Source organism: Aegilops tauschii, chromosome 1, assembly GCF_002575655.3.
Source record: "Aegilops tauschii subsp. strangulata cultivar AL8/78 chromosome 1, Aet v6.0, whole genome shotgun sequence".
Taxonomy (NCBI): Eukaryota; Viridiplantae; Streptophyta; class Magnoliopsida; order Poales; family Poaceae; genus Aegilops; species Aegilops tauschii.
The window spans coordinates 311,648,197-311,720,285 of NC_053035.3; the positions used below are offsets into that span (position 1 = coordinate 311,648,197).

At 45.9% G+C, this 72,089-nt stretch overlaps 2 protein-coding genes, 1 long non-coding RNA gene and 1 pseudogene across 3 annotated transcripts; 1 reads left to right on the plus strand and 3 right to left on the minus strand.

Annotated features, from left to right (window-relative positions):
• Positions 1-7,062: 7,062 nt before the first annotated feature.
• LOC109759532 (flavin-containing monooxygenase FMO GS-OX-like 2) lies at positions 7,063-12,019 on the minus strand (annotated as a pseudogene).
• A 27,199-nt stretch (positions 12,020-39,218) lies between these two features.
• Positions 39,219-40,277, plus strand: LOC109759539 (uncharacterized). Its single transcript, XM_020318358.4, has one exon. It carries the CDS (start codon positions 39,281-39,283, stop codon positions 39,950-39,952), a length of 672 nt encoding a protein of 223 aa, XP_020173947.1. The 5' UTR covers positions 39,219-39,280; the 3' UTR covers positions 39,953-40,277.
• A 476-nt stretch (positions 40,278-40,753) lies between these two features.
• Positions 40,754-41,828, minus strand: LOC123496845 (uncharacterized). The gene is made up of 4 exons (XM_045232197.1): positions 41,632-41,828; positions 41,303-41,481; positions 40,918-41,051; positions 40,754-40,771 (listed from the first exon to the last, which is right to left on the minus strand). The coding sequence occupies exons 1-4, from the start codon at positions 41,826-41,828 to the stop codon at positions 40,754-40,756; spliced, it is 528 nt and encodes a 175-aa protein (XP_045088132.1).
• A 16,386-nt stretch (positions 41,829-58,214) lies between these two features.
• On the minus strand, positions 58,215-62,080 carry LOC141021345 (uncharacterized). The gene is made up of 2 exons (XR_012182305.1): positions 60,671-62,080; positions 58,215-58,493 (listed from the first exon to the last, which is right to left on the minus strand). It is a non-coding gene; the product is annotated as an uncharacterized lncRNA (long non-coding RNA).
• Between the last annotated feature and the right edge of the window lie 10,009 nt (positions 62,081-72,089).

The window sequence follows — 72,089 nt, forward strand, 5'->3', positions numbered from 1 at the left end:
AAACTCTGCACCACCTGCATTGACAGGCCAACAGACCCTGGATCAGTTAAACGCTCTCGAGCCAGATCCAGAGCGTCCAGGGTACTTCAAGGGGTATAATTCTAAGCACGCCTGGACTCACAAAACATGCTTATGGGATCTGCCTTACTTCAAAGACCTCCTTTGCCCACACAACATCGACGTGATGCACACTGAGAAGAATATCGCCGAGGCACTTTTTGGTACATTGTTCGGCATAGATGGGAAGTCAAAGGATAATACTAAGGCTAGAGTCGATCTGGAGGCGCTATGTGATAGGCCGTTACAAAACATGAAAGAACCGAAAGGAAAGCAGAACTGGACGAAGCCAAAGGCATGGTTCAATCTTGGAAGGCCAGCTATGAGGGAAATTATCTTGTGGGTGAAAATGCAGTTGATGTTCCCCGATGGGTATGCAGCGAATCTACAGAGGGGAGCCAGTCTTGATAAATTGAAGATATTTGGTCTCAAGAGTCATGATTGGCACATATGGATTGAGCGGGTAATGCCGGTGATGTTGCGTGGCTTCATCCCTGAGGATGAATGGCTAGTACTGGCAGAACTCAGCTATTTCTTCCGTGTTCTTTGTGCGAAAGAACTATCGCCTGGCGTGCTAGAAGAAATGGAAGAGTTGGCGCCGGAGTTGATCTGCAAGTTAGAGAAGATCTTTCCACCGGGCTTCTTTAATCCAATGCAACATTTGATTTTGCATCTCCCGACCGAGGCAAGATTGGGGGGGGGGGCCGTGCAAAATCGTTGGTGCTACCCAACTGAGAGGATGCACAAGACGCTTCGACAAAAATGTAAAAATAAACGTAGAATTGAAGCATCGATGGCTGAGGCATTCATCACTGAGGAGGCGGCAAACTTCGTGACAGCACACTACGAAGCCAAAAATCGTCATTTGCATAATCCGAAGCCTCGGTACAATGCTGACGACCCTAAAAAGGGTGGATCCAACCTCAGCCTATTCAAAGGGAATCTCGCACCAGCCAGTGTTTCAAATCCAGTATCTTTGGATAACGAACAATGGCGGACCATTTCGTTGTATATCTTCAACAACCTGATAGAAGTGCGGCCGTACATCGAGTAAGTTCTCGGTACATAATTTCGCAACTTCTATTTCCTTTGAACTGCTCTTATTCCTGGATATTTCATACAATCGATACGTCGCCTTATTCTCGTATGGAGCGGTGATCCAAAAGGATTCTGTCGAAGAGTATGAGCTTCTCGCAAAGCAAGGAGGCGGCTATCCCGGTTTCATCTCTTGGTTCAAACAAACGGTAATTTCTATTAGACTTGTAGGCTAATTTGTAGGCGGCTATCCCGGTTTCATTCGCTAATTTGTGCGTAATGCAACAATCCTTTCATATTAAACTTGTAGGCTAATTCAGAGTCTATGGACAGCGAATTGAGACAAGTCGCTAATGGTTTTGACTATAAGGTCCGTTCATTTGACAAATACGACATCAACGGGTATCGCTTTCGTACCTATGGCAAAGAGCTATCTATGGCCGACCGAAAGTCTACAAATTGTTGTGTATCTGCTATCGGCGAAGGAGGTACCGAGTATTATGGGAGAGTTGAAGCAATTTATGAACTTCTATTCTATGGTGAAAACCCACCGAATGTCGTAGTCTTCAAATGTTATTGGTTTCAGCCGAAGGAGACTAGAAGGACTCATGAACATATAGGGCTAGTTGAAATCAACCAAAGCACCCATTTAGATGTTCCTGATGTCTATATTACGGCTCAACAGGCGACCCAAGTATTCTATCTACCGTGGGCCTGCCAAACTAATCCAAATATGAAAGGTTGGGATGTCGTTTATGAAGTGCCGCCACGTGCTAGACTATCTCCCCCAAAGGAAGAGGATTATGAACCTCACATTAACCCAGACACATATGAAGGAGAATTCTTCCAAGAGACACGTCTTTCCAAAAAGCGTTTCAAGAACCGCTATACTTCACCCCAAAACATTGAAGTAGACAGTGACAGTGAATCCGACATCACCCCAGAGGAGGAACAAGAAGAGCCGGAACAAGAAGAGGTTACTGCTGCGGATGACCTGTCATTGCTTGACCGATTACGTCAAGGTGGCCTTCCACATGTTGATGCCACTGAACCCTATGAGCCCGTCATTGATTATAGTGATGATGATGATTATGCATTTATTGATGATACTGATCGAGATTATTAGTAGTGTCAGGTATTAAATTTTTTAATGTTGTACTTGATGATGATACACTTAAGTGATACACATATTATTATTCATGTCGGTCTTTTTTTTATGTTGTACTAATTTCGTTTACTGTTTGTCATGGCAGGTGTTGAAAGATGGTGGGCGCTGGTCGGGAGCGCGCCAAGGCCCCTTCTTCGTCGGCGCGTGGTCTGAGGTCTTCGATTCCAGACGCACCTCTCCGCCGAGCGTTGCTGGACAGTATGTCCACACCGCCGGGCCCTTCTTCGTCGACCGCGGTGCCTAGCAGGGGACGAGGTAGGAAGAGAGGAGGTGGGGCACGTGGTCGCGGGAGAGGAGGTAGGGTGACTGCTACGGCGCCTTCCTCACCGCCACCCCCAGCTGTTTCACCCGAGCACGTGACTGCTAGGGTGGACTCGTCCGAGGAGGAGGCTACACGGACTCCGGTCCACGGGTCTTGGGCCCACGAGCCTCGGGTCGACTGGCCTTCGGCCCACGAGAGTTCGGCCCACGAGACCCCGGAGGAGCACACGTCCGGATGGGGTACCTGGCCGGATTAGCCCGAGGAGCCGAGTGGCCATGCTGATGATGGCGGGGAGCCGACTGATCTTGAGGAGGAGGGTGGCACCGTCTACCAGCGTGGTGCTACACGGCTCCCGTCCGTGCCGGCGACCCGCGAGCAGAGGTGGTTGATCTTCCCTGATGGGGAGAGGTACGTAAGTGCATTTAATATTTTTGTACCTTCTGCATTCACGTTTCTTCAAATAACTAATGCGTTGGCCTTGTCATGTTGCAGGGGTTGGGACCACCATCATAGTGTCCGCCGGCCAAACTCCGTCCTTGGAGTTCTTTGCCGGCAAAACTTCCCGGGGTTTGTCACGTTGCCTGGTGAGGGTCGGCTTCCAGAGCTTGGGTTGAGCTGGGAGCACTACGTGGCTGCCCCGGCCCCGCCGGATGTCATTATCGACGGTGTCGTGTGCGACACGAGGGCAGACATGGTGATCAGGACGTTCTGGGTAATTTCTCCTTTACACATTTCAAAATCTTCAACTAGCTAGTTATTAATTGTACTAATCAATATTGTCTCATTTGATTGCAGACATTCTACAGGTGTGAGGAGGGATACGAGGAGGACGCGGCAAATGTTATCCAGAACGTCTGCAAGCGCCTACTCCAGAACTTACGGCACGAGGCTCGGGTGCAGGCTGTTTGAGACTACTACGCCTTGCGTGGTATCAAGAAGACCAAGCCGGCGTGCCGCGATAAGTTCCTGAGTAAGGAGCAGTACATGAAGGTAATTCTTAAGGCCTTCTACTTAAGTTCCTTCATTTAGTAATTCTTAGCCGTAGCGCTCAAGTTTCTATTTGCTAACTTAGGCGCCTCCGAGATGGTGTGCGGATCGGATGGATTGTTGGGAGGTGTTGGTCGATGAGTGGTGCTCAAAAGAATGGCTAGCCCTCCACAACGAGGCCAAGGACAAACGTGCCCAAATGGAAGGTGTGCCACACCATCAAGGCAGCTCCAACTTATATCAGTTCGGGCGCAACTGGGTATGTGGTTTGCTTCATGATTCATGCAATTCATTCATCATGCTAGCTTGAGCCCTTTAATTACTAATTTTCATTGTTTCTCTCTTCCAGGCACGCTACAATAAGGCGGATAAGGTGCCAGAGGTGTACGACCTGTATGCCATGGCCCACACTGGCTCTTTCAAGAAAGTCAAGGCTTTCTCTCAGTCTGACCTCGATGATGCAAACAACTTCACCAACATCTCCTCCCACAACAAGCTCGTGAGATATAGAGATGAGGGGAAGGCGAGGAAAGGGGAGGACTTTAACCCGAGCCAGGGTCCCATTGATCCAGAGTTGGTGATGATATCTGGTGGCGGGAGGTCCCATGGCTCCATAGCCATTGGAGATGGACTTATCCGTTGTCCTAGCACTCTCCCGGAGATCAAGGCGCGCCAGTCGAGCTCCGCTCCTGAGATAAGGCCTCGTGAACGGCCAGTGCAACTCGCCATCAAGGTTAGTGATACGTACTCAGTTATCTTTCTCCATTACATTGTGTGCGCTTCCAGCAATGATTACAAATGGTCATGTGAGTGGTGTTGCAGGCTGCTATACAGACTGAGAGAGATAGAACGGAGAAACTTCTGGCGCAGGCGGCGGAGAGGCAGCGGGAGATGGAGGAGAGGACGAGAAAGATGATGGAGGAGGAGAGGGCACGGAATGACATGCAGGCAAGGGCCATGTACGAGCTCCTTGTGGTAAGTTTCTTCTGCAGATTACTTGCTAGTCTTAACATTTGAGTCTCATTACTAACTAGTATGACTCTGTTCTGAAAACCAAATGTGCAGTCTGTGTGCGAGAAGTCCGGTCAGCCCGCTCCGCCGATGCCAGTGATTGCTCCTGGGAGCACGGTGAGTTTAATTTGAATGGACATTACTTGCTAGTCTTAACATTTGAGTGTCGTAATGCTAACGAGACATTGGAAATGATCTTTGGTGCAGCTTAACTCCAGAAACGCATCGCACGATCCTTCTCCAGGTAGCGGCACTAGCCACCCCGCTCCTACACCTCCCTGATCACGGTAAGTTTCTCTAGTGTTTTGCTTAACAAATGCATAAAGACCTAGACTTAGCTTTATTTCCTCCAATATGCTTACCATAATGACCTAGAGTTACCTTCTTTTCCTCCAAAATGACTTAATAAGCTTACTCACCTCATAAACCATCCATTTTACCTAAGTTAGCTCTAAAACGATATGTACTTAGCTAACTTATGTAAAAAAATTGCATAATTAGCTCATAAACGACCCATTTCACCTAGGTTAACTCATAAACGACCCATTTCACCTAGGTTAGCTCATAAACGACCCATTTCACCTAGGTTAGCTCATAAACGATCCATTTCACCTAGGTTAGCTCATAAACGACCCATTTCACCTAACTTAGCTCATAAACGACCCATTTCACCTAGGTTAACTCATAAACGACCCATTTCACCTAGGTTAGCTCATAAACGACCCATTTCACCTAGGTTAGCTCATAAATGATCCATTTCACCTAGGTTAGCTCATAAACGATCCATTTCACCTAACTTAGCTCATAAACGATCCATTTCACCTAAGATAGCTCATAAACGATCCATTTCACCTAGGTTAGCTAATAAACGATCCATTTCACCCAAGTTAGCTCATAAACGATCCATTTCAACTAATTTAGCTCATAAATGATCCAGTTCACCTAAGTTAGCTAATAAATGGCATATACTTCTTCTTCTAGTCTTCTTCTTCTTCTATTCTTTTTCTTCTAGTCTAATTCTTCTTCTAGTCTTCTTTTTCTAACTTTCTTATTTGTCATTTTGCAGGTTTCGTTCACTTCACGGAAGCCAGCTTTCTATGATGGATTGCTTGTTTTTTCCTTTGATGCACTTCTTGTATTCTACTCGCTTGCTATGATGAAACTAGATTGCTATGATGAAACTTTGCATATTGTAATATGTATGGATCGATGGAACTATGTGCAACCTACTATGTATGTATGGATATATATGTGCTAGATATTTATTATGTTGGATATATATGTGCTGGCTCCTGTGATATATTTGCTGTGATAATTGTTGGATATAAGAAAAACAGAATAAAAAGAGGCAGTGCAGGCTCTTTGCCGTCCGCCGCGGACGGCAAAGACACCTTTGCCATCGGTGGCAAACGGCAAAGGGGGCATGTGGCGCCCACCTGTGCTTCCTGAGAGATGGGCCATTTGGCAAATTTGCCTACCGTGGCGGACGGCAAAGCTAAGCTGATGGCAAAGACTTTGCCTTTGCCGTCCGCCGTGGCAGACGGTAAAAAACAGCGGGCGCTGACGCATTGCTGACGTCAACTGGCGGACGGCAAAGAGGCGCTCAAATTTGCCGTCCGCTGGCGGACGGCAAAGGCCGCCGTTAGCCGCCTAACGGACTAACGCTGGCGGACGTCCAGTATTTTTGCCGTCCCTCCTCTTTGCCGTCCGCCGCTGTAGGCAAAGGACTCTTTGCCGTCCGCCATAAAAAGCAGACGGCAAAGGCACTGTTTACCGTAGCCTACTTTGCCGGAGCCTTTTGCCGTCCGCGGCTGACGGCAAAGGCCTTTGCCGTCCGCCGTTCGAGCCTTTGCCGTCCGCCGTGGCGGACGGCAAAATAGCTGTTTCCTGTAGTGATAGGTGAGTCGAGAAGTTGGCTGAGTGACGCGATGCTCTGCTGGCTCCCCCACGCGCCTTGTGGGCACTGGCCGGCCTGTCTCAGCGGAAGGTCCTCCTGCTCCGCCTCCGCGTCCCTGGCCTTCTTCATGTTGAGCCTGTTCTGCCGATCGGTGGTGACCGCCGCACGACGATCAACGTCGCCTTCCACTGGGCGTTCGTCAAGCCCGGGGGCCTTGGCATCGGCGCCCTCGGCTTCCTCCGCTTTGGCTGGACGGAACCGGTGGCTAGGCGAGGGAGCGCATACTTCTTCGGCGGCATGGCGGGCGGATCTTGGGAGAATGGCGGGAGCGGCGGGGGCGAAGGGGGTCGGCAATGGGAAAATGGAGGGAAAACCAGCCGGTGTCGCCGACATCGTGGGCCCATGCGCCTTTTCGCTTCAGTCGGTGCCCCCAGACGACCCCCGATGCGCTGGGTTCCGCATGGGTTCGCCGGTTGTTATTTCGGCCCAAACAGGCGAAAAACGAGGACCTGGGGGCGCGGCTGGGCCATTTTTCGACGCCAATGGTAAAAAAAGCGCCCTGAGGGGTTTAGGGTTTAGGGGTCTGTTGACGAGTGGCTGGAGATGCTCTTAGGGTCCTAGAATTAAGGATAGTCCCAACTTCACTTTGCTTATAATACTGTAGACAGTTGTTAAGATAACCATGCAGATACACATTCTAAACTTTACTGTCGCCACTGCCCTTTTCTTCATCTTCGCAGCTGTCACGGTATCCCCCGTCGAGAGACCAGACGCGCTGGAGGGCTCTCTCGTACATGTCCCGCCTCCGCGCCTCCAGCCGCCGCTCGCCGACCTGCTCCGCCAGCCAGTCCATATACTCCACCTGCCGCCGGCAAGACCAAGCACGACCCCATCAGACATCATCAGTCACTAAAAAGACTTCCTTAGGAGTCCTGCCCATTCTGTTTGCAGAATATGTTTTCACGACTGTCAGAGGCAAACACCACAAGAATTCAGAAGCCGCTACTGACCCATTCAGGCATGAGGGCGTGCGTGTGGCGCCGGGGCCTCCCGCTCTCCTCCATCCGCCGGTAGTGCTCCCGCACGGCGGCCAGCATGCCCTCCTCGCTCGGCAGAGCCGCTCTCCCGGACAGCACGCGCGCCACCCACTTGGCCTCCAGTTCGAACGACTGGAAGAGGATGGTCTGCTCTCAAAACAAGCACCATGCGCCATCAGCTCAATCAGCGCCCTCCGTGCTCTCTGAAGGTCTGAACACGGTGATGGTGTGAGATTTCCGTCGTACCTTGACCGGCAGTCCGACGAAGGAGAGATTCGGCGCGTACTTCGGGGGGAAGACGTGCTTGTACAGAGGCCCGACGCGGTTCTCGTCGTCCACGGTGAGCTCGTCCAGGTCCAAGAACGGGAAGTGGTAACGGTACCCTGTGCAGTAGAGAATCACGTCTGCCGCGACCGCTGCACCTTCAGCGAAGCGCACTTGGCCATCGTCTTGGATGCAATCCACCTGATGGACATTTAACCAGCGCGTGTTGATCCTGATCCACTGGAAAGGTAAGAGGTTTGATGGGAATAGGAAAATTCAGAATTCTTCTGAACCTCTGCGTGCATCCAAACATTCAGGTAGGGGTCGATTGAGATCTTCCCCAGCCTGTGTTCGTTCTGCCTTGACGCGATGTGCACCTCCTTGGTCACCTGTGAGATCTCTCTCGCGATGTCGATTCCGCTGGCTCCTAATCCTACCACAACAACGATCTGACGAGACATTAATCGGAGCCATTTCTTCAGAGAACCTGCATTTTCTTCTACTGCGAAGTGTGAAGTAGTACCTGATCTCGAAATGGCTCGGAAATGCGGTAATTGTGGCGTGCATTTGCTTTCCTCGCCACTTGTCGATTCCTGCATCGCAGAAATGAACATTGCTCTTATCTACCACCAGCTGAGTTTTGGTTTTGCTGATCTGAATTCTGAAGTCAGAAGACCTTTGAAGGCGTGAAACGAATGACACCGAACTCACCTGGGAGCTTGGGCACGAGGGGCACGGTGCAGTGCCCGTTGCAGACGACGACGGCGTCGAAGGCCTCCACGGCCACCTCGCCGTCCTCGCCCCGCCACGCCACGCTCCACCTCTCACCGCCTTCCCCGCGACGACCGAGGGGTGGCGACGCGCGCAGCACCTCGGCACGTAGCCTGACTGTTGGAACTAATTTTGTTATTAGTATTAAGCATTTAAGATTAGGTCACGTTTAATTTGTTGCATTGTATAATAGCCACGTAGAGATGCATTAGTCAGTCAAGTACAAAGAAACTTGCATGCTCGGCAACATGGCGTAGCGGCCGGATCAGTAGCACAAAGATAGAGCGAGTGCACGTGAGCAGATAGGCAAGCCAGGAGATGAGTGGCCATAGTCATGTACGTGTGTACTAGGTGACCAAGTGATCAGTGCATGTGAAGAGATGTGGCCTGCGTGCACATGTATCAGTGCGGTCAGATGTGTCGTATGAGGCTACATGCATGGTAAAATGACCCAGTCGTGTGGCCGTTGCGTGAACCTTGCGTGTAGCCAGAGTAGTTAGTTAAGATAAGCATGGATGCATCATGCATTAGCCGAGTTGTGTGGGCAGCTAGCTACGCGTGTGGATCAAGCTGTTAGTGGCTTGACCACGATAGCTATCTGTACGTGGGTGTGTAGTAGCTAGCTGTGTTGGGTGGCTATTTAAGCCCTTGTAATTGGGTTCATTTGTGAGAAGAGAAAGAGAGTCAAAAAAGGCACAAGTTGTGCGGTGCCAAAACTCCTGTGTGCTCTTCTTCTATCTTGTGTGCGTGAGTTCATCTCCTACCCTGGGCAGAGATAACACTTGGTATCAGAGCCATGGCCGGAGAAGGATCGCGCACTCCGTCACGCTCCCGGGGTCGACGGAGGGGCTCAATCTTGCCCATACGGAGTGGGCGAGGTTCGACGCGGCGGGGCTGCCGCAAGGCCCTTGTGTGTGGAGGTCCGGTTCTCTGTCGAGGTCAAGCTGCGTCACGATCGAAGGAGGACATGCTGCCCGATAAGTTGTGCCACCGGCGGCAAGGAGTTCGCCATCCATGCCGGAGTCGTCGACAAGGTGTGTCGCCGGCAACCATGATGTGGTGAAGGCGTTGGAGGTGCGCCTCTCATTGAAGCCAACGGCGAAGGCGGCAATCAGCGTGACAAGACGGCATCGGCGGCCGTCTACGTGTTGCGCCGACGACATCAACGACCATGGGCTTCAAGAGAGGAATAAACTATAACAAGATTAGGGAGGTGATTGTTGGAACTAATCTTGTTATTAGTATTAAGCATTTAAGATTAGGTCATGTTTAATTTGTTGCATTGTGTAATAGCCACGTAGAGATGCATTAGTCAGCCAAGTACAAAGAAAATTGCATGCTCGGCAACATGGCGTAGCGGCCGGATCAGCAGCACAAAGATAGAGCGAGTGCACACGAGCAGATAGGCAAGCCAGGAGATGAGTGGCCATAATCATGTACGTGTGTACTAGGTGACCAAGTGATCAATGCATGTGAAGAGATGTGGCCTGCGTGCACATGTATCAGTGCGGTCAGATGTGTCGTATGAGGCTACATGCATGGTAAAATGGCCAAGTCGTGTGGCCGTTGCGTGAACCTTGCGTGTAGCCAGAGTAGTTAGTTAAGATAAGCATGGATGCATCATGCATTAGCCGAGTTGTGTGGGCAGCTAGCTACGCGTGTGGAGCAAGCTGTTAGTGGCTTGACCACGATAGCTATCTGTACGTGGGTGTGTAGTAGCTAGCTGTGTTGGGTGGCTATTTAAGCCCTTGTAATTGGGTTCATTTGTGAGAAGAGAAAGAGTCGGAAAAGGCACAAGTTGTGCGGTGCCAAAACTCCTGTGTGTTCTTCTTCTATCTTGTGTGCGTGAGTTCATCTCCTACCCTGGGCAGAGATAACACTTGGTATCAGAGCCATGGCCGGGGAAGGATCGCGCACTCCGTCACGCTCCCCGGGTCGCCGGAGGGGCTCAATCTTGCCCATACGGAGTGGGCGAGGTTCGACGCGGCGCGGTTGCCGCGAGGCCCTTGTGTGTGGAGGTCCGGTTCTCTGTCGAGGTCAAGCTGCGTCACGATCGAAGGAGGACATGCTGCCCGGTAAGTTGCGCCACCGGCGGCAAGGAGTTCGCCATCCATGCCGGAGTCGTCGACAAGGTGTGTCGCCGGCGACCATGATGTGGTGAAGGCGTTGGAGGTGCGCCTCTCATTGAAGCCAACGGCGAAGGCGGTAATCGGCGTGACAAGACGGCATCGGCGGCCGTCTACGTGTTGCGCCGACGACATCAACGACCATGGGCTTCAAGAGAGGAATAAACTATAACAAGATTAAGGAGGTGATTGTTGGAACTAATCTTGTTATTAGTATTAAGCATTTAAGATTAGGTCACGTTTAATTTGTTGCATTGTGTAATAGCCACGTAGAGATGCATTAGTCAGCCAAGTACAAAGAAAATTGCATGCTCGGCAACATGGCGTAGCGACCGGATCAGCAGCACAAAGATAGAGCGAGTGCACGCGAGCAAATAGGCAAGCCAGAAGATGAGTGGCCATAATCATGTACGTGTGTACTAGGTGGCCAAGTGATCAATGCATGTGAAGAGATGTGGCATGCGTGCACATGTATCAGTGCGATCAGATGTGTCGTATGAGGCTACATGCATGGTAAAATGGCCAAGTCGTGTGGCCGTTGCGTGAACCTTGCGTGTAGCCAGAGTAGTTAGTTAAGATAAGCATAGATGCATCATGCATTAGCTGAGTTGTGTGGGCAGCTAGCTACGCGTGTGGATCAAGCTGTTAGTGGCTTGACCACGATAGCTATCTGTACGTGGGTGTGTAGTAGCTAGCTGTGTTGGGTGGCTATTTAAGCCTTTGTAATTGGGTTCATTTGTGAGAAGAGAAAGAGAGTTAGAAAAGGCACAAATTGTATGGTGCCAAAACTCATGTGTGCTCTTCTTCTATATTATGTGCGTGAGTTCATGTCCTACCCTGGGCAGAGATAACACTGACGCGCCGGGCGACGCCGGACTCCTCGGCGAACGCGCGCAGGAAGGCGAGCACCTCCTGGTGGCCCGGGAACGTGCGCGGGTCCCCGGCGAAGACCCTGCCCACGAGGCTCTCGTGGCCCGAGAAGCCCATGAGCTCGCGCGGGAGGTTCGTGCGCAGCGACGCGTACAGGCTGCCATGGACGGCGGCGCCCAGCGGATCCGTTTCGTCGGCTCGCGGGTCGTAGGCCCAGGTACCGCCCACGCGGTCCGAACGCTCGAAGACCGTGACGGCGTGGCCTTCGCGGAGCAGCTCGCGTGCGGCCTCCAGCCCCGCCGCGCCTGCGCCCACCACGGCCACCACGCGCGCGCGGGGCATTCGGTCCACCTCCTGGGCGGGTGAGCTCTGCAGTGATCTGTCCATGGTGAGGTCGTGGAGGACGGTAGGTGTGGAGGTTCAGCACAGGGCCTGATCAGATCAGATGTGTTCTGCCATGGAGCTTGTTACGCCATGAGGCCATGACTGTTGTTGGTTTTGTCACGGTTTAGTCAAAGTTTGTCAACTTAGGGCATCTCGAACGCTGACCGCAAATTTACGCCTTGCGTCCGTCTCACTGGTGGCGGAGCGATCGAGGGCCCACGCGGTGGCGAGGTCCGGGTTGGACCCATTCCGGCGCCGTGCCGGTCTTGCAAACGAGGAGCGGCGAGCGGTGTTGCGCTGGTCGTATCGTGCCCGCTACCGCGATGTGCGCTCCTCCTCGGAGACGATAGCCCTGGAGCCCGAGGGACCACCGACACCACCGCCTCCGAGGCAATGAAGGATGCGATTCGCGTCTTCCTTATCGCCGGCGGCAGCTCCTCCTTGATGGCTTGGCGATAATTGCGGCGGGGCGGTGAGGAGGGCCCGCCAATGCGTGCGTACCGATTGTTTGCCGGTGACGACGCGGTCTCGTCCTTGACGCGGCGTCCAATAATTTGGATGTTGAGGCCGCGACTGCGGGGGGAGGCGGGCTCCTCCTTGGCCCGTCGTGGTAGCGCGGCGGGGACGGTGGTTCCTTCTTGACCCGCGCCGGCGACGGTGGCACTGGGCCCATCTGACGGAGTGAGACCTCCGTGATGATTTCCAACTAACCGGCGAATTCTTCTTCTGTCAAAGCCGCCTCCGCAAGGAGGCGCGGCTGCCGCGGCGGCTTCTGGTCCTCGGTCGCCGGAGGAGAGGACGATCTCCTCCTTATCGGAGGAGCCGGCGCCGTGGACGCCAAGGTGCCTGGAGAGTGTGGGCGGCGGCGCCAAGGTCCACTAGAGGATGAACTCCCTCCGCCACCACCTACTGGGGCGGATCACCACGACTTTAGCATCACCTCTATAGGAGGACGGGCTTGGAAAGGTACATGACGGGCTCAGAGAGGAGGAGGTGTGGATGTGCATTGCCGGAGCACGGCTTATATAGCCGCGGGTAGGCCACGCGAATAGGTGGTCTGTCCGCTTCAATGCGGCGCAGCGGCCGGAGTTGGTTTCTCGAGACACGGCGTCCGCACTGAAGCGACGACGCGTGAGAGGTCGCGTCCGTCAGCTCTGCCTTCACGCCCGGCCGCGTCGCTCGGCATCAATGTCGACCGTTGCATGCTCTGGGCCGACATGAATGGGGCATAGCAAGCGGCGTGGACGTTGGATGGAAAGCGCAGGAGAGGCGGGTGGCTGTTTTGGGTGGATCAGGGCGGTCAGACGCGCGCGTGGCAGCGGTACGGACACCTGCACCCCCTCCCCCCTCCCGCCCCCACTTTGTCTCCGGTTTGTGGGAAAAAGAAGTGCGTCCAGACCGCTAAGCCAACCGATACAGGATCGTTGGATGTCACAACACGTCCGGACAACTCCCTTAATGCAACTAAAACCACACATTAGTAAAACTATTCCCTATGTTTCTTAATATAAGTCTTTTTAGATATTTATAACTACATAAGGGGCAAAATGAGTGAATCTAGCCTCTAAAATACGTCTATATACATTTGTATGTACGAAATCTCTAAAAAGACTTATATTTAGAAAAATTTATACTTCCTTAAATTAATTGAAGTTCTAATATTATCCTAAAATAAACAATAAACTTCTTTTAGTTTTCTCAGAAGCGGACAAAGGACATAAAACAAGTAACACATACCCTTACAAGATCACCTTTGTGGAAAAAATCAAATAGCTAAATCTTCGGGTGCGGGCAAAAAAAATCAAATATTTAAATCTTCGGGTGCCGGAGTCTTCTTCCTCCTGTATCAACCAATGGCGCGCCATGAGCGCCTCTGAGCCTTTGTCGCAAGGGAGCAAGCTTGTCTAAATTGAGGAGCTTGAAGAAGTAGCCACTGGGAAAATCATCGATGTAATACGAGAACATGCGGCGACCGTGATCTGCGTAGCAAATTGGTGCACCGGAGAAAACAAATGGCAGAGAGGGCTTGTAGATTGCCCTCAATTCTTTTTTTTTGAACACCACCTTATATTAATTAATCAAACGATAAACTTACAATCATTCGACACAAAATTCACCACACAGGGCGGAACACCATTAACAAGAATACCATTGGATCTATTGTCAAAACTAAACTTTGCTATTAAATGAGCCACCACATTCGCCGACCGACTAATCTTATCTATTTGATAGTTATTTTCAGCATAGATAAGCTAAGAGCTTCCTTCTTCAGATCAGCCAATGCTGACCTATCAAGGCTCTCTGTTGCAAGAGTCGCCAGTACAAACGCAAATTCAGTCTCTAAAATTATAGGATTGTGAAGAGGTATACCTATGTAAAGACTGGCAATGCACGCCCTTAGCTCCTCTTCCTCCACGCTTTCACACGACCCAATAAAGTCCCAAGAAGACACAATGACATTCCCCGCCGTGTCCCTAACCACCACCCCCACACTTGCTGCTCTAATACTCTCCACAAAGCTGGCGTCTACATTAATCTTTAAATAACCAGCAGGAGGAGGAGTCCAAGCCGTCTTAGTTTCCACTGAAGGAAATATGCCCTAAAGGCAATAATAAAGTTATTATTTATTTCCTTATATCATGATAAATGTTTATTATTCATGCTAGAATTGTATTAACCGGAAACATAATACATGTGTGAATACATAGACAAACAGAGTGTCACTAGTATGCCTCTACTTGACTAGCTCGTTAATCAAAGATGGTTATGTTTCCTAGCCATAGACATAAGTTGTCATTTGATTAACGAGATCACCTCATTAGGAGAATGACGTGATTGACTTGACCCATTCCGTTAGCTTAGCACTCGATCGTTTAGTATGTTGCTATTGCTTTCTTCATGACTTATACATGTTCCTATGACTATGAGATTATGCAACTCCCGTTTACCGGAGGAACACTTTGTGTGCTACCAAACGTCACAACGTAAATGGGTGATTATAAAGGTACTCTACAGGTGTCTCCAAAGGTACTTGTTGGGTTGGCGTATTTTGAGATTAGGATTTGTCACTCCGATTGTCGGAGAGGTATCTCTGGGCCCACTCGGTAATGCACATCACTATAAGCCTTGCAAGCATTGTGACTAATGAGTTAGTTGCGGGATGATGTGTTACGGAACGAGTAAAGAGACTTGCCGATAACGAGATTGAACTAGGTATCGAGATACCGACGATCAAATCTCGGGCAAGTAACATACCGGTGACAAAGGGAACAACGTATGTTGTTATGCGGTCTGACCGATAAAGATCTTCGTAGAATATGTGGGAGCCAATATGGGCATCCAGGTCCCGCTATTGGTTATTGAACGGAGACGTGTCTCGGTCATGTCTACATAGTTCTCGAACCCGTAGGGTCCGCACGCTTAACGTTACGATGACAGTTTTATTGAGTTTTGATGTATCGAAGGAGTTCGGAGTCCCGGATGAGATCGGGGACATGATGAGGAGTCTCGAAATGGCCGAGACGTAAAGATCGATATATTGGACGACTATATTCGGACTTCGGAAAGGTTCCGAGTGATTCGGGTATTTTTCGGAGTACCGGAGAGTTACGGGAATACGTATTGGGCCTTATTGGGCCATACGGGAAAGAAGGAAAAGGGCCTCAAGGGTGGCCGCACCCCTCCCTTGGTCTGGTCCGAATTGGACTAGGGAAGGGGGGCGCCCCCTTCCTTCCTTCTCTCCTTTTTTCCTATTCCATATGGGAGGTGGAATCCTACTAGGACTAGGGAGTCCTAGTAGGACTCCACACTTGGTGCGCCCCCTCCTAGGGCCGGCCTCCTCCTCCCTTGCTCCTTTATATACGGGGCAGGGGGGCACCCCAGAGACACAACAATTGATCCTTGAGATCTCTTAGCCGTGTGCGGTGCCCCCCTCCACCATATTACACCTCGATAATACCGTTGCGGAGCTTAGGCGAAGCCCTGCGTCGGTGGAACATCATCGTCGTCACCACGCCGTCGTGCTGACAAAACTCTCCCTCAACACTCGGCTGGATCGGAGTTCGAGGGACGTCGTCAAGCTGAACGTGTGTAGAACTCGGAGGTGCCGTGCGTTCGGTACTTGATCGGTCGGATCGTGAAGACGTACGACTACATCTACCGCATTGTGATAACGCTTCCACCATCGGTCTACGAGGGTACGTGGACAACACTCTCCCCTCTCGTTGCTATGCATCACCATGATCTTGCATGTGCGTAGGAATTTTTTTGAAATTACTACGTTCCCCATCAGCCACATCATTAGAATCCCCTCTTACTCCATCCAATGGAACATTTAGATCGCCCCCAATTCTGGTCACATGGAGTTAGAGAACACAAATCTATACCCTCCTAGACAAGGCCTAGGTTTCCCAACCTTTGTTGGTGAGAACAAGAGTTGGAGAATCAAAACATATAATTGTTGGGAAATGTAGCATGCAATTTCAAAAAAATTCCTACGCTCACGCAAGATCTATCTAGGAGATGCATAGCAACGACAGGGGGAGGGTGTGTCTATGTACCCTCGTAGACCGAAAGCGAAAGCGTTTGACAACGCGGTTGATGTAGTCGAACTTCTTCTCGTTCCGACCGATCAAGCACCGAACGTACGCCACCTCCGAGTTCTGCACGCGTTCAGCTCGATGACCTCCCTCGAACTCTTGATCCAGAAAAGTGTCGAGGAAGAAGATGAGTTCCATCAGCACGACGGCGTGGTGACGGTGATGGTGAAGTAATCCGCGTAGGGCTTCACCTAAGCACTACGAAGATATGACCGGAGGCGTAAACTGTGGAGGGGGGCGCCGCACACGGCTAACAATTGTTGGTGTGTGTTCTAGGCGCCCCCTCCCCACGTATATATAGGTGGGAGGGGAAGGGGACAACCTTGGGGCGCCCCAAGTAGGAGGAATCCTACTTGGGACCCTAGTCCAATTCACCCCCCTACCATGTTTTCCGGAGGGGAAAGGAAGGAGGAGGGAGGAGGGAAGGAAGGGGGAGGCCGAATCCCTCCCCTTCCTTCTCTCTTCCCCTCTTTCCTCCCCCTCAGGTGCGGCCCATATGGGGGGCCGCGGCAGCCCCTGCTGGCTGTTGTGTTTCCCCTCTTGGCCCATTAGGCCCATATCTTTGCCGAGGGGTGCCTGGAACCCCTTCCGGTGACCCGATATGTACCCGGCACCCTCTAGAACACTTCCAGTGTCCGAATACTATCGTCCTATATATAAATATTTACCTCTAAACCATTTCGAGACTCCTCGTCATGTTCGTGATCTCATCCAGGACTCCAACAAACTTCGGTACATCAAATCACATAACTCATAGTACAAATCGCCATCGAACGTTAAGCGTGCGGACCCTACGGGTTCGAGAACTATGTAGACATGACCGAGACACCTCTCCGGTCAATAACCAATAGAGGAACCTGGATGCTCATATTGGCTCCTACATATTCTACAAAGATCTTTTTCGGTCGAACCGTTATGACAACATATGTTATTCCCTTTGTCCATCGGTATGTTACTTGCCCGAGATTCGATCATCGGTATCTTCATACCTAGTTCAATATCATTACCGGCAAGTATCTTTACTCGTTCCGTAATACATCATCCCGCAACTAACGCATTAGTCACATTGCTTGCAAGGCTTCTTATGATGTGCATTACCGAGAGGGCCCAAAGATACCTCTCCGATACTCGGAGTGACAAATCCTAATCTCGATCTATGCCAACCCAACAAACACCTTCGGAGATACCTGTAGAGCATCTTTATAATCACCCAGTTACGTTGTGACGTTTGATAGCACACAAGGTATTCCTCTGGTATCCGGGAGTTGCATAATCTCATAGTCGAAGGAATATGTATTTGACATGAAGAAAGCAATAGCAATAAAACTGAACGATCAATATGCTAAGCTAACGGATGGGTCTTGTCCATCACATCATTCTCCTAATGATGTGATCCCGTTCATCAAATGACAACACATGTCTATGGTGTAGGAAACTTAACCATCTTTGATTGACGAGCTAGTCTAGTGGAGGCTTACTAGGGACACAGTGTTTTGTCTATGTATCCACACATGTATCAAGTTTCCGGTTAATACAATTCTAGCATGAATAATAAACATTTATCATGAATAAGTAAATATAAAATAAAAACTTTATTATTGCCTCTAGGGCATATTTCCTTCAACAACCATGTTGGTTACTCCGTAGGACAACAATTAAGACAAACAAACAAACAACAAGAAAAAATGAACCCAGAGAACAAGATCTGGAATTATGGATCCCCCACAAGCCTCCTGAAGTATCAGAGCACTATGTTGGACCTAGTTGATGGTTGGAGAGGCATGTAGATATCAGTCGTTTAGTGCCCCACATGAGTTTAAATAGCTTGTCTGATTAGATACGATGCTTGTAACTGCCACGAGTAATGAAAAATTTATGTCCTCTTGTTAATTTATTATTGCATCACCAAATCATCATGGAGGCCGGTTGAGCTCTCAAAACATTACCAAACCCTAACTAAATTACATATTTAAGAAATTGAATAGATTTTCATCTATTTCAAATTTGAGAGGTTCCACATGGAGGAATTTCTTGAAACCCTAGATATAACCTTCCTATTTTATTTGAAAGCTACCAGATTCGTTCCATAATTTCTGGATCATTTTATCACACTCTTGTATTTCAAACCCAAATATGAAATTAAATGGATTATTTTCATGAAAACATAAATATGGTTCCAGGCCTAGTAAAATTGCAGAGAACCTTCACAAAACATTTCAACAAATTTGGACTTGGTTTGGTACTTTAACTCAGGAGTAAATCTTTTATTTAAAATAGAAATAGGAAAAAGGTTGTAGCTGCACTATTTACACCCATTCCACCCAATGCGACACCCCATGTCATCTACCTCTGTACAACCGCTCATTCGGCACGCGAAGTCATAGAGGGCACCAATTTGATGATTAGAGAAATGTCCCCTGGACCTATAAAGATGCACATAGCCACTTCAAAAAACAAAAAGCAACTCCTCATACACACGGCAAAGTATCATGGCTGGTGTCGAAACCCTGAAGCTTGGGCAGATTTGGAGAGTAGGGGATGGAGAGAAAATCCAGATTTGGGAGGATGAATGGATCCCACTATCCCCATCGAGGAAGGTAATTACTCCTAAAGGAAATAATCTTCTGACCCGGGTGTGTGTGATCTTATAGACCCTGCAACAGGAAGCTGGGATGAACCACTGCTTAGGCAAACCTTTTTGGAAATGGATATCCAAAGGATCCTTGCAATACCCCTTCCCTTGCATGTGAATTTTTTTTAGCATGGAATGGAGCAAGATCAGGGATCTTTTTAAGTACGTTCTTCCTACCATACTGTTTGGGACTCCCAATTTGGCCATAATATTCAAAACTCGGAATGACCTTCTACCCAAAGTGACACATGCAACTTAGTTTAGAGCCTTTTGTGCTAGTCAAAGATCAAATTTCTTTATTTGGAGAGTGTTGCACAGTGCGATCCCATGCGGGTCTCTTCTAGCGAATAAGCATCTCAAAATTAAACCGAGTTGTCCTGCATGCAACATAGGACCCGACACAATTAAACACCTACTGTTTGGATGCAAAATTGCGTTGGAGGTTTGGAAATCTCTCGGTCTGGAGGATGTCATCAGGAGAGCAGCCAATGTAGACAGGGCCGGTGAAGCTATTTTGGAACACTTGTTATGCTTGAAGGACAATGAGATTCATATACTGGGATTTCCAAAGCTGAGAGAAATTGTGGCAACAGCAGCGTGGTACCTTTGGTAGGAAAGGAGGAAATTGACCCATGGTGAATATACCCAAACTACAGCTCAAATAAGTTTGCTATGATAGGTCTCGCGGCTAATTTCTTTATATCATGTAGTCAGAAGCTTGTGCAGAAAGTGGCCAGTCGGGTGAAACCAAGGTATGGATATGTCAAACTAACCGTTGATGCTGTCTTCGACATTGAACGCTTGAGGGAACAGTTGGCGTAGTTCTCAGAGACCACAAATGACAGTTCATTGCCACTGTTAATGAGAAACTTGATACTTGTTTTGATTCCTTTGTAGAGGAGGCGATAGCGGTTCGTTTTCATATGAATCTTGCGTGAACTGTGGGATGCAGCAAACTGAACTCTGCTCGGGTAATGTGGAGGTCGTTGAAGCTTTGAAAGAGGGTAGGTCTACTTCTATTGCTAGTGCATTTTTATATGATTGCTACTTTATGTCCATAGATTTTACCCATGTAATCTATGATCATTGCTTTAGAGAGAGTAATTTAGTAGCTCGTGTATTAGCTAGGTTAGCTAAATTCTCTCCTTTTGAATTATGGATGGATTCTGCTCCTAGTGCAATCATTCCAATCCTTGTATATGATGCTACTATCTTGACACATGAATAAAGGAGGAGGTTATTGTAAAAAAATGCCAGGACAGTAGCCCGCCTTCCTCTATTCGCTCGTTCCTTCGTGCAGGGTTTTCCCCTCTAAATCGCGTCGCCACAGCCATGGCTGAGAGCAGTGTCACCATGGTCACCTTTTCCCCTATAGTTGACGCAACCACCATCGTCCTCTCGTCCTAGAAGCTCACCAGCTATACTGCCGACTCAACTAAGTCGTTTATATGCGAGGAATAGGACCAAGAAGCACATGATGTCTACTACGCAACTTTATTCTTGTAGACACGTGTTGGGCCTCCAAGCGCAGAGTTTTGTAGGACAGTAGCAATTTTCCCTCAAGTGGATTACCTAAGTTTTATCAATCCGTGAGAAGTGTAGGATGAAGATGGTCTCTCTCAAACGACCCTGCAACCAAATACAAGAAATCTCTTGTGTCCCCAACACACCCAATACAATGGCAAATTATATAGGTGCACTCGTTCGGCGAAGAGATGGCGATAAAAGTGTGATATGGATGGTAGAAATATATTTTTATAATCTGAATAAATAAAAACATCAAGGTAGCAAATAGTAAACGGGCACAAAATTGGTATTTCAATGCTTAAAAAGGAGGCCTAGGGTCCGTACTTTCACTAGTGCAACCTGTCAAGAATGCTAACATAGTTGGATCATATGATTATCCCTTAAAGTGTAACGAAGAATCACTCCCGAGTTCCTATTAGCGGAGAACAAAAGATAGGAATTGTTTGTAGGGTACTAAACCACCTCAAAGCTATTCTTTCCGTTCGATCTATTCAAGAGTCCGTACTAAAATAACACAAAGCTATTTTTTCCATTCGATCTATCCTAGAGTCCGTACTAAGATAACACCAAAGAAAGTTCATATTCATAATACTCAATCCACACAAAGAACTATAAAGAGACCCCAAAGTTTCCGTCGGAGAAAAGGTAATAAAAACGTGCATCAACCCATATGCATAGATTATCCCAATATCACCGCGGGAATCCGCGAGTTGAATGCCATAACATATATCAATTGAATCAATAAGATACCCCAATTGTCACCTCAAGTATTCATACCGCAAGAGATATATCATGTGATCTCAAATCTGAATATTCAATCCGACATGACAAAACTTCAAAGGGTAAAAATTCAATTCATCACAACAAGAGTATAGAGGGGAGAAACATCATATGATCTGACTATATTAACAAAGCCCATGATATAGATCAAGAGAGAGAGAGAGAGATTAAACACATAGCTACTGGTACATACCCTCAGCCCCGAGGGTGGACTACTCCCTCCTCATCGTGGTGGCCGCCAGGATGATGAAGATGGCCACCGGAGATGATTCCCCCCTCCGGCAGGGTGCCGGAACGGGTCTAGATTGGTTTTCAGTGGTTACGGAGCCCTGCGGTGGCGGAACTTCTGATCTAGGTTAACCCCGAAGGGTTTCGAAATATTTGGGAATTTATAGTGCAAAGAGGGGGTGCGGGAGGCCACCGAGGTGGGAACAACCCACCAGGGCGCCCAAGGGGGCCTGGCGTGCCCTGGTGGGTTGTGCCCCCCTCGGGGCACCCCCAGGTGCTGCTCTGGCCTTAAAAAATCCACAAAAAGTTTCGTGGTGTTTGGACTCCGTTTGATATTGATTTTCTGTGATGTAAAAAAATGCAAAAAACAGCAACTGGCACTTGGCACTATGTCAATAGGTTAGTCCCAAAAAATGGTATAAAATGACTATAAAATGATTATAAAACATCTAAGAATTATAAAATAACAGCATGAATACTTCATAAATTATAGATACGTTGGAGACGTGTCAGCATCCCCAAGCTTAATTCCTACTCGTCCTCGAGTAGGTAAATGATAAAAGAAATAATTTATGAAGTGTGAATGTAGCAAAGTGCATAAGTTTGACCAATGATAGTTTCAATTACTTTTCCAAGTATCATAACAACAATTCTTTCTCATAAAACTTCTCATGTTATAGTAGCAACCAATTCACACGTTAAGGTTCAAACACTGAATTCTCTTGAAACCCAACAACCTATGATCTCAGTCACCAAGCAATTGCAATCCAACTTATTCAACAGAGTTTAAGTAAGAGCTCCACATACTCAACCATCATATAGTCTTCTATGATTGCTAACACTCACCTTGTACACATGAGCAAAATGTTTCAACCGGACACATAGAAAGATAGGGGCTTATTGTTTTGCCTCCCAACGTATTCACCACAAGGGTGATGCCAACAATAATAACTCATGCTACCCATATTCAACTGGACATATGTGCCTAGATATTTCCTCACCACATGATGCTTGCCAAAAGAGTAAAATAAAAAGGAATAGAGAGAAAAACTTTGACTATTTGCATAAAAGTAAATACTGAAAAGTAAAAGATAGGCCCTTCGCAGAGGGAAGCAGAGGTTGCCATGCGCTTATTTGTTTGTATGCTCAACCCCTTAGTGCAAGAGAATGTCACTTTATATTGCCCCTTATGATAGCAACCTTTATTATACAGTCCGTCGCTTTTATTACTTTGCCATCACAAGTTCGTACAACGCTCAATTTTCTCTTACACTAAATGATCTTACACTTTTAGAAGCCATTTTTATTGCCTTATTGCACCGATGACAACTTACTTGAAGGATCTAGCTCAATCCTTAGGTAGGTATGGTGGACTCTTGAAAATAAGATTTGAGTTTAAGGGTTTTTGGATGCACAAGTAGTATCTCTACTTGGTGCGGAATTTTTGTCTAGCCAAGATGGGGGGCAAGCACCACATGTTGAAGGGTCTATGACAATACGACTTCTATGTGAATATGAGCAAACATAAATCATTACGTTGTCTTCCTTGTCCAACGTCAACAATTTTGGCATATAATATTTTGATGGGGGCTCACAATCACAAAAGATTTCTAGGATAGTATATTTGCATGTGAAAGTTCTCTTTCTTATACTAATTATTCATGAATTGCTTGTATGACCAATATTGCGATTGTCAAGCCTCAAAAGATTTCATTTTCTAAACCCAATGTGAAGCTACCACTAGGCATGATGTGATTTCAACTTTATGATATTCAATTTGTTCAACAATTTACTCATAGGATATAAGTGAAGCACAATAGTAAATGGCAAGTTACTCCAAAAAGATATAAGTGAAGATCAAGCGAGTAGTTAAGTAAATAGGTGGCTAAGTGAAGACTCTCTTTTATTTAAAAACTTTCAGATCTAAGTATTTTATTCAAACAACAAGGAAAACAAAATGAAATGACATTCCAAGGATAGCACAACTCATGTGAAGAAGCAAAAACTTAGGCTTAACTGATACTAACCGATAATTGTTGAAGAAGAAAGGTGAGATGCCTACGGGGCATCCCCAAGCTTAGATGCTTGAGACTCCTTGAAATATTTGTTGGAAATATGCCCTAGAGGCAATAATAAATGGTTATTATTATATTTCCTTGTTCATGATAATTGTCTATTGTTCATGCTATAATTGTGTTATCCGAAAATCGTAATACATGTGTGAATACATAGACCACAACGTGTCCCTAGTAAGCCTCTAGTTGACTAGCTCGTTGATCAACAGGTAGTCATGGTTTCCTGACTATGGACATTGGATGTCATTGATAACGGGATCACATCATTAGGAGAATGATGTGATGGACAAGACCCAAACCTAAGCATAGCACAAAAGATCGTGTAGTTCGTTTGCTAGAGCTTTTCCAATGTCAAGTATCATTTCCTTAGACCATGAGATCGTGCAACTCCCGGATAACGTAGGAGTGCTTTGGGTGTACCAAACGTCACAACGTAACTGGGTGACTATAAAGGTGCACTACGGGTATCTCCGAAAGTGTCTGTTGAGTTGGCACGGATCGAGACTGGGATTTGTCACTCCATATGACGGAGAGGTATCTCTGGGCCCACTCGGTAATGCATCATCATAATGAGCTCAATGTGACTAAGGAGTTAGCCACGGGATCATGCATTACGGTACGAGTAAAGTGACTTGCCGGTAACGAGATTGAACAAGGTATTGGGATACCGACGATCGAATCTCGGGCAAGTAACGTACCGATTGACAAAGGAAATTGTATACGGGATTGATTGAATCCTCGACATCGTGGTTCATCCGATGAGATCATCGTGGAACATGTGGGAGCCAACATGGGTATCCAGATCCCGCTGTTGGTTATTGACCGGAGAGGCGTCTCGGTCATGTCTGCATGTCTCCCGAACCCGTAGGGTCTACACACTTAAGGTTCGGTGACGCTAGGGTTGTAGAGATATTAGTATGCGGAAACCCGAAAGTTTTTCGGAGTCCCGGATGAGATCCCGGACGTCACGAGGAGTTCCGGAATGGTCCGGAGGTGAAGAATTATATATAGGAAGTCCAGTTTCGGCCACGGGGAAAGTTTCGGGGGTTATTGGTATTGTACCGGGACCACCGGAAGGGTCCCGGGTGTCCACCGGGTGGGGCCACCTATCCCGGAGGGCCCCATGGGCTGAAGTGGGAAGGGAACCAGCCCTTAGTGGGCTGGGGCGCCCCCCTTGGGCCTCCCCCTGCGCCTAGGGTTGGAAACCCTAGGGGTGGGGGCGCCCCACTTGCCTTGGGGGGCAAGCCACCCCCTTGGCCGCCGCCCCCCCTCAGATGGGATCTCCAGGGTGGCCGCCCCCCCAGGACCCCTATAAATAGTGGGGGGAGGGAGGGCAGCAAAACCACAGCCCCTGGCGCCTCCCTCTCCCCCTGCAACACCTCTCCCTCCCGCTTGCGCTTGGCGAAGCCCTGCCGGGATCCCCGCTACTTCCACCACCACGCCGTTGTGCTGCTGGATCTCCATCAACCTCTCCTTCCCCCTTGCTGGATCAAGAAGGAGGAAACATCGCTGCTCCGTACGTGTGTTGAACGCGGAGGTGCCGTCCGTTCGGCGCTCGGTCATCGGTGATTTGGATCACGACGAGTACGACTCTATCAACTCCGTTCACTAGAACGCTTCCGCTCGCGATCTACAAGGGTATGTAGATGCACTCCTTCCCTCTTGTTGCTAGTACACTCCATAGATGGATCTTGGTGATGCGTAGAAAATTTTAAAATTCTGCAACGATCCCCAACAGTGGCATCATGAGCCAGGCCTATGTGTAGTTACTATGCACGAGTAGAACACAAAGCAGTTGTGGGCGTAGATGTTGTCAATTTTTCTTGCCACTACTAGTCTTATCTTGTTTCGGCGGTATTGTGGGATGAAGCGGCCCGGACCGACCTTACACGTACGCTTACGTGAGACAGGTTCCACCGACTGACATGCACTAGTTGCATAAGGTGGCTAGCGGGTGTCTGTCTCTCCCACTTTAGTCGGAACGGATTCGATGAAAAGGGTCCTTATGAAGGGTAAATAGAAATTGGCATATCACGTTGTGGTTTTACGTAGGTAAGAAATGTTCTTGCTAGAAACCTATAGAAGCCACGTAAAAAACTTGCAACAACAATTAGAGGACGTCTAACTTGTTTTTGCAGCATGTGCCTTGTGATGTAATATGGCCAGAAGATGTGATGAATCATATATGAGATTGATCATATTCTTGTAATAGGAATCACGACTTGCATGTCGATGAGTATGACAACCGGCAGGAGCCATAGGAGTTGTCTTTATTATTTTGTATGACCTGCGTGTCATTGAATAACGCCATGTAAATTACTTTACTTTATTGCTAAACGCGTTAGCCATAGAAGTAGAAGTAATCGTTGGCGTGACAACTTCATGAAGACACAATGATGGAGATCATGGTGTCATGCCGGTGACGAAGATGATCATGGCGCCCCGAAGATGGAGATCAAAGGAGCAAAATGATATTGGCCATATCATGTCACTATTTGATTACATGTGATGTTTATCATGTTTTGCATCTTATTTGCTTAGAACGACGGTAGTAAGTAAGATGATCCCTTATAATAATTTCAAGAAAGTGTTCCCCCTAACTGTGCACCGTTGCGAAGGTTCGTTGTTTCGAAGCACCACGTGATGATCGGGTGTGATAGATTCTAACGTTCGCATACAACGGGTGTTGACGAGCCTAGCATGTACAGACATGGCCTCGGAACACACGCAATACACTTAGGTTGACTTGACGAGCCTAGCATGTACAGACATGGCCTCGGAACACGGAAGACCGAAAGGTCAAGCATGAGTCGTATAGAAGATACGATCAACATGGAGATGTTCAACGATCTTGACTAGTCCGTCTCACATGATGATCGGACACGGCCCAGTTAACTCGGATCATGTTTCACTTAGATGACTAGAGGGATGTCTATCTGAGTGGGAGTTCATTGAATAATTTGATTAGATGAACTTAATTATCATGAACTTAGTCTAAAATCTTTACAATATGTCTTGTAGATCAAATGGCCCACGTTGTCCTCAACTTCAACGCCTTCCCAGAGAAAACCAAGCTGAAAGATGATGGCAGCAACTATACGGACTGGGTCCGGAACCTGAGGATCATCCTCATAGCTGCCAAGAAAGATTATGTCCTAGAAGCACCGCTAGGTGAAGCACCCATCCCAGACAACCAAGACGTTATGAACGCTTGGCAATCACGTGCTGATGATTACTCCCTCGTTCAGTGCGGCATGCTTTACAGCTTAGAACCAGGGTTCCAAAAGCGTTTTGAGAAACACGGAGCATATGAGATGTTCGAAGAGCTGAAAATGGTTTTCCAAGCTCATGCCCGGGTCGAGAGATATGAAGTCTCCGACAAGTTCTTCAGTTGTAAAATGGAGGAAAATAGTTATGTCAGTGAGCACATACTCAGACTGTCTGGGTTACACAACCGCTTGTCTCAGCTGGGAGTTAATCTCCCGGATGACGCGGTCATTGACAGAATCCTTCAGTCGCTTCCACCAAGCTACAAGAGCTTTGTGATGAACTTCAATATGCAGGGGATGGAAAAGACCATTCCTGAGGTATATTCAATGCTGAAATCAGCGGAGGTGGAAATCAAAAAGGAACATCAAGTGTTGATGGTGAATAAAACCACTAAGTTCAAGAAGGGCAAGGGTAAGAAGAACTTCAAGAAGGACGGCAAGGGAGTTGCCGCGCCCGGTAAGCCAGTTGCCGGGAAGAAGCCAAGGAATGGACCCAAGCCTGAGACTGAGTGCTTTTATTGCAAGGGAAGTGGTCACTGGAAGCGGAACTGCCCCAAATACTTAGCGGACAAGAAGGCCGGCAACACCAAAGGTATATGTGATATACATGTAATTGATGTGTACCTTACCAGTACTCGTAGTAGCTCCTGGGTATTTGATACCGGTGCGGTTGCTCATATTTGTAACTCAAAACAGGAGCTGCGGAATAAGCGGAGACTGGCGAAGGACGAGGTGACGATGCGCGTCGGGAATGGTTCCAAGGTCGATGTGATCGCCGTCGGCACGCTGCCTCTGCATTTACCTACGGGATTAGTTTTAAACCTCAATAATTGTTATTTAGTGCCAGCTTTGAGCATGAACATTGTATCTGGATCTCGTTTAATTCGAGATGGCTACTCATTTAAATCCGAGAATAATGGTTGTTCTATTTATATGAGAGATATGTTTTATGGTCATGCCCCGCTGGTCATTGGTTTATTCTTGATGAATCTCGAACGTGATGTTACACATATTCATAGTGTGAATACCAAAACATGTAAAGTTGATAACGATAGTCCCACATACTTGTGGCACTGCCGCCTTGGTCACATTGGTGTCAAGCGCATGAAGAAGCTCCATGCTGATGGACTTTTGGAGTCTCTTGATTACGAATCATTTGACACGTGCGAACCATGCCTCATGGGTAAGATGACCAAGACTCTGTTCTCCGAAACAATGGAGCGAGCAACCAACTTATTGGAAATCATACATACTGATGTGTGCGGTCCAATGAGTGTTGAGGCTCGCGGTGGCTATCGTTATGTTCTCACTCTCACTGATGACTTGAGTAGATATGGGTATGTTTACCTGATGAAACACAAGTCTGAAACCTTTGAAAAGTTCAAGGAATTTCAGAGTGAGGTTGAGAATCAACGTGACAGAAAAATAAAGTTCCTACGATCAGATCGTGGAGGAGAATATTTAATTCACGAATTTGGTACACACTTAAGGAAATGTGGAATCGTTTCACAACTCACGCCGCCTGGAACACCTCAGCGAAATGGTGTGTCCGAACATCGTAATCGCACTCTATTGGATATGGTGCGATCTATGATGTCTCTTACCGATCTACCGCTCTCATTTTGGGGCTATGCTTTAGAGACTGCCGCATTCACTTTAAATAGGGCTCCGTCGAAATCCGTTGAGACGACACCGTATGAATTATGGTTTGGGAAGAAACCTAAGATGTCGTTTCTAAAAGTTTGGGGATGCGATGCTTATGTCAAGAAACTTCAACCTGAAAAGCTCGAACCCAAGTCGGAAAAATGCGTCTTCATAGGATACCCTAAGGAAATCATTGGGTATACCTTCTACCTCAGATCCGAAGGCAAGATCTTTGTTGCCAAGAACGGGTCCTTCCTGGAGAAAGAGTTTCTCTCGAAAGAATTAAGTGGGAGGAAAGTGGAACTTGATGAGGTGATAGTCGCCCCTTCCGAACCGGAAAGTAGCGCAACACGGTAAGATGTTCCTGTGGTGCCTACACCGACTGGGGAGGAAGTTAATGATGATGATCATGAAGCTTCGGATCAAGTTACTGCTGAACTTCGAAGGTCCACAAGGACACGTTCCGCACCAGAGTGGTACGGCAACCCTGTCCTGGAAATCATGTTGTTAGACAACGGTGAACCTTCGAACTATGAAGAAGCAATGGCGGGCCCGGATTCCGACAAATGGCTAGAAGCCATGAAATCCGAGATAGGATCCATGTATGAAAACGAAGTATGGACTTTGACTGACTTGCCCGATGATCGGCGAGCCATAGAAAATAAATGGATCTTTAAGAAGAAGACAGACGCGGATGGTAATGTGACCATCTATAAGGCTCGACTTGTCGCTAAGGGTTATCGACAAGTTCAAGGGGTTGACTACGATGAGACTTTCTCACCCGTAGCGAAGCTGAAGTCCGTCCGAATCATGTTAGCAATTGCCGCATTCTATGATTATGAGATATGGCAAATGGACGTCAAAACGGCATTCCTTAACGGCTTTCTTAAGGAAGAATTGTATATGATGCAGCCGGAAGGTTTTGTCGATCCTAAGAATGCTAACAAGGTATGCAAGCTCCAGCGCTCCATCTATGGGCTGGTGCAAGCATCTCGGAGTTGGAACATTCGTTTTGATGAGATGATCAAAGCGTTTGGGTTTACACAGACTTATGGAGAAGCCTGTGTTTACAAGAAAGTGAGTGGGAGCTCTGTAGCATTTCTCTTATTATATGTGGATGACATACTATTGATGGGAAATGATATAGAATTCTTGGAAAGTATAAAGGCCTATTTGAATAAGTGTTTTTCAATGAAGGACCTTGGAGAAGCTGCTTATATATTAGGCATCAAGATCTGTAGAGATAGATCAAGACGCCTCATTGGTCTTTCACAGAGTACGTACCTTGACAAGATATTGAAGAAGTTCAATATGGATCAGTCCAAGAAGGGGTTCTTGCCTGTCTTGCAAGGTGTGCAATTGAGCACGGCTCAATGCCCGACCACGGCAGAAGATAGAGAAAAGATGAGTGTCATCCCCTATGCCTCGGCCATAGGGTCTATTATGTATGCCATGTTGTGTACCAGACCTGATGTAAACCTTGCCGTAAGTTTGGTAGGTAGGTACCAAAGTAATCCCGGCATGGAACACTGGACAGCGGTCAAGAATATCCTGAAGTACCTGAAAAGGACTAAGGATATGTTTCTCGTTTATGGAGGTGACGAAGATCTCGTCGTAAAGGGTTACGTCGACGCTGGCTTCGACACAGATCTGGATGACTCGAAGTCACAAACCGGATACGTGTATATTTTGAATGGAGGGGCAGTAAGCTGGTGCAGTTGCAAGCAAAGCGTCGTGGCGGGATCTACATGTGAAGCGGAGTACATGGCAGCCTCAGAGGCAGCGCAAGAAGCAATCTGGATGAAGGAGTTCATTACCGACCTAGGGGTGATTCCCAATGCGTCAGGCCCGATGACTCTCTTCTGTGACAACACTGGAGCTATTGCCCTTGCCAAGGAGCCCAGGTTTCACAGGAAGACCAGGCATATCAAGCGTCGCTTCAACTCCATTCGTGAAAGTGTTCAAAATGGAGACATAGATATTTGTAAAGTACATACGGACCTGAATGTAGCAGATCCGTTGACTAAACCTCTCCCTAGAGCAAAACATGATCAACACCAGAACTCTATGGGTGTTCGATTCATCACAATGTAACTAGATTATTGACTCTAGTGCAAGTGGGAGACTGTTGGAAATATGCCCTAGAGGCAATAATAAATGGTTATTATTATATTTCCTTGTTCATGATAATTGTCTATTGTTCATGCTATAATTGTGTTATCCGGAAATCGTAATACATGTGTGAATACATAGACCACAACGTGTCCCTAGTAAGCCTCTAGTTGACTAGCTCGTTGATCAACAGATAGTCATGGTTTCCTGACTATGGACATTGGATGTCATTGATAACGGGATCACATCATTAGGAGAATGATGTGATGGACAAGACCCAAACCTAAGCATAGCACAAAAGATCATGTAGTTCGTTTGCTAGAGCTTTTCCAATGTCAAGTATCATTTCCTTAGACCATGAGATCTTGCAACTCCCGGATACCATAGGAGTGCTTTAGGTGTACCAAACGTCACAACGTAACTGGGTGACTATAAAGGTGCACTACGGGTATCTCCGAAAGTGTCTGTTGAGTTGGCACGGATCGAGACTGGGATTTGTCACTCCGTATGACGGAGAGGTATCTCTGGGCCCACTCGGTAATGCATCATCATAATGAGCTCAATGTGACTAAGGAGTTAGCCACGGGATCATGCATTACGGTACAAGTAAAGTGACTTGCCGGTAACGAGATTGAACAAGGTATTGGGATACCGACGATCGAATCTCGGGCAAGTAACGTACCGATTGACAAAGGGAATTGTATACGGGATTGATTGAATCCTCGACATCGTGGTTCATCCGATGAGATCATCGTGGAACATGTGGGAGCCAACATGGGTATCCAGATCCCGCTGTTGGTTATTGACCGGAGAGGCGTCTCGGTCATGTCTGCATGTCTCCCGAACCCGTAGGGTCTACACACTTAAGGTTCGGTGACGCTAGGGTTGTAGAGATATTAGTATGCGGAAACCCGAAAGTTGTTCGGAGTCCCGGATGAGATCCCGGACGTCACGAGGAGTTCCGGAATGGTCCGGAGGTGAAGAATTATATATAGGAAGTCCAGTTTCGGCCACCGGGAAAGTTTCGGGGGTTATCAGTATTGTACCGGGACCACCGAAAGGGTCCCGGGGGTCCACCGGGTGGGGCCACCTATCCCGGAGGGCCCCATGGGCTGAAGTGGGAAGGGAACCAGCCCTTAGTGGGCTGGGGCGCCCCCCTTGGGCCTCCCCCTGCGCCTAGGGTTGGAAACCCTAGGGGTGGGGGGCGCCCCACTTGCCTTGGGGGGCAAGCCACCCCCTTGGCCGCCGCCCCCCCCCCCTCAGATGGGATCTCCAGGGTGGCCGGCGTCCCCCCCAGGACCCCTATAAATAGTGGGGGGAGGGAGGGCAGCAACACCACAGCCCCTGGCGCCTCCCTCTCCCCCTGCAACACCTCTCCCTCCCGCTTGCGCTTGGCGAAGCCCTACCGGGATCCCCGCTACTTCCACCACCACGCCGTCGTGCTGCTGGATCTCCATCAGCCTCTCCTTCCCCCTTGCTGGATTAAGAAGGAGGAGACGTCGCTGCTCCGTACGTGTGTTGAACGCGGAGATGCCGTCCGTTCGGCGCTCGGTCATCGGTGATTTGGATCACGACGAGTACGACTCCATCAACCCCGTTCACTTGAACGCTTCCGCTTGCGATCTACAAGGGTATGTAGATGCACTCCTTCCCTCTTGTTGCTAGTACACTCCATAGATGGATCTTGGTGATGCATAGAAAATTTTAAAATTCTGCAACGATCCCCAACAATATTATCTTGGGATGCCTTGGGCATCCCCAAGCTTGAGCTTTTGTGTCTCCTTAATTCCTCTCATATCACGGTTTTCCTAAATCTCAAAAGCTTCATCCACACAAAACTCAACAAGAACTCGTGAGATAAGTTAGTATAAACCAATGCAAAAACCTTATCATTCTCTACTGTAGCAAAACACTAAAATTATTATTCAACATTGCATACTAAATACATCTGCATATTTAATACTCCTATCCTTAAATAGAATCATTAAACAAGCAAACATATGCAAACAATGCAAACATAACAGCAATCTGCTAGAACAGTACAGTCTGTAAAGAATACAAGAGTATCAATACTCATTCAACTCCAAACATTATGAAAAGTTACCACACTGTAGATAATTTATTAGAGCTTATTATGCAAAAAAATCAACATTTTATCACACTCTGACTTTTCTAGGGAATTTTTGCAACAGCGGTAAACTTTCTGTTTTCAAACAGCAACATGTAGACTTGTAAAATAAGCATAGTAGAGGCTATCCTTGACATTTTTATTGAAATAAAAATATGCAAAACATTATTCTAAATAACAGCAAGCAAATCCTAACAAAATAAATTAATGCTCCAAGCAAAACACATATCATGTGACGAATGAAAACATAGCTCTAAAGTAAGATTACCGATATTGTTCGAGACGAAAGAGGGGATGCCTTCCGGGGCATCCCCAAGCTTAGTTGCTTGGATCTTCCTTGGATATTACCTTGGGGGTGCCTTGGTCATCCCCAAGCTTAGGGTCTTTTCACTCCTTATTCTCCTCATATCGACATCTCACCCAAAACTTGAAAACTTCAATCACACAAAACTTAACGGAACTTTTTGAGATAGGTTAGTATGATAAAGAGCAAACCATTCCACTTTTGGTACTGTCAAAGACAAGATTCATAATTATTCTCACACAATGCCTAATGTAGCATATCATTTCTACAATTTATATTGATCAATATAAGCCATAGAAGCTAGAAGACAAGCAAACTATGCATTGAAAACAGAATCTGTCAAAAACAAAACAGTCTATAGTAATCTGTACTCAGACCATACTTCTGCTACTTCAAAAATTCTGAAAATTTAGTAACACGTGAGAAATTTGTATATTAATCTTCTGCAAAAAGAATCAACTGAAAAGCACTCTCCTGTTAAAAATAAGAATTATTTTCGTGAGCGCAAAAGTTTCTGTTTTTCAGCAAGATCAAGTCAACTATCACCCAACATGATCCCAAAGGCTTTACTTGGCACTTTATTGAAGCAAAAGCTATAAAACATGATTACTACAGTAGCATAATCATGTGAACACACAAAAACAGTAGGTAAAAGTGTTGGGTTGTCTCCCAACAAGCGCTTTTCTTTTATGCCTTTTAAGCTAGGCAAGATGATTTCAATGATGCTCGCATAAAAGATAAGAATTGAAATATGAAGAGAGCATCATGAAGCATATGACTAGCACATTTAGGTCTAACCCACTTCCTATGCATAGGGATTTTGTGAGCAAACAACTTATGGGAACAAGAATCAACTAGCATAGGAAGGCAAAACAAGTGTAACTTCAAAACAATCAACACATAGAGAAGAAACTTGATATTATTGAGATATGTAAGGGCATAAGTTCCTTTCTCATAATAATTTTCAGAGGCATCATGAATGGATTCAACAATCTAACTACCACATACAGCTCTCTTTTCATGATGCACAAGCATAGAAAATTTATTACTCTTTATGGCATACGTGTCATCATAATAATCATCATAGATAGCAACTTCATTGTCATAATCAATTGAAACCTCTTCCAAAATAGTGGATGTATCACTAAATAAAGTCATGAACTCTCCAAATCCACTTACATCAATATTGTAATAAGATTCAACACCCTCAAAAATAGTGGGATCACTACTACCTAGAGTTGACACTCTTCCAAACCCACTTTCATCAATGTAATCATCATAAATAGGAGGCATGTTATCATCATAATAAATTTTCTTATCGAAAGTAGAAGGAATCAAAGGATCATATTCATTAAGCAAAGCATCCCCAAGCTTAGGACAAACATTATTTCCAGCAAATAAATCTTCAAACACATCAAACATAGCATCCCCAAGCTTGTGGTTGTGCATATCATCACAATCATTCTTATCAATAGCATGAATGGCACCAATAGTATAGCAAACATTATTATCATCTTCTTCCAAGCAAGCGCTAAAAAGATTTTCAAGATCATAATGAATATCATTGTCTTCCGAATCAAAATCATCACAACAAGCAATAGGCATAACAAAATCATCATCAACATCATCATCCTCCATCAACATATTTGATTCACTTTCATGAGGCACGATGGTGATGGGAGCAACATTATTTGGGAGAGATACCTTTTTATGTCTTTTCTTTCTTCTTTTCTTCTTCTTCACCACATCATGTGTGGGTTTAATTAATTTTTCCAAGCTTCTTGTTGAAGAGATTGATTGGATAGGAAGCTCCTCCTCGTTACCTGATTCATCATAATAAACACTAGGAGGGTTTTGGGAAACATTTTCCCTTTCACTAGTACTCTCTTCATACTCCATTTGTTTTCTTGTCTTTAAGAAGTTGGTAATATAAGGATTCTCAATGCAATTTACCGCACAAAACATATAAATTTCTTCTAGATCAAAATCAAGAAATCTCTTGGGATTTGGAAAACCCTTAGTTATACGTTTCATTTCTTCATACCCCAAAACAAGACTAAGCTCTTTATGATGCTCAAGGGTAATCAAGTTATCACAATTTTTGGACACGATTTGAGCATTAAATAATTTGAATTGGAGATTTAAATGACCACGTTCATTGCAAAGTTCACAAGGATGGCAAAAAAATTACATTTTTCAGCACAATCATCTAGCCTCTCTAACAACTTTTTCGTTTCTAAATATTTATGCTTCTTACAAAATCTACCTTCCCTTTTTGGTGTGCAAAGTCACTCCCAATTCACTCCGCAAAAAGTGACATGCTTATAAGCAACATTTTTGTCATGACTTGCAATCATCATTAGCATTTTGGATATTCAAAGATTTCACACTAACAACATTGCAATCATGCTCATCATTCAAATACTTTGTGCCAAGCATTTTATTGACTTCGTCTTCTAACAATTGAGCACAATTTTCCGAACCATCATTTTCAAGAAAGATATTATAAAGATGATCAATAATAGGATGCAACCTAAATTCTATTTTTGTGTAGTTTTCTTTTACAAGCTAAACTAGTGATAAAACAAGAAACTAAAAGATTCAATTGCAAGATCTAAAGATATACCTTCAAGCACTCACCTCCCCGGCAACGGCGCCAAAAAAAGAGCTTCGTTGACGGGATGTGAGTGCCGCTTACCTAGCCTCTCCGGCAACGGCGCCAGAAAAGAGCTTGATGTCTACTACGTAACTTTATTCTTGTAGACACGTGTTGGGCCTCCAAGCGCAGAGTTTTGTAGGACAGTATCAATTTTCCCTCAAGTGGATGACCTATGGTTTATCAATCCGTGAGAGGTGTAGGATGAAGATGGTCTTTCTCAAATGACCCTGCAACCAAATACAAGAAATCTCTTGTGTGCCCAACACACCCAATACAATGGCAAATTGTATAGGTGCACTAGTTCGGCGAAGAGATGGCGATAAAAGTGTAATATGGATGGTAGAAATATATTTTTATAATCTGAATAAATAAAAACAGCAAGGTAGCAAATAGTAAACGGGCACAAAAACGGTATTTCAATGCTTAAAAAGGAGACCTAGGGTCCATAATTTCACTAGTGCAACCTCTCAACAATGCTAACATAGTTGGATCATATGATTATCCCTCAAAGTGTAACGAAGAATCACTCCCGAGTTCCTATTAGCGGAGAACAAAAGATAGGAATTGTTTGTAGGGTACTAAACCACCTCAAAACTATTCTTTCCGTTCGATCTATTCAAGAGTTCGTACTAAAATAACACAAAGCTATTTTTTTCGTTCGATCTGTCCTAGAGTCCGTACTAAGATAACACCAAAGAAAGTTCATATTCATAATGCTCAATCCACACAAAGAACTATAAAGAGACCCCAAAGTTTCCGCCGGAGAAAAGATAATAAAAACGTGCATCAACCCCTATGCATAGATTACCCCAATATCACCGCGGGAATCCGCGAGTTGAATGCCATAACATATATCAGTGAATCAATAAGATACCCCAATTGTCACCTCAAGTATTCATACCGCAAGACATATATCATGTGATCTCAAATCTGAATATTCAATTCATCACAACAAGAGTATAGAGGGGAGAAACATCATATGATCCGACTATATTAACAAAGCCCATGATATAGATCACGAGAGAGAGAGAGAGAGAGAGATTAAACACATAGCTACTGGTACAAACCCTCAACCCCGAGGGTGGATTACTCCCTCCTCATCGTGGTGTCCGCCGGGATGATGAAGATGACCACCGGAGATGATCCCCCCCTCCGGCTGGGTGCCGAAACGGGTCTAGATTAGTTTTCGGTGGCTACGTAGCCCTGCGGCGGCGGAACTTCTGATCTAGGTTAACCCCGAAGGGTTTCGGAATATTTGGGAATTTATAGTGCAAAGAGGGGGTGCGGGAGGCCACCGAGGTGGGCACAACCCACCTGGGCGCGCCAGTGGGGCCTGGCGCGCCCTGGTGGGTTGTGCCCCCCTTGGGGCACCCCCCCAGGTGCTGCTCTGGCCCATAAAAAATCCACAAAAAGTTTCGCGGTGTTTGGACTCCGTTTGATATTGATTTTCTGCGACGTAAAAAACATGCAAAAAACAGCAACTGGCACTTAGCACTATGTCAATAGGTTAGTCCCAAAATATGATATAAAATGACTATAAAATGATTATAAAATATCTAAGAATGATAAAATAATAGCATGAATACTTCATAAATTATAGATACGTTGGAGACGTATCAACACCATAGTCGGCCCTTGCTTCATCTTCTTCCTCTACGGCCTCCGATGCAAGTATGGTGGAGACGACCGCTGCCCATTTCTAGATGGGAATCAGGCTACCGACACGGACCCAGCAGCAACGGCATGTCAAGTGGGACAGACAAGCAGCGATGGATCCGCTCTTGCTCCGGGGCGCGTTGCACCTTTTGCTCCGTGGCGCTCCATCGGTCTTGCATGCGGCGCGCCACAACCTCTCGATGCTGACGCGCCTATCTTGCTCTGTAGCACTCCACCGATCTTCTTGTGCGGCGTGCCGCAGCCTCTTGGCGCTGACACAACTATCTTGCTTTGTGGTGCTGCCGCGCCCTGCGTCAAGGGTCTGCTCAATCCTGGCGATGACGTGTCGTACGACGTCGACCAGTACGTTGCCGGGGACGCCCTCGGCCTCGATGAGCCGTGGCTCCTATATCGGCTCGTTTTCCTCGTTGAGGAGGTTGATGTAGAGGCAGTGCTTCGACGGGTTGTCATGCTTGGAAATGTTAGAGGGGCTATAGGTTGCGCTAATTGTGCCTGCGTGCGTCGCGCGGTGCCTAGGCTTATGCCCAATCACTGGTAGCGAAAAACCGATGGGCGAGAGGCGAGGAACGGTGGCGTGTTCGGAAAACGTCATTAATAAATAACTTAAAAAGGAAGAAAGCATGAGTTAGAACGACACGTGCGCACACATTGCTTACCCACGGGTATGATATACTCATGTGCCCAATAAAGCACACAATTGACACCAAGAATTGTATACGCTATCATGAGTTAACACTTAACACACACGGGTTTTCTATACAAACCGTGTGTTTTACTTCAAAATCATCACACACGAGTATTCATATCACGCATCATGTGTGATGCTCGAAGGCATTACAAACAATTTGCGTAAGTAAATCGTTTGCCAACAACGCACACACATATACTATTTGAATCGTGCGTGTTATGACGACATATCACAAACGTAGAAAGTAGAATTATAGTTTAGTGTGTGCCTTATATCACACACGGTCTATATACCAACATCATGCCCGATGGATGGGCCGTCGAACACATTTTGTTTTTTGACACATGAGTATATTTTTTTACTGTTCGCAATGTGTTCATTGCCAGTTCGATCAAATGGTGTGTGATAGATGTGTCGTCTTGGGCCCAATTTGCAATAGTGATCGCACATAATTGGTTCCTAACAACCGTTTGCCACTCAACGCACGCGGCTTGTATGGCGGAACTGTGTTTTTTTTTTTTTTTGACTTATTGCAAACAGTTCTTCCAACAGAGATAGAACTGTGTGCCCTATATCACACACATATCTTCTCAAATTGTGCACGATTGATCGGCCATAGGAAAAGTTTATTTATCTGGCTTACAGTTTTATTTTCTACTGTTTACGGTTTCTACATCGCACATAATTGGGTTCAAAGATGTGTGATAGGTGTATCGTCGTAGCACGGTTTTGCACTAGTGTCCCTTAAACAATGTCTTTTAGGATGAAGGAGCTATTACCCATCTTAATTAAAAACGAGTAAACCTCCAAAATTTCACCGCTGTCACCCACGATGTGCACGCAGTGCCTGCCAAGGTTCAAGCAGAAACCAAACCAGTGCACCTAGCCCACGGGTTGAAACAGGCCTACCCTATCGTGGATCCACGCATGTGTCATCTATCACGGACTCCTGTCCCATTCCGCCCATCTCCCGAAGAATACCACCATTGTCTCTCGTGGCGACCTCTATATAACGCCAAGACATGATAGCCAGACTCACACACTCGCAGTAGCTAGCTAGGTGCTTGACCTACTACTGCTCGTGACCAATATGGCGTCCAAGGTGTCGGCTTCATGTGGCCTCTTCCTTGCCCTTAACCTCCTCTTGTTTGCAGTAACCAGTGCCTGCCCAAGCTGCGGCGACACGGGCAACAATGGTGGCCACGGGAGCAGCGGCGGCGGGAGAGGTGGTGGCGGTGGAAGTGGCAGCGGCGGAGGAGGCCATGGAGGCGGGGGCGGTGGAGGCCGTGGAGGCGGCGGCGGCGGATATGGAGGCGGAAGCGGAGGGGGTGGAGGAAGTAGCGGTGGTGGGATCATTGGCGGCGGTCCAGGTGGTGGCATCATCGGCGGGGGCCCTGGTGGTGGGATCATCGGCGGCGGGAGCGGTGGTGGTGGAAGTGGCGGCGGCGGCGGTGGCGGGTATGGAGGAGGAGGCGGCGGCGGGACGAGCGGGTGGTACGGCAAGTGCCCGACGGACGCGCTGAAGCTGCACGTGTGCGCCAATGTGCTGGATCTGATCAAGGCGAAGGTGGGCGTGCCTCCGTTGAACGACCGGTGCTGCCCGCTGCTCAACGGGCTCGTCGACCTGGACGCCGCCATCTGCCTCTGCACCGCCATCAAGGCCGACGTGCTAGGCATCCACATCAACCTCCCCATCCACCTCAGCCTCATCCTCAACTTCTGCGGCAAGGGCGTCCCAACCGGCTTCATGTGCCCTACCTAATCCCGGTGATACTATTGAGTTCGCGTATGATCTCCCACAAAGAGAAGGGGATGAGAGAGGTCACGTCCACGCATGCATGCATGCTCTCAGCGAAGTGCATGCATGCGTTCAATAACCAAATTGTTGATTTGCTTTAGTTGTTTTATTATATTGTTTCGTAAACTTTTGAGTCGTAGCTTGTCATAGTGACCATTGCATTTTGCTTTGTGATGGAATGTGGCCGTTTGTTGTTGGTGTTGCTGTCGTTACATTATCTCTTCCTAATTTTTGAATTTGAAAGATGCATAGCATCTAATGAATTTGATTTAGTATTTCCAAGATACAACATAGTAACCTGTGATTGTTGGATCCGAGTCAAGGGAAATTTGACCAAACTGCAATATCTTTGTTCTTAGACCTTATATTTCTCTATGTTACGAATCTTAAATTGCAGTTCAATTAATACAGTGTCACATCGTTTTAATAGTTACAAGACATCACATGATACTTACTTATCATACTGCAGTGGAAGAGGTCTTAGGCTAACTCGTTGTACCAATACAAACCGAGATTTCAAACCTAAAAAGTAGAATTTGACCACTCGGGCGGACGAAGCCTAGCTTAGAGCATCTTCAATAGATGGTCCAAATTTTGACGGTCCAAAACCGGAGATGTTAATTTTGGACCGCCAAAAAATGCGTTTGGAGCTCCGAAAAAAGGCCAACTCCAATAGATGGTCCAAATTCATGATCCAAAAGAGCAACTCCAATAGATAGTCCAAATTCATGGTCCAAAACCGGCCAGCAGCCGCCCGGCTGCTGTTCAGCCGCTGTCCAGCCACTGTACAGCCGCACATATTTCAAAATAACATTAAAAAAATTCACGTCCACAATATCAAATTATTACATAGTTCTTCAGATCCAGAAAATGCAATGCAACACAAATACAACATAGTTTTGCACAATACAACATAGTTTCGAACAAACAAATAATGAATCTATGCGGATCTTTCGCCATGCCATTTCCAATGCTCTTCCATCAAATCTTTCTGGAGTTAGGTCATGCACATCGTTGTCTCTAATTTCGCTGTACACCTCCATGAAACGTCTGATGCGCTCCTCTTTGCGCATGGGTTAACACGAATGCCCATCAACTGATAGAAGTTGTAATCTAAAATTTTTCCACGCTCGTTCTCAATGATCATGTGATGCATGATCACGCAAGCGGTCATGATGTACCAAAGGATCTTTTGATCCCAAAATCTAGATGGTCCTCGCACAATAGCAAATTGGGATTGCAAAATCCCAAATGCCCTCTCAACATCTTTTCTAGCCGCCGCTTGTGCATTATGAAAGACAAGTTCTTTCTTACCTTCAGGTTTTGCAACCGGCTTGACGAATATACTCCACCTCGGGTAGATCCCATCTGCAAGATAGTACCCATAGTTGTAGGTGCGGCCATTTGCTTCGAAGGTCACCGGTGGTGCTTCTCCATTTGCTAAGTTGGCAAAGAGAGGTGACCGGTCGAGCACGCTGATGTCGTTGCAAGAACTGGGCATACCAAAATATGCATGCCAAATCCATGTTTCATAATCAGCAACTGCCTCAAGAATGATAGTGGCATCCTTCCCACGACCCTTGAATTGTCCATGCCATGTTTTTTGACAATTCTTTCATTTTCAATGCATGCAATCCACAGACCCGAGCATACCTGGAAACCCTTGAGCTTTGTTCATCTCCAAAAGCCTCTGAGTGTCCTGAGCATTGGGTGCTCCCAAATACTGTGGACCGAACACTTCTACCATAGTTATTGCAAATTGCTTGACATAGAAGATAGAAGTGCTCTCTGCCATCGCCAAGTTGTCATCAATGTAATCTGTCGGAACACCATATGCCATAATGCGCAAAGCGGCAGTGACCTTCTGCTCAATGCTATGTCCAAGCAACCCGGCACAGTTCCTTCTCTGCTCGAAGACTGGGTTATGCTGCTTCACTTCATTGCAAATGCGAAAGAACTAGTCTTTCGACATTCTGAAACGGCGTCGAAAGTAATTCTCCAGAAAACAGGTGATGATGCAAAGTAGTTGCGCACCAACTGTTTGTGCGCATCAATCCATTCTCTCCGAATGAACGCACGACCATAAACGGAACCACTGTGCTTTGGTTTCTTCCTCTTGTGCATGGCCACTAGCATAGCAATCTCCTCTTCTTCATGCAAATCAAATTCCTCGTCCGACGATGAATCATCCACGAAAGAGGAGTCAACCGAGCTCATCTACAATGCACACAACCACCGTCAAACATACTATCCCATCCCAAGTTAAATCATCAAGTTTTGTCATTTTTTTACCTTGGGGAATTCCGTCGAACACCTTGTGCGCGCGGTGGAAGAAGATGGCCGCCGGTTGGATTGGCTGCTACTGACGGCTACGGACGGCTGCGGTCGGCTCAGGACGGCGGCGGTGATAAGAAATGAGGTTGGAGGACGGCCAAGAGGAGCTCGGCGGGCGGCGAAGACTAGTTCGGCAGTCGGGCAGAGGGCTTGGTGCGGTGGTCGTGCGGCCGGCCTAACGGCCGTGGACAGGCTCACGGCTGACGGGAGGAGGTCGGCGGTAGGCTAAGACCCGGCGGAGGCCTACCGCGGCAGCCGGACCGCCGAAGGGGCCGAATCCCGCGCCGGCTGCCACCCGATTCGGCGGCGTCCGGGCGGCGGCAGGGAGGCGACGGGGGCGACGGCAGCGGAGGGCGGCGGCGGGGATGTGGGGTGGTGGCGGCGCCGACGGCGAGGTTTTGGGCGGTCGCGGCGGCGGATTCCGGCCGGCTGTTCTTCGGGCGGGCGGACGGGCGCGGGCGGGAAAGGAAATGAAGTGGCGGTTGGGCATTCGCGGGCGGCGGCTGGTTTTGGACCAGATGCACCTCGTGATGTATATTTGGACCGCGAGGTGTTGTATTTTACATCACGAGGAGGCCGCGGTCCCATTTTTTTGCATATGGACCGTCTGTTGCAGCAGCGTTTTTTGCCCCAAACGGTCTAAAAGTTAGGTATTTTTACACATGGACCATCTATTGAAGATGCTCTTAGATTGTAGGTTTCTTGTGGGAGAGGATTTGTGGTACGTAGGGACACGGCCCAACCCCTTTTTTTGGGTTTTTAATTTTTAATCTTTTATATCTTTTGAACTAGAAGTACAAATTAAGTTTGGTTGCATTTTCGTGTTTCTTGCGATGAGGGCTTTCAAATAAATTATATTTTAATTACATCTTGTTGTGTTTTTAAAACTTTGATAACTTTCAACTGATGAAACTTGATACATCGTAAGTTTTAAAAACTAAGATGTTAAACATGGTGTCCCATCGTGTGAAATCTAACAGCTTTGCGGATCGCGAGGCAATCCGGCACGTCTGGCAGGTGCGTGCCCCCACACCTGCGAATCCGGGTTCCTTGTTGTGGAACAAGCTCATCCGAGTTCGAGGCCTAAACTTGGCACGGGTGTTCGCATATTTCTTCAATTTATTCAAGGCTCTTTGGTTCTACTCTTTCAGTGATATGATGTGCATGTCTGAGTATGAAATGTATGGACGGCTTCATCGATCTCAAGATCTGCCAGTTAATTAAGGTCTCTCGGAGGTGCTTGAAAGGATAATGTGCGTACATATGTTTATAGAAATGAGTGTGTGCGCGCGCGTGTTGTGAGGGTCAGCGAATTGTGTTTCTTTAAATAAGAAAAGGAAGAAAAAAACTTGACCACTGGGAAGCGGGGAGCGAAGAGTGCAGACCTCATGCTTTATGGGCATAAAAACCGGTAACCTGCAAATTTCCTCCCACATCCGTTCGCTGATAAGGGGACCAGTCCGCGAACACGGATATGGAAGGTCGCCGTCCAATGCTACCCATATACATTTTAAACTCTTTTTTAACAAACCGGATGAAATTCAGGCAAACACGTCAGATTTCATACAAACAAGACGGATTTCATACAAACACGGCGGATTCACTTGATTTCAAACATTTAGAAAAAAAAGACCCGACCCTATACCTATCCTACACACCAGCGGCGCCCAACGTCCGAGCCCTTGTCGTCCTCCATCCGCCATCTTTCTTACCACTAGCGATAAGACCGATGAAGTGAAGGTGCGGTCTCCGGCGAGGAAGAGTAGAACACGGGAGACGGACCAGCCCACGTGGGACATAAGGCCATGTTGCCTCCCGTGGCCTACTCATCCTCGGAGGAGTCCGCGACCTGTCCGTCACCGGTGGACGTGAGATCCACGATGGAAATGGTGGCGCCGGCGTTGTCGTCGTCCCACCAGGCCGCCTGATAGTTCATCGGCGGCGCAGATGGCATTGTTCTCCTCCGCGGTCGCCTGCAGCTCGCCTTCGCGGAGGATACTTCCTAGCGAGCGGCGGCTTGAGCGCGGACGGCATCGTAGATGGCACGCTGCTCCGCAACGAAGTTGGGGTTCGCCGCCGCCATGGCCACCATGGCCTCCTCGCTCACGCGCTCGCCGTAGATCAGGCCCTCCGCCAGCCAGTGCTGCTCCAGGAGGAACAAGTTGTACCATTGTTCCTTCTGCGCATGCTGGAACGCCGACAAAGGTGTCGGCGCAAGCTGCACTTTCGCCATGGCGGTGTTGTAGTGCGCCTGCGCTTGCTCCATGGTGAAGCTGGTGTGCACAGGAGGCGCATGAGTCGGGGCGGTGTCATCGGAGCCCATCTCCATCATGTGGTCGTCCTCTTCTTCGAAGACCTCAGGCAAGCTGTCCGACAAGCCGACCTCGATCCTCCTGGCACGGCGGCTCTGCCAGGCGGCGTCAAGGACGTCCATATTTTTTAGCTTTTTGTCTCTTTTACCGCAGGAAGTTCTCCAAAAGTATGAAAGGCCGGAGGGCTTTGTACCAACCATTCTAGTGTGGTTGGATTCTGTTCAACAGCCCAAGGACTTTCCGCACATTTTTGGTTCTTTCCACTGCTTGAAGTGATTGCGACAACTCGTGCTTCATCTCAGTGGAAAGTCTCTCCCACAGAGCTTTACCGCCTGCAGTCATAGCGGATGTAGTACAAGGGTGGATGATGGGGAGCGGTTTGTGTTGTGGAGTGAAGTTAGCCGAGTGTGGTCGCCTTTAAATAGCGGATTCCGGTGAGGCCAGGCATCCCGGTGCATCAATGAGCGGCGCCGGAGTGGGTTTCTCGGCCAGCGAGTCTGCTTAATGGCAGCATACGGACAGACGGGGCATTGAACGGGTGGTAGATATCCGTCTCATCCCGTCCAGTCACGCATCTCCGGCATTGAACAGGCGCGGACACCGGAGACGCGTCGCGGGAGGCGCCCTCGGCCGGCGCGTCGCTTCAATGGCAGAGGCAGTGAGAGGTCGCGTCCATCATGAGCCGTTTTCAATGTGCAGCGGTACGCTCTACAGCGGCATATATGTGGGTAGCTGGCACCGGATGGGAACGTGCGAGCGAGAGGGAGGAGGGGGTTTAGGTAGGCCAGGGCAGTCAGAAGCGTCCGAAAAGCTCCCTTGTTTGTCTCTGGTTTGCGGGAGAAAATGTGTATGGACTGCCCGGCGGACCAATACAGACTCATGTTGGCTGGGTTCCGCGGCCCGAACGGACGCGGGTGGTTTGAAGGGAAGATGCCCTGACCACTTGGTCCTCTGTAGTCATGATGAGTACGGTACCACCAAAGCCGACACAGTAACAATGTTGGAGTAGTTTATATTGAAGATCGAGTGCAAGTTGATTCTTACTAGAAAAATGTACCCTAGCACGGAATCAAGAACACAAACTGATCAGAGAAATTATCATGTCCGCGTCCAGCAAATCCTCTTCCCAGCACGTGAACCGTCTCAGACATTCTTGTTGTGCTGAATGCAACTTGCTGGTCACGAGCTCAGTTTTATGCAACGCACTCCTAGCTATCCGTGTTGTAATCCCAGGGGCACTCTCGGCATTTCGCGCCCGTGGCACCCGTTATAAGCATGTACACTAGGTCTAGTAGCGGGCTGGCCCATTGTCTGTTCTGTTCACCTTTTTTGTCTGCGTTTTCACTTGGGTTTTTCTACGCTTTATTTTTTGTTTTCTGCTTCCTTTTCTTTTATTTAATGCATGATTTTTTTCAAATTGATGATTTATAAAATTGATGAACTTTTTTAAAAATTTGATGAACTTTTCTTTAAAATCAATGAAAATTTTCCAAATTCGATGGACTTAAAATTTGATGATTTTTTTTCCAAATCATTGACATTTTTCAAATTCTTGCACTTTTATGAAGTTTGTGCACTCTTCTCCAAAATCCATGAACTTTTTTATTTTTTCGTGACTTATTTTGATTTTTTTAAAGTTGATGATCAAATGCGATCGGTCAAAGTGTGATCGAGCGATGGGGGGGTGGGGGGTGGGGGGGGTGGTCAAGTGATCGAGCGCTCGCCTTCTACATGGGGGGCATGTGACCGTTGGTTCCTCCAAGTGGCGCTTAAGGCGCCACATAGGAGCTCCCGGCATTCTCCTCAAAAGCCACGTCCAACCTGCCTCAGGATGGGAATGGGCCGGGCTGCTCCGGCCTAGACCTAGACTCTGTTAGCCCATCTGTTCTGTTCAGTGAGATGGAGCCGACCCAATGGTCCAATATCGAGTGGCCTCATGTTTTATTGGTATATGATCCGACCCATCTTAATACTAGATTGCATAAGAGCAAGGGGCATTTACACAACAACATTATTCAACTAGCATCTTTTAGTTGTAGGGAATTTTAGTAAGTTATGGTATTTAGAATTTATTTTTTCAAAGAAAAAAAGGAACAAAGGGAGCTACATTTCTATATCTACCATGAATCGTTTGCATCATATGGTAGCGTATTTGTAACTCTGAAACAAAAGTGGTCTTGGGTCAATAGTTAGAAAATTTCAAATAAGCACTAAGGGTAACAACCTTGCAAAGGCATGTGCATTATAACGATAGACTGCAACCTCGAGAAACTAGATTTCGATCGACCTGCTTGTCCTAATGGGTCAATGGTGTCCGATTTCCCTTGCCCAATTTTTTTTATCTAGCTAAGCCAAAAGGTCCATCGACCCAATGAGTAACTTTGATCTATTTCCATCATGACATGTTCCTGTCACTCCTTCGCTCTTCATATAAGAAACAGTAAAATTGATATAGCTAGGAGCTCTCAAGTGATCCAATACTCTGAACCGTCTGATCTTCTTGTTGAATGTTCCAGATCACTCGGCATCCCGGTGCATGCGCTAGGCCTATTTCTCCGTGCTAGATTACTCGATGTGGCCGACCAAACGACGACTCTGTGGTCGCTACTCTGAAGGCCAACCTGGAAACTCCGTTGTTAATCAGACCGAGATAATGTGAACCTCGCGTCCTAGACATTTTTTGCGGGCGCTCTATTCTGATAGAATCATGCTTTACCCTCGAATTTCCGCCGCCTTAGTCAGTCTTGCCTGAGACCTCGATCATCGTATACTGAAGCGAAGGCGAGTCGGCTACGCAATAGGGAGAACATGGAGGGGCGGTGTGGTGTGCTGCCTCCCCCAACCTTAAGTCACTTTCGATAGTAGGGACATGGGCTTTGCCTAATCTTTTTCCTTGGATACCTAGGACACAACCGCCTCCGGCCCATCCTCTGTGTTGTTGCAACTCGCAACCAACCCTTCTCTTAATGATTCTCAAAATTTCCAAACCTATGACAACATGTTATGAATAGGAGCTACGGGATTATGTGTCTGATAACCCACAAGTATAGAGGATTGATACGTCTCCAACGTATCTATAATTTATGAAGTATTCATGCTGTTATTTTATCATTCTTGAATGTTTTACAATCATTTTAGGGAGTACCTAGAACTCATCTAGATGAGATATAATTTGGTCTCATTCACTTTGAAAACAAGAACATATACAACCCACGTCAGCACACACGCATCTTATAGCATCACATCCAATGGCTATAAAAGGTGAATGAGACCAAATTATATCTCATCTAGATGAGTTCTAGCAAAACTGATCATTTTATAGCAACTTTATATCATTTTTTGGGACTAACCTATTGACGCAGTGCCTAGTGCCAGTTGTTGTTTTTTGCTTGTCTTTTACATCGCAGGAAATCAATATCAAACGGAGTCCAAACACCGCGAAAATTGTTGAAGATCTTTTATGGACCAGAACACCCAAGATGGGCCAGAGCAGCACCTGGGGGTGCCCCGAGGGGGGCACAACCCACCAGGGCCCGCCTAGGGGCTCAGGCGCGCCCAGGTGGGTTGTGCCCACCTCGGTGGCCTCCCGCACCCCCTCTTTATCCTATAAATTCACAAATATTCCGAAAACCCTCGGGGTTAACCTAGACTCTGTAGCCACTGAAAACCAATCTAGACCCGTTCCGGCACCCTGCGACCATCACGATGAGGAGGAGTAGTTCACCCTTGGGGCTGAGGGTTTGTACCAGTAGCTATGTGTTTAATCTCTCTCTCTCATGATCTATATCATGGGCTTTTTTAACATAGATGGATCATATGATGTTTCTCCCCTCTATACTCATGTTGTGATGAATTGAATCTTTACCCTTTGAACTTTTGTCTTGTCGGATTGAATATTCAGATATGAGAACACATGATGTATGTTATGGCACTCAACCTGCGGATTCCTGAGGTGACATTGAGGTAATCTATGCATAGGGGTTGATGCACATTTTTTATTATCTTTTCTTCGATAGAAACTTTGGGGTCTCTCTCTAGTTCTTTGTGTAGATTGACTATTATGATCATGAAGTTGTTTGATGCATATCATAGAATTAACTCACGGATACTCGTGGTGACATTGGAGTATCTAGGTGACATTAGAGTTAGTTGATGTGTGTCATATGGTGTTATTTTAGTACGAACTCATGATTAGATCGATCAAAAAGAATAGCTTGTGTTATTTTAGTGCGAACTCTAGGATAGATTGATCGGAAAGAATAGCTTTGAGGTGGTTTCGTACCCTACAAACAATTTTTATCTTTTGTTCTCCGCCAATAGGAACTCGGGAGTGATTCTTTATTGCACTTTGAGGGATAATCATATGATCCAACTATGTTAGCATTGTTGAGAGATTGCACTAGTGAAAATACGGACCCTAGGCCTCATTTTCAAGCATTGCAATACCGTTTTGTGCCCGTTTACTGTTTGCTACCTTGCTGTTTTTATTTATTCAGATTATAAAAATATATTCTACCGTCAATATTACACTTTTACCACCATCTCTTCGCCGAACTAGTGCACCTATATAATTTGCCATTGTACTGGGTGTGTTGGGGACACAAGAGATTTCTTGTATTTGGTTGCAGGGTCATTTGAGAGAGACCATCTTCATCCTACACCTCTCACGGATTGATAAATCTTAGGTCATCCACTTGAGGGAAAATTGCCACTGTCCTACAAAACTCTGCGCTTGGAGGCCCAACACGTGTCTACAAGAATAAAGTTGCATAGTGGACATCAAGCTCTTTTCTGGCGCCGTTGACGGGGAGGTGAGTGCATGAAGGTATATGTTTAGATCTTGCAATTGAATCTTTTAGTTTTTTGTTTTATCACTAGTTTGGTTCACAAAAGAAAACTACAAAAAAAGGAATTGAGGTTGCATCATATTATTGATCATCTTTATAATATCTTTCTTGAAAATGATGGATCGGAAAATTATGCTCAATTGTTAGAAGAAGAAGTCAATAAAATGTTTGGCACAAAATATTTGAATGATGAGCATGGTTGCAATATTGCTAGTATTAATTCTTTGAATATCCATGATGATAGTGATATGCAAAGCCATATGCATGGGGATGCTATGTTTGATGAAGATGATATTTTTAGTCCCCATGTTTTGATAAGAAAATTTATTATGATGATAGCATGCCTCCTATTTATGATGATTACATTGATAAAAGTGGGTTTGGAAGAGTGTCAACTCTAGGTAGTAGTGATCCCACTATTTTGGAGGGTGTTAAATCTTATTACAATATTGATGAAAGTGGATTTGGAGAGGTCATGACTTTATTTAGTGATACATCCACTATTTTGAAAGAGGTTTCAATTGATTATGACAATGAAGTTGCTATATATGATGATTATTATGATGAGATGTATGCCATAAAGAGTGATAAATCTTCTTTGCTTGTGCATCATGAAAAGAGTGCTGTATGTGATGGTTATATTGCTGAATCCATTCATGATGTTTCTGAAAATTATTATGAGGAAGGAACTTATGCTCTTACATATCTCAATAATATCAATTTTCTTCTCTATGTGTTGATTGTTTTGAAGTTGCACTTGTTTTGCCTTCCTATGCTAGTTGATTCTTGCTCCCATAAGTTGTTTGCTCACAAAATCCCTATGCATAGGAAGTGGGTTAGACCTAAATGTGCTAATCATATGCTTCATGATACTCTCTTTATGTTTCAATTCTTATCTTTTATGCGAGCATCATTGAAATCATCATGCCTAGCTTAAAAGGCATTAAAGAAAAGCGCTTGTTGGGAGACAACCCAACACTTTTACCTACTGTTTTTGTGTGTTCACATGATTAGGCTACTGTAGTAATCATGTTTTATTGCTTTTGTTTCAATAAAGTGCCAAGTAAAGCCTTTGGGATCATGTTGGGTGATAGTTGATTTGACCCTACTGAAAAACAGAAACTTTTGCGCTCATGAAAATAAGTCTCGTTTTTAATAGAAGAGTGCTTTTGAGTTGATTCTTTTTGAAGAAGTTTAATATACAAATTTATCACGCGGTCCTAATTTTTTATAATTTTTGGAGTAGCAGACGTATGGTAGTTATCCAGATCATTACAGACTGTTCTGTTTTTTACAGATTCTGTTTTCAATGCATAGTTTGCTTGTTTTCTAGTTTCTATGGCTTATATTGCTCAATATAAATTGTGGAAATGATATGCTACAGTAGGCATTGTGTGAGAACAATTATGAATCTTGTCTTTGACAGTACCAAAAGTGAAATGGTTTGCTCTTTATCATACTAACCTATCTCACGAAGTTCCGTTAAGTTTTGTGTGATTGAAGTTTTGAAGTTTTGGGTGAGATATCGATATGAGGAGAATAAGGAGTGACAAGACCCTAATCTTGGGGATGCCCAAGGCACCCCAAGATAATATTCAAGGAATGTCCAAGCAACTAAGCTTGGGGATGCACCGGAAGGCATCACCTCTTTCGTCTCCAACATTATCGGTAACCTCACTTGGAGCTATGTTTTCATTCGTCACATGATATGTGTTTTGCTTGGAGCATCAATTTATTTTGTTAAGAATTTGCTTGCTGTTATTTAGAATAATTTTTTGCATCTTTTATTTCAATAAAAGTGGCATTGATAGCCTTTGCCATGCTTATCTTGCAAGTATACATGTTGCTATTTGAAAACAGAAAGTTTATCGATGTTGCAAAAATTCCCGAGGAAAGTCAGAATGTGATAAAATGTTGAAACTTTTTGCATAATAAGCTCTGATAAATTTTCTACAGCGTGGTAGAATTTCATAATGTTTGGAGTGGAATAAGTATTGATACCCTTGCATTCTTTACAGACTATATTGTTTTGGCAGATTGCTGTTATGTTTGCATTGTTTGCATATGCTTAGCTTGTTTAATGAATCTATTTGAGGATAGGAGTATTAAATATGCAGAGGCATTTCGTATGCAATGTCGAATAATAATTTTAGTGATTTGCTACAGTAGAGATTTATAAGGTTTTTGCATTAGTTTATACTAACTTATCTCACGAGTTCTTGTTGAGTTTTGTATGGATGAAGTTTTTGAGATTTAGGAAAATCGTGATATGAGAAGAATTAAGGAGACACCAAAGCTCAAGCTTGGGGACGCCCAAGGCATCCCAAGATAATATTACAAGAAGTCTCAAGCATCTAAGCTTGGGGATGCCCCGGTAGGCATCCCACCTTTCTTCTTCAACAATTATCGGTTAGTATCGGTTAAGCCTAAGTTTTTGCTTCTTCGCATGATATGTGCTATCCTTGGAATGTCATTTTATTTTTGTTTTACTTGTTGTTTTAATAAAATACTTAGATCTGAAAGTTTTTAAATAAAATAGAGTCCTCAAATAGTTGCCAAGGAGGCTAAGTAAGCGGATTCACATCCCGTCATCGAAGGTCTTTTCTTTGGAATTGCTCTTGTGCTTCACTTATATCCTATGAGTAAATTGTTGAATAAATTGAATGTCATGAAGTTGATATCTTATCATGCCTAGTGGTAGCTTCACATTGGATTTAGAAAGTGAAATCTTTTGAGGCTTGACAATCACAATTTTGGTCATACAAGCAATTCACGAATAATTAGTACAAGGAAGAGAACTTTCACATGCAAATACACTATCCTGGAAATCTTTTGTGATTGTGAGCCCCCATCAAAATATTATATGCCAAAATTGTTGACGTTGGACAAGGAAGACAACGTAATGATTTATGTTTGTTCATATTCACATAGAAGTTATATTGTCATAGATCCTTCAACATGTGGTGCTTGCCCCCCATCTTTGCTAGCCAAAAATTCCGCACCAAGTAGAGATACTACTTGTGCATCCAAAAACCCTTAAACCCAAATCTTATTTTCAAGAGTCCACCATACCTACCTAAGGATTGAGCAAGATCCTTCAAGTAAGTTGTCATCGATGCAATAAGACAATAAAAATTGCTTCTAAAAGTGTTAGATCATTTAGTGTAAGAGAAAATTGAGCGCTGTACGAACTTGTGATGGCAAAGAATAAAAGCGACAGACTGCATAATAAAGGTTGCTATCATAAGGGGCAATATATTGTGATGTTCTTTTGCACTAAGGGGTTGAGCATACAAACAAATAAGCGCATGGCAACCTATGCTTCCCTCTGCGAAGGGCCTATCTTTTAATTTTCTGTATTTATTTTTATGCAAAGAGTCAAAGTTATTCTCTCTATTCCTTTTTATTTTTCTCTTTTGGCAAGCATCATGTGGTGAGGAAAGATCTAGGCACATATGTCTAGTTGAATATGGGCGGCATGAGTTATTATTGTTGACATCACCCTTGAGGTGAATACGTTGGGAGGCAAAACAATAAGCCCCTATCATTCTATGTGTCCGGTTGAAACGTTTTGCTCATGTGTATGCGGTGAGTGTTAGCAATCATAGAAGACTATATGATGGTTGAGTATGTGGAGCTCTTACTTAAACTCTGTTGAATAAGTTGAATTGCAATTGCTTGGTGACTAAGAACATAGGTTGTTGAGTTTCAAGAGAGTTCATTGTTTGAACATTAACATGTGCATTGGTTGCCACTATAACATGAGAAATTTTATGAGAAAGAATTGTTGTTATGATGCTGGAAAAAGTGACTGAAATTATCATTGATCAAACTTATGCACTTTGCTAGCATTCACACTTCATAAATTATTTCTTTTATCATTTAGCTACTCGAGGACGAGTAGGAATTAAGCTTGGGGATGCTGATACGTCTCCAACGTATCTATAATTTATGAAGTATTCATGCTGTTATTTTATCATTCTTAGATGTTTTACAACCATTTTATAGCAACTTTATATCATTTTTTGGGAATAACCTATTGACCCAGTGCCCAGTGCCAGTTGCTGTTTTTTGCTTGTTTTTTACATCGCAGGAAATCAATATCAAACGGAGTCTAACACCGCGAAACTTGCTGGAGATTTTTTATGGACCAGAACACCCAAGATGGGCCAGAGCAGCACCTGGGGGGTGCCCCGAGGGGGGCACAACCCACCAGGGCGCCCCCAGGCGCGCCCAGGTGGGTTGTGCCCACCTCGGTGGCCTCCCGCACCCCCACTTTATCCTATAAATTCACAAATTTTTTGAAAACCCTCGGGCTTAACCTAGATCAGAAGTTCCACCGTCGCAAGGCTCTGTAGCCACCGAAAACTAATCTAGACCCGTTCCTGCACCCTGCCGGAGGGGGGAATCATCACCGGTGGCCATCTTCATCATCCCGGCGGACACCACGATGAGGAGGGAGTAGTTCACCCTCGGGGCTGAGGAGGGAGTAGTTCACCCTCGCGGCTGAGGGTTTGTACTAGTAGCTATGTGTTTAATCTCTCTCTCTCTCTCTCGTGATCTATATCATGGGCTTTGTTAACATAGATGGATCATATGATGTTTCTCCCCTCTATACTCTTGTTGTGATGAATTGAATCTTTACCCTTTGAAGTTTTGTCTTGTCGGATTGAATATTCAGATATGAGAATACATGATGTATGTTATGGCACTCAACTTGCAGATTCCCGAGGTGACATTGGGGTAATCTATGCATAGGGGTTGATGCACGTTTTTATTATCTTTTCTCCGATAGAAACTTTGGGGTCTCTTTGTAGTTCTTTGTGTGGATTGAATATTATGATCATGAAGTTGTTTAATGCATATCGTAGAAATTAACTCACGGATACTCGTGGTGACATTGGAGTATCTAGGTGACATTAGAATTAGTTGATGTGTGTCATATGGTGTTATTTTAGTACGACCTCTTGATTAGATCGATCAAAAAGAATAGCTTGTGTTATTTTAGTACGAACTCTAGGATAGATTGATCTGAAAGAATAGCTTTGAGGTGGTTTCTGTTGGGAACGTAGTAATAATTCAAAATTTTCCTACGTGTCACCAAGATCAATCTAGGAGATGCTAGCAAAGAGAGAGAGAAAGGGAGTGCATCTTCATACCCTTGAAGATCGCTAAGCGGAAGCGTTACAAGAACGCGGTTGATGGAGTCGTACTCGCGGCGATTCAAATCGCGGAAGATCCGATCTAGCGCCGAATGGACGGCGCCTCCGCGTTCAACACACGTACAGCCCGAGGACGTCTCCTCCTTCTTGATCCAGCAAGGGGAGAGGAGAAGTTGAGGGAGAGCTCTGGCAGCACGACGGCGTGGTGGTGGAGCTTGCAGTTTTCCGGCAGGGCTTCGCCAAGCACTACCGAGGAGGAGGAGGTGTTGGAGAGGGGGAGGGCTGCGCCAGGGAAGGGTCGCGGCCAGGGAAGATTGGATCTCCCTAGGAAAACCCTAGGGAGACTTGCCCCCCAAGCCAAGCCAGGTGGAGGCTTGCCTCCCAAGTCAGGTGGAGGCGCCCCACCTCCCCAAGCAACGTGGGAAAGGGTGTGGGGGCGCACAGCCCCTTAGTGGGCTGGTTTGCCCCCCTCCCCTTGGCCCATGAGGCCCTGCAACACTTGTCAGGGCCCCCGAAACACCTTTCGGTCATGCTGGACATATCCTGGTACCCCCGGAACACTTCCGGACTCCAATACCCTTCATCCAATATATCGATCTTCACCTCCGGAGCATTGCGGAGTTCTTCGTCACGTCCGGGATCTCATCCGGGACTCCGAACAACCTTCGGTAACCACATACTATTTCCCATAACAACTCTAGCGTCACTGAACCTTAAGTGTGTAGACCCTACGGGTTCGGGAACCATGCAGACATGACCGAGACACCTCTCCGGTCAATAACCAATAGCGGGATCTGGATACCCATATTGGCTCCCACATGTTCCACGATGATCTCATCGGATGAACCACGATGTCGGGGATTCAATTAATCCCGTAGACAATTCCCTTTGTCCATCGGTATGCTACTTGCCCGAGATTCGATCGTCGGTATCTCCATACCTCGTTCAGTCTTGTTACCGGCAAGTCTCTTTACTCGTTCCGTAACACATGATCCCGTGACTAACTCCTTAGTCACATTGAGCTCATTATGATGATGCATTACCGAGTGGGCCCAGAGATACCTCTCCGTCACACGGAGTGACAAATCCCAGTCTTGATTCGTGCCGACCCAACAAACACTTTCGAAGATACCTGTAGTGCACCTTTATAGTCACCCAGTTACGTTGTGACGTTTGATACACCCAAAGCATTCCTACGGCATCCGGGAGTTGTACAATCTCATTGTCTAAGGAAAAGATACTTGACATTAGAATAGCTCTAGCAAACGAACTACACGATCTTGTGCTATGCTTAGGATTGGGTCTTGTCCATCACATCATTCTGCCATTATCAATGACATCTAATGTCCATGGTCAGGAAACCACAACCATCTATTGATCAACGAGCTAGTCAACTAGAGGCTTACTAGGGATACATTACGATCTATGTATTCACACATGTATTACGGTTTCCGGTCAATACAATTATAGCATGAACAATAGACAATTATCATGAACCAGGAAATATAATAACAACCATTTTATTATTGCCTCTAGGGCATATTTCCAACAGTCTCCAACTTGCACTAGAGTCAATAATCTAGTTCACGTCGTTATGTGATTAACACTCATAGTTCACATCGCCATGTGACTAACACTCGAAGAGTTTACTAGAGTTAATAATCTAGTTCACATCGCCATGTGATTAACACCCAAGAGTTTACTAGAGTCAATAATCTAGTTCACATCACCATGTGATGAACACTCAATGAGTTCTAGGGTTTGATCATGTTATGCTTACAAGTGAGGTTTTAGTCAATGGGTCTGCAACATTCAGATCCGTGTGTTCTTCGCAAATCTCTATTTCATATTGTAGATGTTGCTACTGTGGTCCACTTGGAGATATTCCAAATGGTTGCTCCACTATACGTATCCGGTTTGCTACTCAGAGTCATCCGGATAGGTGTTAAAGCTTGCATCGACGTAACCCTTTACGCCGAACTCTTCATCACCTCCATAATCGAGAAACATTTCCTTATCCCCAAGGACAATTTTAACCGCTGTCCAATGATCCACTCCTGGATCACTCTTATACCCCCTTGCCAGACACGTGGCAAGGCACATCGCGGTACACAACATGGCATATTGTATAGAGCCTATGGCTAAGGCATAGGGGACGACTTTCGTCCTTTCTCTTTCTTCTGCCGTGGTCGAGCTTCAAGTCTTAACTTCAAACCTTACAAATCAGGCAAGAACTCCTTCTTTGACTGATCCATCTTGAACTCCTTCAAGATCATGTCAAGGTATGTGCTCTGTGAAAGTCTTATCAGGCGTCTTGATCTATCTCTATAGATCTTGATACCCAATATGTAAGCAGTTTTACATAGGTCTTCCTTTGAAAAACTCCATTCAAACAACCCTTTATGCTTTCTAGAAATTCTACATCATCAATATGTCATCCACATATACTTATCAAAATGTTGTAGTGCTCCCACTCACTTTCTTGCAAATACAAGTTTCTTGCAAACTTTGTATAAACCCAAATGCTTTGATCACCTCATCAAAGCGTATGTTCCAACTCCGACATGCTTGCTCCAGTCCATAGAAGGATCGCTGGAGTTTGCATACCTTTTAGCATCCTTAGGATCGACAAAACCTTCTGATTGTATCACATACATCCTTTCCTTACGGAAACCGTCAAGGAAACTTTGTTTTGACATCCATCTGCCAGATGTCGTAGATGAAAATGCAGCAACTGCTAACATAATTCTAACAGACTTTAGCATCGCTATGATTGAGAAAGTCTCATCACAGTTAACTCCTTGAACTTGTCGGAAACTTCTTTGAGACAAGTCGAGCTTCATAAATGGTGACATTACCATCAGCGTCTGTCTTCTTCTTAAAGATCCATTTATTCTAAATGGCTTGCCGATCATCGGGCAAGTCCACCAAAGTCCATATTTTGTTCTCATACATGGATCCTATCTCAGATTTCATGGCTCCTATCCATTTGTTGGAATCCGGGCCCACCATCGCTTCTTCATAGCTCATAGGTTCATCGTTGTCCAACAACATGACCTTTAAGACAGGGTTACCACTCAGAAGTTGCACACACCCTTGTCGACCTACGAGGTTCGATAGTAACTTGATCTGAAGCTCCATGATCATCATCATTAGCTTTCTCTTCAACTGACGTAGTTGCCACAGAAACATCTTTCTGTGCTGCGCTACTCTCTGGTTGAAGTGAAGGTTCAACAACCTCATCAAGTTCTATCTTCCTCCCACTCAATTCTTTCAAAAGAAACTCTTTCTTGAGAAAGGACCTGTTCATAGTGACAAACACTTTGCCCTCAGATCTGAGATAGAAGGTATACCCAATCATCCTGTTTGGGTATTCTATGAAGACACAATTTTCTGCTTTGGTTTCGAGCTTTTCTAGCCGAAGCCTATCGACGTAAGCATCGTAGCCCCAAACCTTAAGAAACAACAACTTAGGTTTCTTGCCAAACCATAGTTGTGACGCCCTCGATTCAATCGTACACTAATCATACACGCAAATGTGTACGATCAAGATCAAGGACTCACGGGAAGATATCACAACACAACTCTAGACACAAAATAAAATAATACAAGCTTTATATTACAAGCCATGGGCCTCGAGGGCTCGAATACACAAGAGTCAGCGGAAGCAACAATATTTGAGTACAAACATAAGTTAGACAAGTTTGCCTTAAGAAGGCTAGCACAAAAGCAACATCGATCGAAAAGGCAAGGCCTCCTGCCTGGGAGCCTCCTAACTACTCCTGGTCGTCGTCGGTCTCCATGTAGTAGTAGGCATCGGCGGTGGCATCTGGCTCTTGGGATCCGACATCTGGTTGCATCAACCGGAAAGAAGAAGAAAGGGGGAAAAGGGGTAGCAAAGCAACCGTGAGTGCTCATCCAAAGTACTCGCAAGCAAGGATCTACACTACATATGCATCGGTATCAATGAAAAGGGCTGTATCTGTGGACTGGACTGTAGAATGCCAGAAGAGAAGGGGAAAGCCTAGCCTATCGAAGACTAGCATCTTCTGGAAACCACCATCTTGCAGCAACAAGAGGGAGTAGAGTAGCCTAAAGTAAAGTAGTAGTAGTGTTATCAACCTCGGCCAGAGATCCTTTCTCGACTCCCTGCGAGAAAGCAATCCCAGAGCTATACTATCCAGTTATCATCACAATCCATTACTCATCACAAGTATCCAGTTCTAGTTGTATCGATCGGGATACAACTCCAAGTGTCTGTTACCATAGGACAAGCTATCGATAGATGTTTTCTTCCCTGCAGGGGTGCACCAACTTACCCACCACCCTCGATTAACTCCGGCCCGACACACTTCCCTGGGTCATGCCCGGCCTCGGCCAAACAATACGCTGCAACCCGACCTAGGCTTAATAGAGAGGTCAAGCACGCCGGACTAAACCTATGCCCCCAGGGGTCATGGGCCATCGCCCCGGGAACTCCTGCACGTTGCGTGGGCGGCCGGTGAGCAGACCTAGCTACCTCCTTAAAAAAGGCGGGAGCTTACCAGTCCAACCCGGCGCGCGTCGCTCAGTCACATGACGTCTATTAAGCTTCGGCTGATGCATACGACGCAGAACGCCCATACTATGCCCACGTGATGGTTAGTGCTATCAGGCCAGAGGCCCCTCGGATCAAATATCCAAATCGTAGTGGATTAGAAATGCGCGGTAACAAGCAGAGACTCACGAAAGATTTGACCCCGTTGCCCCGTCTCGAGGACTTGCGGCAAGGGCTAGGAATGCCCGGCCACGCCTCGTAATTATCTCGCGGGCACCCTCCAGGTCAACCCGTCTCCACATCGTCATCGTCGTCGTCGATCACGGGGGTATCGGCAGTGGTCTCGGGGTCTACCGGAAAGAAGTAACAGACGGGGAACACAATAAATAATAGAGCAATCAAAGCATCACAAATCAGAACAAGGCAACACGCGGTGTTAGGAGTGAACTATCGTAGTGCTAGACGTTGCAGACGGAGAAGGAAAACATCCGGAGGGTTTTTCCGGTGTCTGGCGTTTTCCGGACAAATGAAAAGAGAGGGGACGGTTCCATGTTCAGCATGCTAGGGGCATGTGACAGATGAACAAAATGCGTATTCGGATTCATTGGATTTTTCTGAGCAACTTCCATATAGAAAACATTTTCATCCGACTTACGGTTTATTTTATATGAATTTCTCAAAGTCTATTGCATTTTTTATTTTCAGGAATTTTATTAATTCGAATTTAAAAGGCAGAATTGCTATGGGTACACATGGGTTGCCTAGCCGTGTATGACAGTGGGGTCAGGTGGTTTGGTTGACTGTTGACCAGGTCAATGATTGACCAGTCAACAGGGTTAGTGGACCCACATGTAAGCGTAACATGCGTTAAAATTATTTTAGTTAAAAAATTTACCTAGTGGGGGCCACATGTAATAGACTCAGAGTGTGTTAGTATTAGAGGGGGATTAGTCCCTAATCTAATCAGGGCCGGCCACCACTGCCAATTGGCCAGCCGGCCACCCACACACAGCACGCACATGATGCACTTGGCCATGGCCATGGCATGCAAAGCCGTGAGCAACAGCAGCTTGTAACCGGAGCTGCAGTACCTAGCGGCAATAGCAAAGAGCAGTAGCTACGGCAAGAGTACCAGCAGCAAAGGGCAAGGCGGCAGCGGCAGCAGAACAACAAAGTAGCAGCGGCAGGAAGCAGACAGTAGTAAGCGCAGCTAGCAGAGCAACAACAACGGCTAGAGCAGCTGCGGGCAGCGCGGCAACGGCGCAACATCAGGCGGCAGGGCAGGGGGCGCGGGTTGAGGCGTGGCGGGGCGTGCACGGGCCGGGCAGCGAGGCGACGAAGGGCCGCAGTAGCAGAGCAGCAGGAAGCAAGCAATAGCAGCAACCGAGCAGGTGCGCGTACAGCACGGCGCGGCCATGGACGAGCTCGGGGACGGCGGCTACGGCGACTAATCGACAATAGGGAGAGGGGGGTTTGGAAGAGTGGCTCACAACGGAGCTCGAGGAGGGCTCGATGAAGCCGGAGGGGTCGAGGGTGAGCAGATCGACGCAGCAAACACTGACGACCGGAGGTAGGAGACGATGCCGATCCAGCGCTGTGTTGGTCCCCGACTCGAGTTCTTCTGCGTAGATGAAGAAGAGGAGCACCGCGGTTCTCCTAGATGTCTCCGTGCGGCGCAGGGTGGCTGGTGGCCGCGGGATCGACGGCGGCGCGTCAGCGACCGCGCTCGGGCGAACGAGGCAGAGAGTCGGGAAACAGCGCAGGGAAAAGGGGGCGGACAGAGTCTAGGTCACACGGGGGGAGGCCTGCGCGGCTTTTGCAGGCAAAGAGGAGGCCGTGGATGCCCGGCACGTGGCCGGCGCCATGGCAGATGGCCTCCACGCCCTCTGCCTCTACTGTAGGTTGGGGATGGCAAGGGGGTGGGCTGGGCCATGTGCACACTAGAGCTCACTTGGACAGTATTAGTTTAGGCCTTTACTCTTCTTCTTTTTTGCATTTTCTTTTCTGTTTCTCTTATTTCTAGCTTTGTAAAATACAAAATTTGCACCGAAAATAACATTATAAATTAAGCTACTGCCAAAATTAGTTTGCCTCCAAAATAAAAATAGCTTATTGAATTTTATAATTTAAAAAGTGATTAAATTAATATTTAGGCCACTGTTTTGATTAATTTAGGGTATTAAAGTACTATATAAAAATGTTGGTTTACCACCAATATTAACAAACGATTATTTGCGACAAGTCGAACATTTTAGTTTTCATGTTTAACAAATTTGAATTTTTGATTTTAGATTGGATTTGAATTTGAATTGTGATTTGGATAAAGTGAAGATTAGCAACAGTAACATGATGACATGACACCATTAACATGGGATTACTGTAGCATGACACTGGGGGTGTTACAAATCTCCTCCACTACAAGAAATCTCGTCCCGAGATTTAAGTGGGGAAGTAAAGAGTAACTTCGGGAGAACTGGCCCTTATAGGGTTAATTATCTGGTGAATAATTCAGGGAATGAGGCAGAAGTATCTCTCGAGTTGAAACTTAATAAAACATCGAGAGAACTAAAGTAGGCATGAGAATTTTCAAGCCGTAGGCAAATGTTTGATGCCTGAAACAGAGGGTGAGAGGGGCTCAGAGCAAAGAAATAAATATCGCGTCTGACGCGGGGATAGAATAAGTGAGGGAAGGTGGCTCGTAAAATACATACGAAGCCAAGTGTAAAGTATACTTCAGAATCAAGGTTGTACAGGAGAGTCAAGTTTCGATCCTGTGGAACTATGGGTTATGGGCCCACCATGTGCTTCAAAAGTAGGACGGATGCTGACATATTGCACGGTCATGGTAGCATGGCATGTCAGAGGATAGTCTGTTAGTTATCTTGGCAACAACGTTGGTACCAAGGGCGAGGGACGAAGAGAACAATTTTCCTGCTCATTGAGACAAGGCGGACCAATAGGCAAAGTTCTCGTCCATTGGTGGTTAGTGGAATGTCAACCGCAATAATAACAGGGTCTTACTAACAAATTGTACACCGAGGTGTTTACATAAGCAGTGAACTATTACTGCTTATATCATATAGATCACAAGAAAGGTTAAACAAAACAATGGAAAGGAAAATGTGATTATTGTATTAATCAGTCAAATGGAAAGGAAAAGGTGTTTATACTCACATATCCGAGTATACCCTCCCAAAGGACAAGCAGAGATTGATATACCCATCAGGACAACAAGCAGATAACAATTTGGAAAAAGGGGCGACGAAACTCCTGACGTTACCCATGCCATGGTGTTTGGATAATTGATCAAGAAACATTAAGCATTGCGCTTCCAATGTTCTTGTTGATGAACAGAATACCACAGTCATGCTTCGGGATAGCATTGACATGATCATCAGATAAAGGTCAGTCTTTGGATTCACAAAGGACCCATCGGAAACAACTTATAATTTAAGTCATACAATTTCAGCAAGGAAAAGATGAGGATGTGGCCGATGGGTTCAGCAACAACCCACCGATATGTCAAAAAGGATGTATTTCCAAAATTTATATGAACAAGTTTGTGTCGGGGGGGAGACAAGAATGTTGTCGATGATAACACAAATCACCGAGGGGCAAGGATGGTATTTCTCCTTATGAATTCAATTGATATACTGGAAGAGCTCAGATTGTTGGTGACGATCACGACACAATTGTCGAGAGATTTCATGAAGATGTAATCGATCGGCGATGTCATCAAGTCAAAGGAATTTTGAGGCGGAAGGTTTATCGGAACCACGAATATGACACAATCTCGGAATCAGGCTTGCTGTTCAAGGTGAAATGATTTGAGGAGGAAGATCGACGTAAGCTTAGCTCATCGTCGAAAATTGTGCTCCGGGAAGGACCAGGTAGCACAGTTAAAATTTACCACGATAATGATATAGCCGATCAGGCTAGGAATGGCTCGAAGTATTATTAAACTCGTAAGCAACGAAAAATACTTATAGTTATTGAATCGGAGTGCGGGATCGATTCACTTATCAGTGTGATCGGTTGACAAACAACCCAGAACCCATGAAGTGACAATGACAGGGAAAGGTAGTGTTCATCAAAAGTTTATAAGATTTGGTGCAATGGCATGATATCCTCGAGATACTGGAGGGTAAAACTCGAAGGTAGATCAGGATAGAGGTTGGACCGGTGAACTGATATACAGAAGATAGGTACTTTAACTTGTCCGAGAAATGGGATCAAAGAAGAACAATATGGTCAGAACCACGATCGCGAAAGACAAATCACAGATACGAGATCAATTTATACCATGGGGACAATCATTGTTACGAGAAGCATCTATGATAAGATCTACATCGTTTCCATGGGCATGAACACAAAGTTCAAGGTCGACTCCCACTTCTCCAATGCATAACCTTTCCTTCACTTCTCGCGTTCAATGAAGTTGTAGTGTTGACATTTTATCTGGCAAAATGTCAAAAGAGTATGACTCGTGAAAACTCTTGGGTTCATACGGATTAGGGAAGGCATAGGTTCAACCCTTAGGGGCATCTTAGGAACCTATTTCACAAACTTCAGAAGTAAACAACACAAGCTCGAAAGCAGAGAATGGTTGACAAAAGGAGAGGATACAATTACCAAAGGCATTATGTATCTGGGAAAGAACTTCATGAGATTCTTTGAATATGAAGGACACTGTCGGATGATAATCCAATAATGGATCTGGCGATCCACAATGGAGCTCATGTGAGTATCGATATTCAATCAGAAGAAGAAATAATGCAGAGGCATCAGAATTTGGGAATATCTGATAATTCAAAAGCTTAAATGCAAAGGAATTATGATTTCCAATTTGGGGGATTAGAAGCAGTTGCTCTAATCAAAAGATAAGTAAGTAGAAAAGACATAGACCGACAATCATTCAAGGTTTGATTTGCCGAGAACCAGCTCATGCCCGGAGTGGAGTCTGAGCCAGAAGGATAAATAATTACCAGGGAATAACTAATGAATGTGTGCATTCACGCACATGTCGAATCAATAGGATAAGAATGCCAAACTCAAAGGAGTTTAATGAATATTGTTAGACATATGGAATTAACCATAATGCAAGACGATAAGGAAAAACAGGAGCAATAGGCTACTAAGGATTATCGGAAGATCGAATAGTATTCCGAAGAATTTTGTGAGACATATAAACAACTGGGGATGAACAAATCCCCAATAAGTGTGACAAATTATTCATAGGGTTATTCAGGCGGAAAGGAGCTGCAAGCAGTCGGAAAAAGATTCTCGAAAGTCGGAGATACTTTCAGGTATCTGGTAATAACAAGAACAACTAGGGATGGAAGTATGAACAACAAGGTACGTAGTTATCCATAAGGATTCAATGGTGTTAAGGGATTGCAAAAGAAAATGGACACAAGTTCTCGGGAGTAGATTGGAGAGTATCTTCGAAGTCTTCTCGTGAAGCAGGCAACCATCCGGAATGAAGGGGCTCTCCGGGGAAAGTCGTTACGAGAACCTAATGTAGTTAGTAAATTCATTTAACCCGAATAGAAGAGAGAACAGAGTCCCAGAGTATAGACGAGGAATAAAAGATCCTAATACCACCCAATAGCGACGTGGGCCCATAAGCCACACAGCCATGTTAGTAAAAGTTTTTCAATGACTAGACTCGACTTCGGCCAAGGAGTTGGAAGGGGGCTACCTACAGGTAGTCGGCTCTGATACCAACTTGTGACAACCTCGATTCAATCGTACACTAATCATACACGCAAATGTGTACGATCAAGATCAAGGACTCACGGGAAGATATCACAACACAACTCTAGACACAAAATAAAATAATACAAGCTTTATATTACAAGCCATGGGCCTCGAGGGCTCGAATACATAAGCTCGAATACACAAGAGTCAGCGGAAGCAACAATATCTGAGTACAGACCTAAGTTAGACAAGTTTGCCTTAAGAAGGCTAGCACAAAAGCAACATCGATCGAAAAGGCAAGGCCTCCTCCCTGGGAGCCTCCTAACTACTCCTGGTCATCGTCGGTCTCCACGTAGTAGTAGGCATCGGTGGTGGCATCTGGCTCTTGGGCTCCGACATTTGGTTGCATCCACCGGAAAAAAGAAGAAAGGGGAAAAAAGGGGTAGCAAAGCAATCGTGAGTACTCATCCAAAGTACTCGCAAGCAAGGATCTACACTACATATGCATCGGTATCAATGAAAAGGGCTGTATCTGTGGACTGGACTGCAGAATACCAGAAGAGAAGGGGAAAGCCTAGCCTATCGAAGACTAGCATCTTCTGGAAACCACCATCTTGCAGCAACATGAGGGAGTAGAGTAGCCTAAAGTAAAGTAGTAGTAGTGTTATCAGCCTCGGCCAGAGATCCTTTCTCGACTCCCTGCGAGAAAGCAATCTCAGAGCTATACTATCCAGTTATCATCACAATCCATTACTCATCACAAGTATCCAGTTCTAGTTGTATCGATCGGGATACAACTCCAAGTGTCTGTTACCATAGGACAAGCTATCGATAGATGTTTTCTTCCCTGCAGGGGTGCACCAACTTACCCACCACGCTTTATTAACTCCGGCCAGACACACTTTCCTGGGTCATGCCCGGCCTCGGCCAAACAATACGCTGCAACCCGACCTAGGCTTAATAGAGAGGTCAAGCACGCCGGACTAAACCTATGCCCCCAGGGGTCATGGGCCATCGCCCCGGGAACTCCTGCACGTTGCGTGGGCGGCCGGTGAGCAGACCTAGCTACCTCCTTAAAAAAGGCGGGAGCTTACCAGTCCAACCCGGCGCGCGCCGCTCAGTCACATGACGTCTATTAAGCTTCGGCTGATGCATACGACGCAGAACGCCCATACTATGCCCACGTGATGGTTAGTGCTATCAGGCCAGAGGCCCCTCGGATCAAATATCCAAATCGTAGTGGATTAGAAATGCGCGGTAACAAGCAGAGACTCACGAAAGATTTGACCCCGTTGCCCCGTCTCGAGGACTTGCGGCAAGGGCTAGGAATGCCCGGCCACGCCTCGTAATTATCTCGCGGGCACCCTCCAGGTCAACCCATCTCCACATCGTCGTCGTCGTCGTCGTCGATCACGGGGGTATCGGCAGCGGTCTCGGGGTCTACCGGAAAGAAGTAACAGACGGGGAACACAATAAATAATAGAGCAATCAAAGCATCACAAAGCATAACATGGCAATACGTGGTGTTAGGGGTGAACTATCATAGTGCTAGACGTTGCAGACGGAGAAGGAAAACATCCGAAGGGTTTTTCGGTGTCTGGCGTTTTCCGGACAGATGAAAAGAGAGGGGACGGTTCCATGTTCAGCATGCTAGGGGCATGTGACAGATGAACAAAATGCGTATTCGGATTCGTTGGATTTTTCTGAGCAACTTCCATATAGAAAACATTTTCATCCGACTTACGGTTTATTTTATATGAATTTCTCAAAGTCTATTGCATTTTTTATTTTCAGGAATTTTATTAATTCGAATTTAAAAGGCAGAATTGCTATGGGTACACATGGGTTGCCTAGCCGTGTATGACAGTGGGGTCAGGTGGTTTGGTTGACTGTTGACCAGGTCAATGATTGACCAGTCAACAGGGTCAGTGGACCCACATGTAAGCGTAACATGTGTTAAAATTATTTTAGTTAAACAATTTACCTAGTGGGGGCCACATGTAACAGACTCAAAGTGTATTAGTATTAGAGGGGGATTAGTCCCTAATCTAATCAGGGCCGGCCACCACTGCCAATTGGCCAGCCGGCCACCCACACACAGCACGCACATGATGCACTTGGCCATGGCCATGGCATGCAAAGCCGTGAGCAACAGCAGCTAGTAACCGGAGCTGCAGTACCTAGCGGCAATAGCAAAGAGCAGTAGCTACGGCAAGAGTACCAACAGCAAAGAGCAAGGCGGCAGCGGCAGCAGAACAACAAAGCAGTAGCGGCAGGAAGCAGACAGTAGTAAGCGCAGCTAGCAGAGCAACAACAACGGCTAGAGCAGCTGCGGGCAGCGCGGCAACGGCGCAACATCAGGCAGCAGGGCAGGGGGCGCGGGTTGAGGCGTGGCGGGGCGTGCACGGGCCGGGCAGCGAGGCGACGAAGGGCCGCAGTAGCAGAGCAGCAGGAAGCAAGCAACAGCAGCAACCGAGCAGGTGCGCGTACAACACGGCGCGGCCATGGACGAGCTCGGGGACGGCGGGTACGGTGACTAATCGATAATAGGGAGAGGGGGGGTTTGGAAGAGTGGCTCACAGCGGAGCTCGAGGAGGGCTCGATGAAGCCGGAGGGGTCGTGGGTGAGCAGATCGACGCAGCGAACACCGACGACCGGAGGTAGGAGACGATGCCGATCCAGCGCTGTGTTGGTCCCCGGCTCGAGTTCTTCTGCGTAGATGAAGAAGAGGAGCACCGCGGTTCTCCTAGATATCTCCGGGCGGCGCAGGGTGGTGGCTGGTGGCCGCGGGATCGACGACGGCGCGTCGGCGACCGCGCTCGGGCGAACGAGGCAGAGAGTCGGGAAACAGCGCAGGGAAAAGGGGGCGGACGGAGTATAGGTCACACGGGGGGAGGCCTGCGCGGCTTTTGCAGGCAAGGGGGAGGTCGTGGATGCCCGGCACGTGGCCGGCGCCATGGAAGATGGCCTCCACGCCCTCTGCCTCTACTGTAGGTTGGGGATGGCAAGGGGGTGGGCTGGGCCATGTGCACACTAGAGCCCACTTGGACAGTATTAGTTTAGGCCTTTACTCTTCTTCTTTTTTGCATTTTCTTTTCTATTTCTCTTATTTAGTTTGCCTCCAAAATAAAAATAGCTTATTAAATTTTATAATTTAAAAAGTGATTAAATTAATATTTAGGCCACTGTTTTGATTAATTTAGGGTATTTAAGTACTATATAAAAATGTTGGTTCACCACCAATATTAACAAATGATTATTTGCGACAAGTCAAACATTTTAGTTTTCATGTTTAACAAATTTGAATTTTTTATTTTAGTTTGGATTTGAATTTGAATTATGATTTGGATAAAGTGAAGATTAGCAACAGTAACATGATGACATGACACCATTAACAGGGGATTACTGTAGCATGACACTAGGGGTGTTACAATAGTTCATACGGTGCCGTCTCCACGGACTTAGATGGGGCCCTATTTATAGTGAATGTAGTTGTCTCTAATGCATAACCCCAAAACGGTAGCGGTAGATCGGTAAGAGACATCATAGATCGCACCATATCCAATAGGGCGTGATTACGACGTTCGGACACACCATTACGCTATGGTGTTCCAGGTGGCGTCAACTGTGAAACAATTCCACCTTCTCTTTAGTGATTGCCAAACTCATAACTTAGATACTCTCCCCTTGATCAGTTCGTAGGAACTTGATCTTCTTGTTATGATGATTCTCAACTTCACTCTGAAATTGCTTGAACTTTTCAAACGTTTCAGACTTATGCTTTATTAAGTAATAATACCCATATCTACTCAATTCATCGGTGAAGGTGAGAAAATAACGATATCCACTACGTGCGTCAACACTCATCGGACCGCACACATCAGCATGTGTGATTTCCAACAAGTCACTTGCCATTCCATTGTTCCAGAAAACGGGTTTTTAGTCATCTTGCCAAAGAGGCATGGTTCGCATGTGTCAAGTGATTCAAAATCAAGTGACTCCAAAAGTCCATCGACATGGAGGTTCTTCATGCGCTTTACACCAATATGACCTAAGCGGCAGTGCCTCAAGAAAGTGGTACTATCATTATCAATTCTACATCTTTTGGCATCAATGTTATGAACATGTGTATCACTATGACCGAGATTCAATAAACCATTCACATTGGGTGATGACTGATAACCCACAAGTATAGGGGATCGCAACAATTTTCGAGGGTAGAGTATTCAACCCAAATTTATTGATTCGACACAAGGGGAGCCAAAGAATATTCTCAAGTATTAGCAGTTGAGTTGTCAATTCAACCACACCTGGATAACTTAATATCTGCAGCAAAGTATTTCAGTAGCAAAGTAATATGGAAGTAACGGTAACGGTAACAAAAGTAATATTTTTGGGTTTTGTAGTGATTTAACAGTAGCAACGGAAAAGTAAATAAGCTAAGAACAATATGTGAAAAGCTCGTACACATTGGATCGGTGATGGAAAATTATGCCGGATGCGGCTCATCATGTAACAGTCATAACATAGGGTGACACAGAACTAGCTCCAATTCATCAATGTAATGTAGGCATGTATTCCGAATATAGTCATACGTGCTTATGGAAAAGAACTTGCATGCCATCTTTTGTCCTACCCTCCCTGTGGCAGCGGGGTCCTATTGGAAACTAAGGGATATTAAGGCCTCCTTTTAATAGAGTACCGGACCAAAGCATTAACACATAGTGAATACATGAACTCCTCAAACTATGGTCATCACCGGGAGTGGTCCCGATTATTGTCACTTCGGGGTTGCCGGATCATAACACATAGTAGGTGACTATAGGCTTGCAAGATAGGATCAAGAACTCACATATATTCATGAAAACATAATAGGTTCAGATCTGAAATCATGGCACTTGGGCCCTAGTGACAAGCATTAAGCATAGCAAAGTCATAGCAACATCAATCTCAGAACATAGTGGATACTAGGGATCAAACCCTAACAAAACTAACTCGATTACATGATAAATCTCATCCAACCCATCACCGTCTAGCAAGCCTACGATGGAGTTACTCACGCACGGCGGTGAGCATCATGAAATTGGTGATGGAGGATGGTTGATGATGACGATGGCAACGGATTCCCCTCTCCGGAGCCCCGAACGGGCTCCAGATCAGCCCTCCCAACAGAGTTTAGGGCTTGGCGGCGGCTCCGTATCGTAAAACACGATGAATCTTTCTCTCTGATTTTTTTCTCCCCGAACACGAATATATGGAGTTGGAGTTGAGGTCGGTGGAGCTCCAGGGGGCCCACGAGGCAGGGGGCGCGCCCAGGGGGGCAGGCGCGCCCCCACCCTTGTGGAAAGGGTGTGGGCCCCTGGCCTTGATTCTTTCGCCAGTATTTTTTATTATTTCCAAAAATAATCTCCGTGAAGTTTCAGGTCATTCCGAGAACTTTTGTTTCTGCACAAAGATAACACCATGGCAATTCTGCTGAAAACAGCGTCAGTCCAGGTTAGTTCCATTCAAATCATGCAAGTTAGAGTTCAAAACAAGGGCAAAAGCGTTTGGAAAAGTAGATACGACGGAGACGTATCAACTCCCCCAAGCTTAAACCTTTGCTTGTCCTCAAGCAATTCAGTTGACAAACTGAAAGTGATAAAGAAAAAACGTTTAGAAACTCTGTTTCTTGTTGTTGTAAATATGTAAAGCCAGCATTCTAGTTTTCAGCAAAGATTATGACTAACCATATTCACAATAACACTTAGGTCTCATGTTTACTCATATCAATGGCATAATCAACTAGAGAGCAATAATAATAAATCTCGGATGACAACACTTTCTCAAAACAATCATAATATGATATAACAAGATGGTATCTCGCTAGCCCTTTCTGAGAACGCAAAACATAAATGCAGAGCACCTTTAAAGATCAAGGACTGACTAAACATTGTAATTCATGGTAAAAGATATCCAGTCATACCCAATATAAACTAATAGTAATGGATGCAAATGACAGCGGTGCCCTCCAGCTGGTGCTTTTTAATAAGAGGGTGATGACTCAGCAAAAAAGTAAATAGATAGGCCCTTCGCAGAGGGAAACAGGGATTTGTAGAGGTGCCAGAGCTCGATTTTGAAATAGAGATAAATAATATTTTGAGCGGCATACTTTCATTGTCAACATAACAACCAAGAGATGGCGATATCTTCCATGCTACACACATTATAGGCGGTTCCCAAACAGAATGGTAAAGTTTATGCGCCCCCTCCACCAACAAGCATCAATCCATGGCTTGCTCGAAACAACAAGTGCCTCCAACTAACAACAGTCCCGGGGGAGTTTTGTTTGCAATTATTTTGATTTGATTTGCATAAAGCATGGGACTGGGCATCCCGGTGACCAGCCATTTTCTCGTGAGTGAGGAGCGGAGTCCACTCCTCTTGAGAATAACCTGCCTAGCATGGAAGATATAGACAGCCCTAGTTGGTACATGAGCTATTCGAGCATACAAAACAGAATTTCATTTGAAGGTTTAGAGTTTGGCACATACAAATTTACTTGGAACGGCAGGTAGATACCGCATATAGGAAGGTATAGTGGACTCATATGGCATAACTTTGGGGTTTAAGGAATTGGATGCACAAGCAGTATTCCCGCTTAGTACAAGTGAAGGCTAGCAAAAGACGGGGAAGCGACCAACTAGAGAGCGACAACAGTCATGAACATGCATTAAAATTAATGAACATTGAGTGCAAACATGAGTAGGATATAATCCACCATGAACATAAATATCGTGAAGGCTATGTTGATTTATTTCAACTACATGTGTGAACATGTGCCAAGTCAAGTCACTTGAATCATTCAAAGGAGGATACCACCCCATCATACCACATCACAACCATTTTAATAGCATGTTGGCACGCAAGGTAAACCATTATAAACTCCTAGCTAATTAAGCATGGCATAAGTAACTATAATCTCTAATTGTCATTGCAAACATGTTTATTCATAATAGGCTGAATCAGGAACGATGAACTAATCATATTTACAAAAACAAGAGAGGTCGAGTTCATACCAGCTTCTCCCATCTCAATCAGTCCATCATATATCGTCATAATTGCCTTTCACTTGCACGACTGAACGATGTGAATAATAATAATAGTGCACGTGCATTGGACTAAGCTGGAATCTGCAAGCATCCAATAAACAGGAGAAGACAAGGCAAT

Excerpts from the sequence above, each read along its gene's own strand:
- LOC109759539 (XM_020318358.4), top strand. The coding sequence starts at position 39,281 with ATGGCGTCCAAGGTGTCGGCTTCATGTGGCCTCTTCCTTGCCCTTAAC.
- LOC123496845 (XM_045232197.1), bottom strand. The coding sequence starts at position 41,828 with ATGGCATATGGTGTTCCGACAGATTACATTGATGACAACTTGGCGATG. Across the intron at positions 41,482-41,631 it reads GGGTTTCCAGGTATGCTCGG|TTCTTGCAACGACATCAGCG; the intron begins GTCTGTGGATTG and ends TGGTATGCCCAG. Across the intron at positions 41,052-41,302 it reads GCCGGTTGCAAAACCTGAAG|AGGAGCGCATCAGACGTTTC; the intron begins GTAAGAAAGAAC and ends CCATGCGCAAAG.